This window comes from Pseudochaenichthys georgianus, chromosome 8 (assembly GCF_902827115.2).
Source record: "Pseudochaenichthys georgianus chromosome 8, fPseGeo1.2, whole genome shotgun sequence".
NCBI classification, from domain to species: domain Eukaryota; kingdom Metazoa; phylum Chordata; class Actinopteri; order Perciformes; family Channichthyidae; genus Pseudochaenichthys; species Pseudochaenichthys georgianus.
The window spans coordinates 4,469,418-4,528,334 of record NC_047510.2 but is presented as its reverse complement, the minus strand read 5'-3'; the positions used below and the strand labels follow the sequence as shown (position 1 = coordinate 4,528,334).

The window sequence follows — 58,917 nt, the reverse complement described above, 5'->3', positions numbered from 1 at the left end:
GGTGAGAGGAGCCCCCCCTGGCGGACTCCATTACCAACACCAAATGGCGCCGAGACTGCATTCCCCCATTTGATCCGCATGCTCTGGTTGGCATACCAATAAGCCAGGATCCTAATTATACTGTTAGGCACACCTCTTTGTCTCAATTTTAAAAACAGTTTATGATGGTTAACTCGGTCAAAAGCCTTAGAGGCATCAATGAAACCAATCAGAACAGTGGAATTCTGTCTTCTATATGTTTCTACCATTTCCTTCAAAGCATAGATGCATAGCTCAGTACCATGCTTAGCCTTGAAGCCAAACTGGTTATCTGAGGTACATAAATAAGAACATAGTCTATCCAACAAAATTCTTTCCAGGACTTTGGATAACACACTGGCCAGAGCAATTGGTCTATAGTTATCCAAGCTCCCTACCTTGCCCGCTTTGTCCTTAATGACAGGGACCAAGGTAACCGTCAACATGGAGTCTGGCAACACACCATGAGTCATGAGGCCGGTAAAACAAATGGCAAGAAGAACTGCAACCTTCGGGCTTGCCAGTTTAAGGTGCTCTGCAGTGATTCGGTCAGAGCCGCATGCTTTGTTATCAGCTAGCTGTTCAATTGCTCGATAAACCTCTTTAGCTGTGATTCCCACTGTGTCACTTTTCACAACACTACCAACTTTGTAGGGGTCACTTTTAACACAATTAAGTATAGTAGAGTAATGTTGCCTCCACAACTCGGCTATGTTATCGGCTCCAGATACTCCCTCTATGGTACACGGTAATGACGTACTGGCCCTGTTCAGAGCTCTCACCTCCTTCCAGAAGCCAGTCACATCATTATGAAGGAGCTTTTCAGCCATCGAGTCCGCTCTCAATGTTTCTGTGTGTTTGTTGACATAACGAACTGCATATTTATATCTAGCATGTGTACGCTTTTTGAGATCCAGGACAGGCCCCTCTCTGGGCCTTCCTGCCTGGACCCAGGCCCCAAAAGCATTCTTGGCTTCAGCGTATTGATCAGCCACATGTGTATTCCACCCTGGCTTGACGTTGTGTCTCTTCCTAGAGTAGGTACAGCACGGTATACTGGCCTCCCATACAGCTCCCACAATACAATCATACATGTTACAGAGGTCTTCACCGGTGAGAGCTTTCATTACAACCCACATCAACACACAGAGTTGCCACTTTGGGTAGATATACATCACTCAATAGGACATCAGTTCTCCCATAGTACAATAGCCTATCCTCATTTGTGAGCTTGGACCAGTCCACTTTAGTGGTACAGGCATGTTTAGCCTCCTGAGACATCTCAGGGAGACTATCACAATCTAGTGACATTATAAAAGGAATGTGATCTGACATTGATGCCTCATACACAATCTCAATTGATCTTACAATGTCATGGGCATTAGCAGTGCTTATGCAATGGTCAAGCCATGAAGTTGTATGCCAGGCCTCGCTTATATATGAATAGCTATCTGTAGGCAGAAGTATTTGGCTTGATAATATAAGATTGTTATCATCACAAACTGTAGCATATGCTTAGCAAACAAGGACCTTTTGTCTGATATGTCAGCATTCATATCACCCACTACATAAACACTGGAGGAATGATTATCAACAATAAAAGAATGTATAAAAGCAAGTCTGTTCAGGTATTCATCTTCATTATGCTGTGACTCATATGGTGTATATACATTGAGAATGCTAAACTCCTTGTTATTCATTTTGATCTGTACAGCAATACACCAGTCAACTTCAAGCCTGATGACATTAATGACAGCGTCCAGCTTTTTGTGCCACAGGATAGCCACGCCCCCTGCTATCCTTCCTCTCACTATTCCCAGAGATAGGTCCGTAGTGGACTCACCAGCCCCGTGAAAATTGTCATTAAGAGAGTTCAACTTTCCCAAGTCCTGCTTAGGTAAGAAAGTTTCTTGCAAGCATAAAATGTCACATTTTTGTAGCAAGTTGTCCACCACTACACGTCGGATCCTATCAGCAGCGCTGTTGCCCAGGCGCAGCCCGCGACAGTTAAATGATCCAACCCGCATAACGTTTAGCTAAGCAGCTCAGCCGTAGCCCCATTCAGTACCCTCGCACCAGCAAAAGGTCTAGCTCTGCTAGCCCCTATCACCTCCGCTTTACGTGGTTCATAGTATCGCCTCACAACTGAGCCTTCAGGCCAGAGTTCTGGGTTAAACATCTCCGCAACTTCATTGCACTCAGCACACACTTTAAACGAGCTATATCTGCTGCTCGCAGTGTCAATACGGTGACAGTTAACATCACGGCCGAGTTGTTCAGTTAGATATTCGGACAGTGTCTCAGCGTCAAGGTCTGGCGAGAATTTGGTAGCAAAAACACTCACCAACTTCGTACGGATCACTTTTATATTCCCTTGTGCAGCAGTGCCAACAATAGGCTTAGGCATCCTCCGTTCAGGTTTCCCAACAAGCTGTTTAGATAAGGCAGACTGGCCCTCGGCCCTATTCCTCCGACCTCGGCCCTGTTTCACAACTTGACTCCATACCTGCGAATTTACCGCAGTTCCTCCAGGGCTCACACAGGCACTCACGGTCCCTGACGCAGCGAGCGGGTCAACACAGTTGGGATGTACATCAGTAGAAGAGCCGGGGGGGCTCGCATCCTTCACCGACACCGCACCATCCTGGCCATCACCCTGAGCGCTCCCACAGGTAATTTCAGCGTCACTTGGTACAGCCAGTCCTCCACCATGACTCGGCTCCAACTGGCGTTCTACGGCAGCAACTCTGCTGTCCATGGTCGCAGCCACAGCACGCAGGTTCTGACCGATATCTGCCTGAACTTCCACTACGTGTCTTAATGCGCAAACCTCGCTGTGCAGTCGCTCCATCTTGCTCAGCAGGTTGGACACATCCAGGTTGTTAAACGTAACCGGCGGCAGCTCATCCAGGTAGTGGGAGACAAAACGGGGGATGTTTTCACCGCATTCATTTAGTACTTTTAGACAGCTTTTGATATTGTTTGCATCCTTATGGTTGCCTTTAAAGGTCACACACCGCTGCTTGGTTTCAGGACAGAGTTCAAACAACGTCTTTTTAGAAGTCTCGATCCATTCGGATTCAAAGGTGTTAGAGGCTACAAGGACTATCTCGTCCTGGGTCATAGTTTTAATTTTAACCGCCAGGAAGTTGAGTAACTCATCCTCTACAATAACTAGGCCGTCAACAGTCTTGTATATTGTAGGTTTTAATCGAGGCCGGTGGTTTGAATCAGGAGCCACCGAGCCACGACACACACCATCAGCCATCTTGTATGAAGTTGTTTACCTATGTTCCCTCAAAACGATCTTTACCCCTAGCCCCAAGCCTAACCCTGATGAACCCCATAAGGGACACTGATCTGTGTCTCTTGTTTTAACACATTGGAGGCCAGTCTAAGTGAGTGATTGTAATGTTCGTGTATGAGTTTTAGTCCTACACCATGGGTTCTGAAATCTTCCTTAAAACACTTCCTATTCAGAGCAAACTCTGGTCCTTCTGTATAACTGTATAGCCGATTCTAAAAACGCCTTCTAAATCCTACATACGTTTTCAGAACAAGAGCAAGGAGACACTTGAATCCTACTACTGCTGAATCCCACATCTACTGCTTCATTTATGAGCGTCAATGAGTTCCTATAACAATAATTATAGTGTTATAAGCTGATTATAATACATTATAAGTATGATGCATAGCCAGTATTACCGCTTCATTTATTATGCTCTAATTCTTCCTTTGAATAAGATGAAGGTTTAAGGGGAATTTGTGTTATGCAATTATCTTATGTGTGTTGATGTAACTTCCTTTCCGTATATGCGTTGATGAAAAACACAGCTTTTCTCTCCTCATAAACAATATGTATTTATTAAAGCCATGTGGTGTACGTGTACGGTACAGTATTTTCCCTTATTTATAGGCTCAACTTATCCAAAGCCAAGTTATTCATCTTACCCCTAGACTATTTGGTCTGGAAAGAGGCATACAATTGAAAAAGATCAGTTATCACTGGAGATTATGAGACAGGGTTTAAAATGCTATATATTTTTATCTCACAGAGAAGCACTTCATTATGGTTGGTTGAAGCGTATTATGGATCAATCACCCAACATCAGGGGACTGGAAGCTATTGCCTAAACTATTTCTCAATTGATTCGGAAAAGACCTTGATTTTAACAGGGATTCCTTCTTTCTATCAATGTGTCATTAAAAGATGGGCTAGCTGGCAGAAAGCAGGGGGTGGAACACTAAAGGAGCCGTACAGGAGATGAGGTTGGAAACCAGACCGTTTGGGGATCTAAGTATATAACGGATCTTAGAGGAAATTCATGAATGTATCAACATTGGATTGACTCAGGTATAATTTGCATTAAAGATATGCCATAAGCTTCAGGATAAAAGGAATTGGGTAAGTGAATTATTCATTATTAGAAAGGCAATCCCTAAAAAATGGCTCCTGCTTCTAAATAATTGAAGCAAAACCCAAAGATTACATCGACAATGTACACATGGCTCTGACAGGATGTAATTGTAAAACAATATACAAGCAGACATCATACAGTACATACAGACATACTGGGAAGCTGTGCTTCATAGTCCTGTTCAGTAAAGCAAGCTCACACCCTACATAAGAGAATGGAGACACTTGAGTCCTACTATTGTTGAATCCCACATCAACTAGTTCATTTATGAGCATTAATGAGTTCTTATAACTATAAGTATACAGTGTTATAAGCTGATTATAATACATTATAAGAATGCTCATAATGCATCAGACATTGGGTGCATAGCAAGTATTAGTGTATTGCCGCTTCATTTATTATGCTCTGATTCTTCCTTTGAATAAGATTACATTGACAATGTACACATGGTTCTGACAGGATGTCATTGTAAAACAATATAAGCAGATATCATACATACAGATGTACTGGGAAGCTGTGGTTGACAAACAGCAAGTCAAATAATGTATGGCAGCTACAGACAATTTCTCCAGAGGGTCAATTGCCAGAATTCAATTTTCAAATATTACATGACATTCTTGTAAATATGTAAAACCTGTACAAATGGAAGCTTGTCCCTACTCCTCTATGTGCTGTGTGTTTGGTCACAGAGGAGACAGACATTCTGTGTGTTTCATGTCGATGCTTGGGAAACTCAAGTTGCTGCCCTTATCTTGTCTCTGTTCAAAGTGAAATTTACACAGAAATAGCCAAATATCATTCTGGGTCTTAACACACCCCATAGTGAAATATATAGCCGAGTGTAAACCTTATACTAATAATAGCAAAATTGTCCATCGACAAAACTTGGATGATATTCAAAGATGACCAACAAAAGTTGTAGAAGGCAGACAGTGTGTTTTTCTTTCTGAATATGTCATGTTAAATATCAAAATTGATCTTTTGGTTGATGAAGTCAGAGATAATTAAATCTGGGCACATATTTTGTGGTTGCTGAATTAGAACACCCAATAAAATGTTTATGTTTAATGAAGACTTTCCTCTTTGTATGTACTGTATATTTTCCTTTGTACAATGTATTGGTATGTACTATACATTTCATGTTTAGTATTTTATCCATCCATCCATCCATCCATCCATCTTCTCCCGCTTATCCGTGGTCGGGTCGCGGGGGTAGCAGTTCCAGCAGAGAGCCCCAAACTTTCTTTTCCCTGGCCACATCAACCAGCTCTGACTGGGGGGTCCCAAGGCGCTCCCAGGCCAGCGAAGAGATATAATCCCTGCACCTGGTCCTAGGTCTACCCCTTGGTCTCTTCCCAGCTGGACGTGCCTGGAACACTTCCCTAGGGAGGGGCCCAGGTGGCATCCTAACTAGGTGCCCGAACCACCTCAACTGGCTCCTTTCGACGCGAAGGACGAGCGGCTCAACTCTGAGTCCCTCCCTGATGACCGAACTTCTCACCTTATCCCTAAGGGAGACACCAGCCACCCTGCGGAGAAAACCCATCTCGGCCGCTTGTATCCGCGATCTCGTTCTTTCGGTCATGACAGCGTAGGTGATAATGTGGATGAAGCTACTTTACATTTGTATGCGGATGATACTGTGATGTACTGTGCAGGTCCCATCATTAAAGAGGCTGTTGTTAAATTACAGGCTGTTTTTAACATTATTCAGACTCAGCTCTCTGAATTAAAGCTTCTTTTAAATGTGGATAAAACCAAGGTAATGCTGTTTTCAAAAGCAAAAAAGACACCAGAGCCTGTTTTAGATATTGTAACTACGCAAGGAACAAAACTTGAAGTTGTTGCCTGTTACAAATACCTTGGTATCTGGCTTGATGATTGTCTCTCTTTTAAACTTCATGTCAATAACCTGCTAAAGAAAACTGAGGGTTCGGCTAGGTTTCTTCTACAGGAACAAGTCCTGTTTCTCACTTGAGGCCAGGAAAAGGCTCTGTGACCTTTTTACCTGTGCTGGACTATGGGGATCTGGTCTATATGAATGCACCTGCCCATTGCCTGGTCAAGTTAGATGCTGCGTATCACAGTGCTCTGAGATGTGTGACAAACTGTAAAGCATTAACCCATCACTGTACCCTGTATGCAAGGGCTGGTTTGTTTTCACTAACTGTACGGAGGCTCAGTCACTGGTACATTTTCATATACAAAGCCATGCTAGGGAAACTTCCATCTTATATCTGCTCCCTGATCTCACGGAGAATTCTAAGTGGCTACTGCCTGAGATCGAATGCAGTGGTTTTATTAAATGTGCCAACGGCTAGGACTGTCTTAGGGAAGACAGCTTTTAGATGCGCAGCTCCTCTGTCTTGGAATAGTCTGCAATTGAAATGGAAACTGAACAATCTGGTGCCACTAAATGTTTTTAAAGCTCGGTTGGATGCTACTCAATCGGAAGCTATTGGTACCTGTTTATGTGGATAATTTTGTAAATGATGCTGTATGATGTCCTTTTGTTGTTCTGTTTATGTTTTTATGTTTCATGTGGAACTACTTGAGCAGGTCTCCCTTGGAAAAGAGATCAATGATCTCAATGGGATTTTATCTATATAAATAAAGGTTTGAAATGAAATGAAATGAATGACCCATCCTTCATCACCATAGGTGAGGGTAGGAACGAAAATGGCCCGGTAGACAGAGAGCTTTGCCTTCTGGCTCAGCTCCCTTTTCGTCACAACGGTGCGGTAAAGCGACTGCAGTACCGCTCCCGCTGCTCCGATTCTCCGGCCCATCTCACGCTCCATTGTTCCCTCACTCGAGAACAAGACCCCGAGATACTTGAACTCCTTCACTTGGGGTAAGGACTCATTCCCTACTTGGAGTGGACAGTCCATCGGTTTCCTGCTGAGAACCATGGCCTCAGATTTGGAGGTGCTGATCCTCATCCCAGCCGCTTCACACTCGGTTGCGAACCGATCCAGTGAGTGCTGAAGGTCGCAGACCGATGAAGCCATCAGAACCACATCATCTGCAAAAAGCAGTGGTGCAATCCTTAAGGCCCTGACACACCAACCCGATTTTGGGAGTCAGAGGCCGTCAGAGGCTGTCGGGCATTCGCGGTGCCGTAGTCAGGTTGGTGTGTCCCACACCGTCGACCGTGACACGCCTTATTTGGACTGCCAGACCCGATGCATGGCCGATTCAACATGTTGAATCGGCCATGCATCGGGTCTGGCAGTCGGACCAAATAATCACTCTGATTGGCTGTTCAGCTAGCAAATCAGTGCATGAGAAGCGAAGCGGAAGGGAGGGACGTAAACAAACGATTTAAGAAGGCACACACAGACTGCTATTCATTTTCATCTCATCATGGCGATCTGGAATGATGCAAACGAAGACCTGCTCATCACCTTGATCCAGGAGAGGCCAGCTCTGTATGATATTACGGAGAAAAGATACTCTTCTTCTTCTTCTCTGTCTTCCGGTTGTTGCCTCTTTTGAATGACGAATACACACTACCGCCGCCTGCTGGTAAGGAGAGTTATTGCCACTCACGCACTGAAGTCGGTGCGGTGTGTTCCCGTGCGACACATGGCCAAAACGCAGGAGAACACGGCCAGGCAACAGCCGACTTCAGCGTCGGCTAGTCCTCTGGTGACTGCTTGGTGTGTCAGGGCCTTTAGTCCACCGAACTGCAGACCCCCTCCCCCACGACTACGCCTCGAAATCCCATCCATGTATATTACAAACAGGATTGGTGACAAAGCGCAGCCCTGGCGGAGGCCAACCCTCACCGGAAATGGGTCCGACTTACTGCCGAGGACCCGGACACAGCTCTCGCTTTGGGAGTACAGAGATTGGATGGCCCTGAGTAGAGACCCCCTCACCCCATACTCCCGCAGCACCTCCCACAGTAACTCCCTGGGAACTCGGTCATACGCCTTCTCCAAGTCTACAAAACACATGTAGACCGGATAACACTCCCAGGCCCCCCTCCAGGATCCTTGCAAGAGTAAAAAGCTGATCCGTCGTTCCACGACCAGGACGGAATCCGCATTGTTCCTCCTGAATCTGAGGTTCGACAATCAGCCTGACCCTCCTTTCGAGTACCTTGCAGTAAACTTTCCCGGGGAGGCTGAGTAGTGTGATGCCTCTGTAATTGGCACACACCCTCTGATCCCCCTTTTTAAAAAGGGGAACCACCACCCCGGTCTGCCACTCCTTCGGTACTGTTTCCGACCTCCACGCAATGTTGACGAGACGTGTCAACCATGACAGTCCCTCAACACCCAGAGCCTTCAGCATTTCCGGGCGGATCTCATCCACCCCCGGGGCTTTGCCACTGTGGAGTTGTTTGACGACCTCTGTGACCTCCCCCCGGGAGATTGGTGTTGATTCCCCGTCATACTCCAGCTCTGCCTCTAACATAGAGGGCGGAGTTGTCGGGTTCACGAGTTCCTCAAAGTGTTCCTTCCAACGCCCTAACACTCCATCAGTTGAGGTCAACAACGTCCCATCCTTACTGTACACAGCTTGGATGGTCCCCTGCTTCCCCCTCCTGAGGTGTCGGACAGTTTTCCAGAACAACTTTGGTGCCGCCCGAAAGTCCTTCTCCATGTCTTCTCCGAACTTCTCCCACACCCGCTGCTTTGCCTCGGCCACGGATGAGGATGCTGCCCTTCGGGCCTGTCGGTACCTTGCAACTGCCTCGGGAGTCCCCCGGGATAACAAATCCCTGAAGGCCTCCTTCTTCAGTCAGACGGCTTCCCTGACCACCGGTGTCCACCACGAGGTTCGAGGGTTACCGCGCCTTGAGGCACCTAGGACCTTGAGACCACAGCTCCCCGCCGCGGCTTCGGCAATATCTGCCATCTGTTATGGAAAAAGAAAGTATTCCAAAAGTATTCTAAAAGTAATCTGCCACCGGTACCGGCGGGGATTGTTGTTAGCTTCTGATGCGCAGAAGAAAAATCTGGCCCACCCTATTTTGTACAGGCCCACCCTAAAGTACATTTCTGCCTACGCTACTGGTATACCTTAGGCTGGTGAAAAATCACCCTCCGATTTGGGAAAATGAAAAATATCAAGAGGGAACCAAAAACATGCAACATTAGCATATACAAACATGTACCATCTTAATCAACAATGTGCTACAGATGCAAGTAAAGTGGTGTATAATCATGACAGTCTGTATAAAGCTCATCAGTGGCAGGAAGGATATTATGACATAAATCTAAACTTTAAACAACACATTGAAGTTCTAACTAAGAAATAGAAATTCACTCTTAGCTCAACTTAAACGTTGTTTTTCAACTTCTTCCCGTAAAAGGTTGGTCTCTGGCTTATTCTTATGATTACGGTGATACAATCTATAGATTTTGCCTGTCCCACTGTTTTGGCCAAACTTGTCCCACTCTAACATGCTGCACTGCGTTATATATCAAATGCACCCTATGGTCCTCACTTAGTATGCGTAGGATGCAGCATTGGTTTTTATTAATGTATAAAGCCATTTTAGGTAAGCTTCCACTGTATATTTGTGCCAGATTTGCTCCAGTTTGTGACTCTTACAACCTCAGATCGAGAGCCTGGATACGGTTCCAGGTTCCTGCTGTGCAGACTGAGGCTGGAAAAAAGAGTCTTTTTTACTATGGTCCTTGGTCATGGAATGACCTTCAATCAAGCCTCAAACTGACGGCACTTGTCCCTATAGCATGTTTTAAATTGAAGTTGTCTGAAGTCCTTGCCACCAGCTGCTCTTGCAGTGAGAAGTGTACCTTATACCAGGGGTTCCCATCCTTTATTGTGCCAAGGACCGGCAGATACATTATTTACTCACCAGCAGGTGGCAACAGAAGTGGCAACAGAGGCTAATTGTATTTAACAGCCTGAAGAACTAACAATATGCATCCAAAACATATTAACAAAGTTTAAAACCAGGATACAGTCAAAACAAATTAGGACCACTGTACACATATTGATATAACTGAAATGTCAGTGAGACCCCTGGGCTTGTTTGCCAGCCATAATAACGTCATACCGGGGCGTTCGTTCCGGTGCACTCCGACAGCATTTAGCACTACATCGAGATTAAGATTAAAGTCACTTCTTTTGGGAACACCCACATACCTATGGAGTTGGCCAGATGTGTGTAAATTACTGTTCATGGTAATTTGAAAACAAATGCCGTTGTTGGAACACACACAAACACACCGAACATACATACACACACACACACACACACAGCGGAGCTGAGCAGAGTATACACACACATCATGCGCCTTTGTGACCGGACGTTTCCTTCATACAACGAGTAATAGGGGGAATAATCGGGCCGTTCGATGTGTGTGTGTGTGTGTGTGTGTGTGTGTGTGTGTGTGTGTGTGTGTGTGTGTGTGTGTGTGTGTGTGTGTGTGTGTGTGTGTGTGTGTGTGTGTGTGTGTGTGTGTGTGTGTGTGTGTGTGTGTGTGTGTGTGTGTGTGGTTGAAACGTAGCAGCCTGCAGTGGGGAACACAGTGAAGGCGGTGTGTATGCGCTGGTGCTACACTTCTCAGAGGCTGCCTCCTGATGCTGCAGCCATTTTATGAAGTGAACGAGGTTTTACAAATAAAATTAACTCTACACCCCTGGCCCTGGCCGCAATGTCCTTAAAATGAAGTCTGAGTTCAAAATATATCTCAAATAATATGTATGCACTGCCATTTCCCCACATAAACACAACAGTCTGCGATGAAACAGTCATCTCCTGTGTGCCCGGTACCAGTCCGCGGACCGGGGGTTGGGAACCCCTGCCTTATACTGTCCCAAATGTGTGACTGCTTTTTGTCTTTTTGTTTACTTAGTTGTGTTTTCTGTATTTTATATGTCTGTGTTATGTGTAATAATGTGTAACGTTGATGCCTTCTTGGCCAGGTCAGCATTGTAAATGAGATTTTGTCTCAATGTTTTCACCTGGTTAAATAAACAAATTAAAATGACAATGAAGGCTTCTCAATTCTCTAATTGTCCCTCCTCGACTCCTATCCTCGTGTCTTAGTCCCGCCCTCAGGAGATGCGAGTGGAGGACTGAGGAGGGGAGCCGAGGAGAGAGGAGGGGAAGCAGCAGGCGGTTAGAGAAATGAGAACTCCTCTCCTCTGAGCGGTCATTTTAAAGAGACGTCCATTAATGATGACCGGAGGCACAGCAGCCCTCTGTCTGATGGACAGATGTGTTCATGATGACTTTACTTTGATTCATTCACAGTGCGGTATAATGAGACAATAACAGGCTACAGATGCGGACACACACACACACACACACACACATATATATATAAATATCTCTCTGGTCGCTGAAATGGGGAATTCAAATTTCCCGGCAAAAGTTGTATTTACAAGTATTAAAAGTAAGCAGAGGACACCAAACCAACTGAGACCCGTCTGTCCGCCGCATCTACGGACTGTACCACACACACACACACACACACACACACACACACACACACACACACACACACACACACACACACACACACACACACACACACACACACACACTGTAACTAAGATGTAAAAATGATGCAAGACACAGCTTCAAAGACATGGCAAAAACAAACATGTGGCTTTTAATGGTGAATAATACAACTTCCCATCCATGTATCAAACCAAATCAAATCAAGTTTTATTTATATAGCACATTTATAAACGATTTTTGGTCGAGCCAAAGTGCTGTACATATAATAAAAATAGCCTACAGTAGAGACACTTTACAGCAAATACAACAGCACAGATTGTTCAGAATATCAGTATGAGAAAAACGACACCCTCTACCCTTAGATAACAGTTTGTCAGCTTTACTTTTTTTTAAGAGTTTATTCTGCTTTATAGATCGTTTTTGCCTAGCGTGCACAAAATGGCATTCAGAGGCTCCTGTGTCTCCAAAATATATTCCAGGAATCAACATTTATTTAAAAGAGCTGTTGGTAGAAACCTTTTGCATTATGAATTTTTCTAACTTTAAATCGGAAAAGTCAATGCAGTCTGATATAAACTACCCACTTTTGTGTTTGGTGTGTGTGTTTGTTCTCGGCTTCCTTTTCTTCCGAGGCATTGGGGCACATGACAGAAATCCACAGTGATCAGGCGTTTGTTTTTTGCACTCTTTCACAGCTTTAAAAAAGAGAAGAAACACTTTTAGCTGTAGGGGATGAGTCTTGTGCTCCAAAACACAGCAGGGTCATTGTTCAGACATTTCATGAGTTACAATAAAAAGGAAAATACAATTTTTCTGGATGATCTTAAGAAATGAAAAAGAGCTCCACTCACATATCAGAGGAGGATGCATGACTTGGGGGGCCTGAAGGGGTTATCACTGGAGGGCACCCCGGTGAGGAGGGGGTCTTTCTGGGCATTCTGCAGGCAGAAGGTCTTCAGTTCTGCAGCCGCCTGAGAAACCTGAAGACCCCGTATCACAACATTTACTGTTCAGTCATATGATTAATATGTTTTAAATTAGCACTGTTACTTAATCCAAAAAACAGACTACACCTGGGTATAATCAATATTTTTATATTTAGTTATGATATATCATGAAACTACTTTCTGGTCGGATGAATTCTGAAAATGTTCTTGCAGCAGCTCCATTTGAAACATCAACAAGACCATTTAAAGAGGACATATTGTGCTCATTTTCCAACACACTCTCACTCCCTAAGCGTCCAATAGCGACGTTTGGTCAGTGTCCGTGGCGTCCAATTGTGACGCTCCTAGGCTCCTTCAGCGTCATAAAGAGACACAAATAGCTTTCAACTGATTGCAATGTATTCCCATCTGCGTCGGGATTTGACGCTCATGGAAGCACGGCATTCGTTTATGTCGGCTGCCCTTAAAGGTAATGTGAGCATCCATTCCCAAGAGTAAAGGATGGCAGAAGACACTACACTACCCAGAATCCCCAGCTATCGTTTGGACTACACCATGTGCTCTTGACAAACCCCGTGATAGTCCTCAAGCTCTGTGATTGGAGAGTGTGCTCCGAGGGTTAAGCCGATTCTCGAACAGCATTTGAAATGGGATGGAACCACGGCAGACTGTCCAAAACTGGATTTGAACGGGTCCACCGCGTCCCCCCTCCCCCACCCCGTCCCCAGAACTACACATGCTGGCTATTCTGTTTCGCAACATGTTCTCTATGGCACGTCTCTACTGGGAGTTGTAGTTTTAAAAGACGTTTTCGTATTTCCCATAATAAGAAGTTGCCAGTATTAAACTGTGTACATCCCTGGAGGTTTAGGGGAAAGGAAACACTCACATTTAAAACATATAATTAATAAATGGGTGAAAATTGCTTGTGCCCATTATGGGCAGTATTACTATATATACCCACATGCCAGCTAAGGTCAGAAGAGCTTTATTTAACAGCTGGTCTTATGTGTGTGACCCCTGTGATAACATTACATTACATTAATTGATAAGCTTGAAACATGCACTTGTCAAGGTTCAGAGGCACATTGTGCAAATATGGCAGTAGCCATCGATCAGCTTAAGATAAGATATACTTTATTGATCCCAAGTTGGAACATTTGCGTTACATCAGCATGTGTAACAGTTAAATATGCAGTTGTGTTTATTTGAAAATCATTTAGTATAATCACATAAATTCTGTGTTTTATATTCAACAATTCTGTGTTCTTTATTTATTGATTGTTCAATACCTGACAAGGCCGGAGATGAAATATCTACATACATCTATAAGAGTATAATACATTATGTATAATATCAGTTAAAATAAGTGCTTCAACATAGTTAACATTGCTGGAGGTATGCACAAATATTGATAGATGTCTTGTAATGCACTATTGAGGAACCTGCAACCCAAGTTTTTCATTCAGTGCAGAACTACACCACAGTTGTGTAGTCCTATATGATATGTCAATAAACCTTAGAAAATCTTGAAATCTTGAAAGGGATGTGCAAAATAGTCATTACATACAGTCTTTAATTAACAATTAGTAGAGAATAACGAGTAATGAATATACTTTATAGGGATCGTATTAATATCTAATAATAAAAATATTGAAATTCAATAACATGCTTTAACCACCAGGTGTCCCTTTATATCAACTGTGCACCTTTATGGTGTAAATACAGCCTATCTACCAATTGGATCAAATATAAAAGTGAGCCGAATTAGTGTTGATACTGCAAGGAGACGCATTGTGTGAAAAGAAATGTAAGATGTTGTTTAATTGCTGATATATTTATGATCCACGTCACGTTTTCAGTTCCTCATGTTTGTCTTCTCATCAGGGCTCTATAAATACAGAACTACGGCAGATATGTAATATGTAATGCAGCCGAACCGTGTATTACAATGCCGTTATGTGATGACTTTCAAAGAGAAAAGCAAGCACACTCGGAATAAGGTATTATTATTGTTTCCGGTATTTGTTAATGACGGTGTGCTCTGAGATGTGAGACTGGAATTGCACAGGGGGGAAATAACGTAGGCTATCTTTTGATGCGGATTTTGTTAAACTAATATGTTTAGGCTGTGGACCAACACTATACATTGACGGGGAAGGGGGTAGCAATAAAGATAACACCATTAAACAGTTACACAACATAACAGAAATAATATCGATAGCAGCGTCCCTAGCAACCACCTTGGTAACAATGAAAACGTCGCGATTTCCTGAAGTAATCTTCGTAATAACTAGCAAACTAAAGATCATGTACATCCACTGCACACATAATCTGAAATAACAACTCATATTTCTCGCATCAAATGACATCAAAACGCATTTTAATGGCCAAACTAACTTTAAAATAGGCATTTTACACCTAGAATAAAACGAAGTTCGGCCATGTTTTCTTTTTCTGCAGGGAGACATTTGAAGATCACGTGACATAGACGCCAGCCATCGGAATGAATGGTGAAAAAAACGGGGTTTGTCAAACAGAGCACATGGCCAAACGATAGCTGGGGATTCTGGGTAGTGTAGTGTCTTCTGCCATCCTTTACTCAGAAAACATATTTGTTTCTCCGAATCGAAGGGGAAAAATACAAAAGCATTGTACACAATTTAAACCAATCAATGTTGTGTAATTAACAAGGATAATCTGGTGTTTTTTAGTCGATGAGTAGTGCAGATATCACTGTAAAATCAATCGACAGTAAGAGGAGTACTTACTTCCGGGTGTAAAATTCTCCGTTATCCAATGGGAATGGATGCTCACATTGCCTTTAAGGGCAGCCGGCATAAACGAATGCCGTGCTTCCATGAGCGTCATATCCCGACGCAGATGGGAATACATTGCAATCAGTTGAAAGCTATTTGCGTCCCTTTATGACGCTGAAGGAGCCTAGGAGCGTCACAATTGGACGCCACGGACACTGACCAAACGTCGCTATTGGACGCTTAGGGAGTGAGAGTGTGTTGCATTTTCAGGTTCATATTAGTATTTAGTGTCTCTGTGACATGTCTCCATGATTTAACTTTCAAAAAGCTCTTTATTTTTCTCATACTGCCTCGCAGTGGCGGCGCTAGGGGGTGGCTACATGGGCTCAACCCCGGATGTTTTCTGAAAAGCCCCGGATGTTTCACTTAAAAAAATGTTTTGTTTGATTTTGTTTAAAATGTCTCGGGAGTAATGTGCAGTACCGGAGTCCACCAGAGAGGCAGCCGCTGCGGGACAGTAGCCTGCGTACTGCATAGCCTTCCCTGACCTGAAGAAGAAGTGATCCTTCCTAGTGCCTGACGAGTTTTAAGCTAATAGCCTATAAAGTTATGGATATTAGAAAGTTATTTTCATCGAAGCAGGCGCCACAAGCTGCAGCAGCAGCAGCAGCAGCAGTAGCTGACAACAATGTCATCACCAGCAGTGAAGAAATTGATGATGTTTCAGGTTTGTGAATCTAATGGTGATATCTGCACTCTGGCTGACTGAGTAAGAAGTGAAAAAGAGTGATGTAACGTTATAGCTAGTAAACATGGAGTAACCACACTAAGTATACCCTTATATGTTAGTATGTATACAGAACATGACTAAAAATTATCCTAAAATGTAATTGTAACCCTTCATACCTCCGTTTACTTTTAAGACACTAAAATAACGTATTCCAATTTTTATTTGTTTTCGCACGTGGAATTATACCGGCTCTTGTTTCAGTACCATAGGTTCAGTACACATAACAACGGAACCATAGAAACGAAACTGACAGGCAACAGAACAGAGAACCGCAGTGACGCGTTCTAAAACCCGGAAGTAAGTTAGCATTTTTACCACATCCGGTTCCTTCGATAAAAAGCAATGCAATTTCTCCATAGGATTTTGGAAAATAGCTCCACTTCATTTATCTGACAGCATTATTTAATGATACTATTTTTTATATATATATATATATATATATATATATATATAGTGTATATATGTGAGTGTGTGTATAAATGAATGAATACATCTGTGTGTATAAATGAATAAATACATGTGTGAGTACATATAAGTGTGTGTTTATATGTTTATAAATGAATAAATGTGTGTATATATATATATACAATAGTATCATTAAATAATGCTGTCAGATAAATGAAGTACACAGTAATAGTCAAGGTTATATTCAATATTTCTGCACTTACACTAGCTGATAAGATATTTAAAACGTCTTTTGTTTGTCCTGAAAACGACATTTGAGAATACACACAGGCTATTTATAGATGATAAAACACCAGTAATACAATCTCAGGACTCTTCGATATGGCTTTGATTACAGGATCGTTTACTTTCAGTCAACAAATCCTTTGGAAAGACAAAAAACAACTATTCAATATCCTGCTTTACCGCGACCGCTATAACTGCCGAAGAAGAAGTCTATGACGCTATCGTGTAGAGCTACGTTCTTGCGTAATGCGGAAGTGGGCGTGGTTAAATCTAAACTGGGTTGGAATAACGATAGACGCGGCCCGGAGGCGTCTATCGTTTTTCCAACCCAGTTTAGATTTAACCACGCCCACTTCCGCATTACGCAAGGATCGACGTAGCTCTACGCGATAGCGTCATAGACGCGGCACACCCGCGAAATCTGAATCTGACAAGCGAAATACCGTCCTTTTAAACGCCGCATAATATACAATATACAATATAACAGTGCTTCTTTGTCAATATGACTGACGACCACACTTATGCAGTGCTGAGGTAATGTTAATTCATCATTTAATATTAATTCCTGATGGATATAAGAGGGATACATTAGCAAACATCTGTATATATAGCCTATATATAACGTTTCGTTTTTTTGTTTGTCATGTAACATATTAACGTTTTGACCTTCTGTTTAGGATGTAAAGGTATCTATTTAATATTTTATTTAAAGATAGACATTTATAATATGTTATAAATGTATATTTTGTTATATAATACAACATATAACATTTGACATTAATAACAGGCATGATTATTACCCTTATTCAGAGTGCCTAATAAATGTATTTTTTTTTTACAGTGCAGATTTTGGCTTTTTTGGGACCATCGCACATGTGTGTAAGTAACAAGTATGCTGTATAATCTGCAACAACTGTCAGGTGGTGTTATTGATTATCTTTGCAAAAGAGCCCCCACCAATATTAATTTTAAAAACAAAAGGGTAGAATTGATCATACCCTAAATGAAAACTAAAAACTCACTTCTTCACCCTGGCCTTTTAATCATAGCAGAGCACGACTCATGACACTTCCCTGTGTTTGATTTTTATATTTGCTGTTGTAATTTATTGTCTTCTGTTTACATCGGTAGTAATGTGTTATTTATTATCTGCATGTGCAGCACTTTGGCTCGACTGAAAATCGTTTTTAAATGTGCTATAAAAATAAATTTTGATTTGATTTGATACCATGTTATGTTATTATTGCAACTGTTTTTATTATATTGTGTTGTTTTGTTTATATATGTATGTGTGTGTACAAATGACTTAATATAAAGTGTATATATGTGAGTGTGTGTGTATAAATGAATGAATACATCTGTGTGTATAAATGAATAAATACATGTGTATTTATATATATGTTTATAAATGAATAAATGTGTGTATATATATATATATAAAATAGTATCATTAAATAATACTGTCAGATAAATGAAGTACACAGTAATAGTCAAGGTTATATTCAATATGCTGCACTTACACCAGCTGATAAGATATTTAAAACGTCTTTTGTTTGTCCTGAAAACGACATTTGAGGATACACACAGGCTATTTATAGATGATAAAACACCAGTAATACAATCTCAGGACGACATTTGAGGATACACACAGGCTATTCTGATAAGATATTTAAAACGTATTTTGTTTGTCCTGAAAACGACATTTGAGAATACACACAGGCTATTTATAGATGATAAAACACCAGTAATACAATCTCAGGACTCTTCGATATGGCTTTGATTACAGGATCGTTCACTTTCAGTCAACAAATCCTTTGGAAAGACAAAAAACAACTATTCAATATCCGCTATAACTGCCGAAGATGAAGTCTATGACGCTATCGCGTAGAGCTACGTCGATCCTTGCGTAATGCGGAAGTGGGCGTGGTTGAATCTAAACTGGGTTGGAAAAACCATAGATATATATAAACACTAGATGGCTCATGGGAGATTTTCCAGCGTAGCTGACCGGCCGCCATCTTGCTACAGTCAACAGTTACTCTGATTCGCGTTATGGTAGCTGTTGTCAGGTGAGTGATCTGCACAAAAATACTCTTAACTCACTGAAATCTTGACTGATTTACAAACGGTTTGGTTTATTATAAACATGATTAGCATGGCTATGATACAGGATGCTTGGACATGTTGAAATTGCAGCTTTTCTTTGTGTATGTGGTTGTATTTATTAGCTGGCTAATAACAAGAGGCTGTCAGTGAGACCTAGTATTACAAAGTTGACCCACAACTCCACCAGTGGGAGAGGCAGAACTGCTCTTTCTTTCAACACAACTTAAGTTACACATGATTTCTTCCAAGTGGTTTGGCTTGTTAAAAACATCTTGCATTATGATACAGGAATTTGCTGGCTTTGTGTTTACAGAAGTACCTGACTATGCCGGACTTTTGTGCAGCCTACGGATGCTCTAATCACCGCAGTCTGGAAACAAGAACCCGTGGGATCACCTTTCACGTGTAAGATATGACAATATTATGACTACAATTAGGATAATCGTTAATTACTTAGTGGATGTATGTACATTACAAGTCCTGCTACACAGGATCAGTGGGGCTATGTGAGATAATAGTATTGCAAGATTGTTGTTGACCCAGCCTCTTTAGAATATGTTGTTACCATTTCTTTACACAATTATTTAATGTTTCTATTGGACACCTTTTTTATTACTCTTAGTGTGGTTGTCTTATTCTTAAAGTAGGCTATACATACATGCATACATACCAAAAATATGATAATTTCGGTGTGTATTTTTGTCCTACCCTTAATGTTAAAGGAAAGAAGGGAGGAACATGTTGACAATAATTTATCTGGCTACCTTTCTCATGTTTTTAAGGTTTCCCAAAACCAAAGAGAGGAGGAGGCAGTGGGAACTCGCCCAAAGAAGGGACGGTTTTGTTTCCTGTGACAGGACACTGCTCTGCAGTGAGCACTTCAGGAGTGAGGAGCTGGCAGGAGACGCAGCACTATGTTCCCCACATATGTTTATGTTTGCTCAGTCTAATAAACCCATAACATGGTTGTGAAAGAATACCAAAGCTGAGGCTGGACGGTGATTGATTGTTGGTGTGCCATGTGTTCTTCTTAATAATAATAATACATTTATTTTGGGGGGCCGCCTTTCATAACACCCAAGGACACATAGGATAGTTTATGTTTAAATTGTTCCCTATATTGCATAGGGGCAATATAGGGAACAATTTAAACAGTGGATTTTGTGATATATCAGCCGGGGTGAGACAAGACAAACCACAAATGGACTACAGAAGGACACAAAAGGACACATGGTACAGTTTATATTATTCTTGGTCTTTTTTCAATAACATATTTCAAAGGTTCTGGATTTGTTTACAAATCTAGAAACTAAATACAAAACTAGGATGATATGAAGATCTCATGTCAAAAATAATTGTGATAAATTAGACAGAACTGGCCTGTCTGTGAGCACATTTTATGTTGGTTTGGTTCTTCTGATAAAGGTGTGAATATCTAAATAATATACCAACATATGCTATTGTCATTAGTTGTGTCCCTGTTCTTAAAGCTAAGGCATTGCTAAATTAACAACTCTTGGCTTACAGAGTGGTAACATGAGACCGATTTTTATATATAAAATATAAATGTATTTTAATTTTATAATTTATTTGAAATATTAACAATATAATAAAATAAATGGAAATATATACACCGGCAAATATTTAATATAAATACCTTGTGTGTGTGTGTGTATAGCTATTGCTTTATCTGATTAATGTTATTTTCATATGAAAGTCCATGATTATAAGTATGCAGTATCATAACTACATCTTTGATGTTTATAAAAAACCAAACCGTTTGAAAATTGGTTGAAAATTGAGCAAGCTATGGTTATTTAAATAGTAAACCATAATGTTATGAATGAGAGAACTGCCTGTAGCAAGATGGCGGCCAAGTGGCAACGTCGGTCTCCATTGGCCAGCAGCGCGGGTGAGTCATCTAGTGTTTATATATATATCTATGGGAAAAACGATAGACGCGGCCCGGAGCATAGATCTATATGGCGCTGCTTATGGGTACTGCAATTTCTGGAAGTGCCGGAGTGACGTTCTGGTGCTCTCCGTCAGAACTGCACCCCTGTCAGACGAGACTGTTACCACGTGATGACACGTTAGGCTCGTGTTGTGTTCAAGGACCCTGACCTTGGCTAGGAAAAACAGGCACTCACTTGTTAAAAATGTTTGCGGTCTAGATTTCTCAATTTTTTTTCTTTTTTGCTTGTGTTTATCGTGTTTATAAATTACCTCGAGGGCCGTACCAAATTGTCTCGCGGGCCGTATACGGCCCGGGGGCCGGAGGTCCCCCACCCCTGCTTTAGGGAGAACACTTCTTGTTTGTGATTGGACAGAGCCAGCCAGAGAAGCACTGCTGTGATTGGTTGTTTTTGCTGCCAGTCAAGAAATGATGCTTCGTGATTGGTCAACACCCGACAGCGAAATATGTCCCTCCCAACCATGGTCCCACAAGTATGGTCCCAAAACATTAGCCGTTAGCACACACTCAGATCTCACAGCTCCTCATATCTGTTCAGAAACTGGACAAAAGTTAAACATGTACAAACCACAGACTGTCTATGTCATGGCGAATACAGTCGCTGCTTTATTTATGTCTGTATGATGTTGTTGTGTGGACGGAGCAGCTACAGGTTAGTTTAGCCTGATGAATCCGATTCAGAAAACACGCATTTTAAAAGCTTTTCGCCTGCCGTCTTGTTTGCAGACTTGTCAAAGCGTTAATTCATGGTTTTTACTAACTGCTATCAGTATGTAGTTACTTCGGCATCACTTTGAAACGTGTATTACAATTAAATCACGGTCAAATATGTTCATTTTGTTGTAGGATTTACATGGAGATACGCCCCGTCCCCTCTCCAGCGCCTCTTGTTTGAATGACAGCATTGACAGGAGCAAACACAGCTGACAGCCGCGGTGAAACTCGAGCGATTAGAGCGATGCGAATATTGGGTGGTCTACCATAGTATTTACATGGAGATAAGCCCCTTAAAAACCATGAGTTAATAAAGCATTAATTCTGCGTTTACTCCTGTCATTCAAACAAGACGCTGGAGAGGGGGCGGGCCGTATCTCCATGTAAATCCTATCGGAATCGGATCCATCAGGCTAAACTAACCTGTAGCTGCTCCGTCCACACTCACAACAACATCATACAGACATAAATAAAGCAGCGACTGTATTCACCATGACATAGACAGTCTGTGGTTTGTACATGTTTAACTTTTGTCCAGTTTCTGAACAGATATGAGGAGCTGTGAGCTCTGAGTGTGTGCTAACAGCTAACGGCTGATGTGTTGGGCTAATCACGAAGCGTCATTTCTTGACTGGCAGCAAAAACAACCAATCACAGCAGTGCTTCTCTGGCTGGCTCTGTCCAATCACAAACAAGAAGTGTTCTCCCTAAAGGAATACCCTTTCCGTCCAATGTGAAACGCTGTGGTGTTTTGTGAAATGCTGCGGTGTTTTGTGAAATGCTGTGGTGTTTTGTGAAATGCTGTGGTGTTTTGTGAAATGCTGCAGGGTTTTCTGAAATGCTGTAGTGTTTTCTGAAATGCTGTAGTGCTTTGTGAAATGCTGTGGTGTTTTGTGAAATGCTGTGGTGTTTTGTGAAATGCTGTGGTGTTTTGTGAAATGCTGTAGTGTTTTCTGAAATGCTGTGGTGTTTTCTGAAATGCTGTGGTGTTTTGTGAAATGCTGTGGTGTTTTCTGAAATGCTGTGGTGTTTTCTGAAATGCTGTAGTGCTTTGTGAAATGCTGTGGTGTTTTCTGAAATGCTGTAGTGTTTTGTGAAATGCTGTGGTGTTTTCTGAAATGCTGTGGTGTCTTGCACTTCAGGGCCACCATAGGTTTATGATCGATAGATTTATGATTGATAGATTTATGATTAGCATAAGTTTGTTCATGATGGCTCACTTGGATGACATCGTTGCGAAATTATTAACCGAGTAATTTTCAAGATTGAGTTCCAATGATACACTGGAGTGGCAAAGGATCAGCTGGATGACCCGCAAGTGCTTCATCCAAAAGGACAGGAGGATGGACTTTGTGTTTAAGTGATTTGATCATCAAAGGTAGGCCTAAGTCATTTTCAATGCGGGCCGCTGTGCCGACTTAATTCATTTGTAATTGTTGCTTGGCTGTGGGTGCCCTGTCATGATGGTGTTTATATAAATGGTGTTGTTTTGTGTGGTAGAGGGTCGCTGTCATTGATGCGTTTTGCACCCCAGGCTGTTGTTTTTGCGTTACTGTAACGCCGTTATTTTTGGCAGTAACTAGTACTCTAACGCATTACTTTTTAAATTCAGTAACTCAGTTACTACATGGTGCGTTACTCCGTTACTGCGTTAGTTTTTTTATATAGTCAACAGCCAGGTGAACAGAGATGAGTACTGTACTTGAGTAAATGTACTTAGATACTTCCTGTGTCACATGCGGAGACGCGCTGTGGGCGTGTTTGTGTTGTTTACTAACAAGACTGTCATGGCGGCGGCGGAGCTCAAGTCTAGTTTCTCCACCTGGAGATATTCTCACTATTTCACTTTTGTCGAGCACAAAGAAAAGAACGTTTTAGTTAAATGTAAGTTGTGTCCTGGCGGGTCAAAGAGCCTATCTACTGCCCAAACCAGTCATTCAAATCTCTTAAAACATCTGCAAAAACAACATGCTGGGACGAAGCTAGTAGCTAAGACCACATAGACTCAGCCGACGCCACTCCACCTCCACCTGCACCTAAGCAACAGCGGCTGGATTTTAACCAAGGGACTGCTAGCCAGGGAAAAGTCGATAAAGCCATTGCACGGTATGTTGCAGGCTATTGCTATTTGCTACAGTGGAGTCACCCGCTTTCAGGGAGCTAGTTAGCATGATAGCATGTCCGGGCGGCACACGGCATATGGGACGGAAAACGTTTTCCAACTACCTGGAGAAAGAATATACAAAAATGTAAAGCCAGCTAATATCGATGCTATCCAGATTGCATATAATGCATGTCAAGTTGATCAACAGATTGTATTATTCTCCAATGCAATAACAGTACTGAAATGAAGGCTATAAGGGCATTAATATAATGGGAGCCCTTTTTTAAGTAACTAAAACGTTACTTTTCACAGTAACGCATTACTTTTTGGTGTAAGTAATCAGTAAAGTAACTGAGTTACTTTTGAAATGAAGTAACTAGTAATAGTAACTAGTTACTGGTTTTCAGTAACTAGCACAACACTGTACTTGAGTGACTTCCTGTTAGCTAGAGCGCCACATTATTTGCTAACAGCAAAGTGAAACATTGATCTTTTTTTAGTCCTTAAACGTCTGTGGACACTCAATCAAAACCACCTGAAAGCGAGAGGGAATCTGCACATCATAGCATAGCCTCGTGAATACAAGTAGCTTACTTCTGGGTCTCTGTGTTTCATTCAAGCTCTGCTCTGTGTGTGTGTGTGTCGAGCCATTTTGTGTGCCTGCGCGAGCGAGTGAGAGAGAGAGAGAGAGAGAGCGCACCGGTGGGTATCTACCGGAGATCGTTGTGGTTAGCATCTGGTGCTAGCTAGCCAAGCTAAAGGATATAATGAGCTTTTTCAACAACAAGGTGGAGGGAGAACTCTCTCCTGTCAGAGAGTCTCAGATAACCTCAGCTCAGGTGAAGTAAAGGATTCTCAGTGTTTAGACAGTTAACTTTAGTCTAGTTATCTCAGTGGGTCTCAAACGGTTTGTTTTAAAAGGGGAGTGATTTGTAAAATATCTATAAAGAAATAGAAAATCTGTTTACAGTTCTGTTTCATATGGGTGTTGTTGAGAGATGTATCCATAGATCTCTTAATGTTGCTCTCAAAGTGCACCAGATTGATGCTTTTAACTTCAATATTTAAAAAAAATATTCCCGGGGAAGCATGCCCCCGGACCCCACTAGAGGAGGTGAGGTCCACCACCCACTTGTAAAAATAGCACTTTACCCCTGTTTAGCACCTATATGCCGTGGGCTGATTATCGAGCCTTCATTGTAACAGCCGCGGGTACACTGTGTGCGTGTGGGGAGTGTTGCAGTAGAAAATTCAACTGTAGCGCTGGTGCATTAATGGGAAACCCTTAATGTTTGAGCACCCTCTATGAAACGTCAAGCTACCCCACAGCACCCCCTAGAGAAAATCTCTGGCGCCGCCACTGCGGCAGCACCTCTTTTCACCCTCTGTCTGAAACCAGAGCCCAGTCTGCTCTGATAGAGAGGCTGTAGCGGCCAAAATCATATAGAAATAAAACAGATAATTAACTTAAAATAATACAGCCGCTGAGGCACTAGTTTGCGGATCGTACGCAGGGCAATGATCCAGGTCCAGACAAGATTCTCCATTTGTGCAGTTTATTCCAATAACAAAGTACAACAAACAGGTTTCCTATATCCCTTTTCCTTAAGCCTTTCCTATGGCTTTCCTTTTGCTGGCTTGAAACACCCTGGTAAAAAACCGTTTGCCTACTAGTACTCTGGCTCCCACCACCCACCTGTCTCCAATATATACAATTACACCAGGTGCTCTAATCACCCAGTGCCCAAAACATGCCTTCAAAATAAAAGCATAGAAACTACTTTAACTTATGACGCTAACTAAGAATACATATAAATAAATGATAATAATAAACACTATAAACAGCAAGAAAATAAATGTTAAACTATTAAATAATATAAAGAGAATATATATATATATAGCTCCAACAGAGGCGAAGTCCCTCCCTTTCCGGGGGAGCTCCATGGGACCTTATTTCGGAAAAAGTATGTATTGAAGTCAATGGCGAGAGAAAGATTATCTTTCAATCCCGTTTGAATTGTGCCACGAATCACACATATGATGTTTGTCAATTTAAAAGATAATTTTGCAAGTCAAAAAAATTAAAATGTGTCGTAAAACTGTGAAGTAGCCTACCACATTTTGTTGTGTGAAACGCTCAATGAACAACATTTCCCGTCTTGCACCACACGCCAAGACGGCCGTCACGTTGGCACATTTCACTTCTTTCTTTCAGAATGAGGCGGAAAGTATTAAAAGAGGTGAATATCACTACTGGCATGTTGAGAGCTGTACATACATACACAAAAGGGGAGTTAGTCGGTTCCGTAAGAGTCAGCATGCGGGACCGGGATTCTGGGATTTGTAGTCTTTCTAGTTGCGTATTTTTCATAGTCTTATATTTCAACAGTTTTACGACAAACTATGACTTTTTTGACATGGAAATGATTTTTTAAGATTGACAAACATCATATGTGTAATTCGTGGCACAATTCAAACGGGATCGAAAGATAATCTTTCTCTCCCCATTGACTTCAATACATCATTTTTCCAAAATAAGGTCCCATGGGGCGGAAGTAGATGGGCGGGACTTCACCTCTCTATTGGTTAGCTGGCTGGCTCTGTTGGGATTGATCAACTGCTTAGAGATGTCCCGCCCCTTAGCCTATCACGTACGGTTTGTTGAAGCACTAGCCAATAGAAGCGTGAGTGTTACATAGTGATGTCACTATCAATCAATGTTTATTTATTTTTTATTTATATAGCCCAATATCACAAATGTTACATTTGTCTCAGTGGACTTCACAGTTTGTACAGAATATCAGTATGACAATACGACACCCTCTGTCCTTAGACCCTCACATTGAACAAGGAAAAACTTCCGGAGAAAACCCACAGTTTAAAGGGAAAAATGGGAGAAACCTCAGGGAGAGCAACAGAGGAGGGATCCCTCTCCCAGGACGGACAGACGTGCAATAGATGCCGTGTGTAAATTGAAAAGATAATACATTTGCAACATAGGTAGTCCAAATGTTTGGAAATGCATGTGTGTATAATAGGAAGATGAATCCACGAGGATATCCATCCAGGACCGATGATCCAGGACCACAGCCACGACTCAAGATCCAGGGCTCGCGATTCAGGAAACAGGACCGCAGGATCATCCATGACTCCAGATCCCGGCGTATATAGACACCAAAAAGAAAGACATTTGGGGAAGCTGGGTTAATGGGAACATGAGAGTACACAGGTATAGACAGAGAGAAGGAAGAAGTAAGATGTCCCCCGACAAACTAAGCCTATATCAGCAAAACTAGGGGCTGAATCTAATCAGCCCTAACCAGGGCTGGGACAGCAAATCGGCCCTGGCATTTAGACCCAGACCGGCCCAAATCCATAAAACAAACGAATAGTAGCGGTTCCTGACAAGAAGAATAACTCAGTATAATTTAAAAAAACGCTATTATTATCCTTTTTACGTACCAGGGGCAAACTAAACTAAACTAATACATACAAGTATGTGTAACTATCAATCATTAGAAATTAGACCTTAAAAGCCTCTCACAAAGCGAACAGTGACCGAGCACTAATAGGGGGGTCTGATGGTGGTGGAGGCAGGGAGGGAGCGGATCAACAGCTTGAGCAGCTGTCAACTCAACATTGTAAATAACCAACCAAAAACGATCACCGGTGTTAGGGAAATTATTGTCCTAGACTCCTAGATATGACGTACATGACCAACCCTGACGTCTGTTTATCTCCTTTAAGGACATAGGCTGCTTCAGCCATAATGTTATTGGTCCCATTCTGTGACCGGTCAACACTAGGTCACAGATGGTCTGTTGTTGTGGGTGCACTGGGACACTTCCTTCTTTGTTGTTTGTGGACTCCAAGGTATGACATCTTCGAGGCCATGAGTGACGGACGCAAGTAACTCAGTGTGCCCAACTGTCTAAAGCTATCTTATCAAAATATGTTGATTACTCTCTGTGAAACCAGTTAAATGGGCTAACAAGAGAGAGGCGCTCCAGAATTGAGAGTGGCAACTCTCCCGTGCAGTCTCACCGTGACTGCTGTGATTTGTGATGTGAATGCTCCGGCCGTAACTCCAAATAAACCTCCAGTGTTTGACATCAAAAGCTCCTGCTCCACCGTGTCTCCTTCCTGAGTCGGTGACTCCCACTGCATTGCTACACAGAAGTTTCCTTTACAACCGGTTCATCTTGTTTTTGGCGTGAGAATAGTTTGGGTAGCATGAGAGCGTGAGATTGAGAGTGAAAGCGTGTGTCACACGCTAGATGCGTGAGAGTTGGCAACCCTGGTGTACCTGCTGCAGGTGGGGCCGACTAGTTATACAAGAGGGAGATAATAGCTGTACTTATTTTTTAATGAGCCACATGCCATGATGCACCAACTTCAGACTTCCTTACAGAGCCCGTCCTCCAACACACATGAACGCGCACATGACCAATGAGAGGGCACGAGATAAGTTTGTGCACAGATGGAAGGCAGACAGGCAGGTAGGCCAACCCAAGTTCCCATCAGCAAAAGCACGTGGGTTTGCTATCCTGGCTCCAAAATGGTGGAATGAGCTCCCCATTGAAATCAGGACAGCAGAAAGCCTACACATCTTCCAGACTGAAAACTCATCTCTTTCGATTCCACTTCGAGCGATAGAATTACTAACAAAGCACTTATATACTAATAAAGGACTGGCTTATCTAAAGCCAGTTGAGTATCACTTGAAATGTTTGGCTCTATGAAACCTGATGTACTTATATGATTCTGTTTTCTTCAAGGTTGTGTCTTCCTGGTGGAACGCACTTATTGTAAGTCGTTTTGGATAAAAGCCTCAGCTAAATGCAATGTAATGTCTGGGGGGGTATGCCCCCCCCCCCAGAAGAAAAGTTTTAAAAGATAACCCCTTAAATGATGACTTCTAGTGAATTTAGGGGGGGGGGGCCCTATATTGCCCTGCCGCCCCTTTCTATGACAACACAATAGAGATAGGACCAGATGAGTCTACAGCAGGGATCACCAACTACATTTGTCCAAGGGCCAAAATGTAACCAATAGACACTATCGCGGGCCAGCGATTTGTATATAGCCCAGAATTTTATAAATAGTATTCAGATTACTTTTGGAATACTTTTTATTACATTACATTACGTTACATTGCATAGCTGACGCTTTTATCCAAAGCAACGTAAAATAAGTGCGTTCGACCAACAAAATAAAAACTTGAAGAAAACAGAATCATATAAGTATCAGGTTTCAAAGAGCAAAAACATTTCAAGTGCTACTCAACTGGCTTTAGATAAGCCAGCCCTTTATTAGTATACAAGTGCTTTGTTAATACTTTCTTTTTCCATAACAGATGGGTATGTTTTGGGGAACAGGAGACACATATTTTACTGTTTTCATGGCTTATCAAGAACTCAAACACAACATCTTGGTGTCATTCTGGACAGCTCTCTCATCTGCACCCCACATAAAAAACATCACCCGGACTGCATTCTTTGTACTGTCTTAAAACCTTTCCTTGGAATATGTTATGAATTGTAAGGTGTCCTTGGGTGCTTTGAAAGGCGCCCCTAAATAGAATGAATTATCATTATTATTTATTATCTGAAACGATGTAATAACTTTTAAAACTTTTTCCAGTCACTTGCCCATCCATTCAGCAGCAGCAGGCCATTCACTTTGATTTGATCCCGTTATGAAATGTCATCATTTCGACAATAAAGAAATGCTACATAAACGTTATCTTGCACATTTTATCTAACCATCTCCATTTCTGACTTTCAATATATTTTAAAAGAGATCTCTCTCTCTCATCTGCGTGCGGGGGCGGGGCCTCACAGACACGCTGCATCTCTCTCTCTCGCTCACAGACATGCTGTGCAGTGTGCACACAGTTCTGCCGGTAATGAATATTACATTTTGTGAGGAAACTTTTCCACCAATAATTCCAATAAGTATTCCAAAATGTATTCACTTCAGGTTTACGAAAGTAACTGTAATCAGATTACTCGTTTTTCAAATGTAATGCCAGCTGAATACAGTTAGCCTAGCCTACTTGATTTTTGTATTCTGATTACGTAACGCCGTTATGTATTCCGTTACAACCCAACCCTGCTTCTAGGCTACTGTCCCGCAGCTCCTGCCTCTCTGTTGGACTCTGTCGCAGCGGGGCTACTGCTGTGGTGCGGAGCGCATTAACCAGACTCTTCACAACGAAGGATCACTTCTTCTTCAGGGGAGGGAAGGTTTCGCAGTACGCAGTCTACTGTCCCGCAGCTGCTGCCTCTCTGTTGGACTCCGGTACTGCACCTTACTCACGAGACGTTGTAAACAAAGAAATGGGTGGGGGGCGAACGCAGTAACCACTCCGCCAACGCCACAGTCACTCCCGTCGTGCGGGCCGGATGAGAATGTCTGGCGGGCCGGATGTGGCCCGCGGGCCGCCAGTTGGTGGTCACTGGTCTACAGGATGAGTCGACAAGTCGACTTTTCTTGGGCTTGTTTCTCCCACAGATTGACCCTCTGATATGACTCCCTGATAAACACTGCTATGTCATTGATTAGGTTGAAAAGTGTTCCACATTCGATGACAGTTTGGGTAGTTTCAGCCAGGACAAGATTAAGAACATGAGCATAGCACCACACATGGACATGAGTGGGTGACTGGGAGGTCATCAGTGCAGAAAATCCTTTGTACCGGCCTTGCATATTGGATGCTCCATCTGTTGCATTACCTATACACATGCCCTTGTCCAGTTTCAGATGCTCTAAGACCTCTGAGAGCAAGTTCACAAAGTATTGTCCGGTGGATGCATGGCACTTCACTAAAGCCACAAGCCTCTCTTGCACAGTCTCATTGACATATTTTAAGATTACTGAACACTGATCCTGAGAAGTTATGTCTTGTGTTGTGTCCAGCTGAACAGAAAACATTCCGGCCTTCTGGACATCACTGGAGATACTTTCTTTGATTAGACTACGAACAGTTTCTATGATGGAGTTAACAGTAGTTTTGGAGAGTAGGGTGATGAGAGACCCTCTACCTTTTGTTCCACTGGATTGGTGCAATTTCTTGCTCTTCTCTACGCAATCATCCAGATGCTCTTTTATTTTTTTTAACAACTTTATTTTTCAGTTTATCACAAATACAGTATGTCCAACATTTATGACAACAAGTTGAAAACGCCCCAGATCCCACCCCCCTCCCCCTCCAGGTGGTATTCCCCAGTGAATAGACAAACGACAAAAAAAACGAATGGTCATAGAAATAAAATATAAAATTTAAAAAATATATAAATACAAGTAAAATAAATGAAAAATAAAAATAAGGAATAGACCAAATTAAACACATACAACAAAAATGACGATAATAGACAGTATACGAGTAGATAATCAGATATAAGACATCACACACATAACCCAAAAAAGCCTTTCAGTTTATGCTATTCTTATTGCCAGCCTTCTAAACCCTTAGTCTGACAAGGTACGTAACAACTTCCATCCCAAAGTTAGTGACCCCAGAGTGCCCAGGTCAATAGTCAAAGACAGATGCAAAGTGAATCAGGTGAGGGATAGGCCTCTAACATGGGTAATAAATAGCGACCAAGTTTTGTCGTATTTGTTGACTAAACCGCGCACCGCATATCTCAATTTCTCCAAGTCTAGCCCAAGCATCACTTCCCTGATCCAGTGAATATAGGAAGGGGGATTTTTTCCTTTCCAATTCAGCAGTATGAGACGGCGGGCATGCAACGACGCATAGGCAACCGCATTTTTGTGGAGGGAGGAGAACCCTAGTCCAGTATTAACAGTTCCAAAAATAGCTGTTTGAGGATTAGGCGATAGTATCCTGCCAGATATTGCAGAGAGTGACCGAAACACAGAAGCCCAGAAACTGTTTAATGACGGACATGACCAGAACATATGGCCCAGGGAAACTGGAGAATAATGACACCTGGGACAGGTTGGAGCGACACTGGGATAGATCTTAGCTAATCTGTCGTTGGAGTAATGTAGCCGGTGTACCACCTTAAATTGGATTAATCCATGTCTAATACAGAAAGAAGAGGTGTGTATACGTGAGACAATGTTTTCCCAGGCTTCCTCTGAAATAGAATCACCAATATCTCCTTCCCATGCTTTTTTAGTTTTGTCCCATGTGGGAGGGCAGTTATTCAGAATCAATGTATATATTTTGGACACAGCCCCTTTATTAAATGGATTCACATTAAGAACCGAGTAAGCTAGATCTTTAGAGGGTGGACATGGATATCCTGGAAAATGTTTAGACGCAAAAGACCGAGCCTGGAGGTATCTAAAGAAGTGAGATTTTGGTATGTTGTGTTCCCTACACAAGTGTGTAAAGGATGCAAAACTGCCATCACTAAAAAGATCTTGAAAATAGACCAAGCCACTTCTATGCCAAAGAGCAAATGCCATGTCCAAACGGGATGGTATAAAAAGGTGATTAGACATTATTGGCGAGAAACTGCATATGCTTTTCAGATTCATATGTTTCCTAAATTGACCCCAGATCTTTATTGAGTTTTGGACCACTAAGTTTGAGTTAAACTCACTTACTTTAACATTCAATGGAAGGGGGGCAGTTAAAAATGAGATTGGGGAGACTGGGAGTGTGGACTCCAACTCCATTGTAGCCCATATTGGGCCCTCCTTGTCTGCAAATGTGGTAATCCAGTATGTGAGTTTAGCAATGTTAGCTGCCCAGTAATAAAATAGGAAATTAGGTAGACCCAAACCACCTTCAGATTTAACCCTCTCCAGATTTGCCTTCTTTGTGCGTGCAGGCTTCTTATTCCATATAAATGCAGAGATAAGGCTGTCTAGTTGGGCAAAAAAGGATTTTGGGATGAAAATCGGAATCATTGAAACAGGTACAAATATCTGGGCAATATTGTCATTTTCACAGCATTTATCCGCCCTGCTAGTGTGACAGGCAGCTTCGACCACCTATCTAGATCATTCTTGGTGCGTTCCAAGATAGATTTATAATTGTACTTAAAAATGTCCTTAACCGAGCCTGCTATCTCAATACCCAAGTAAGTACATTTTTCATTTTCAATCCTAAAGGGCAGATGACCATAATCCTCCAACCTTGCCAAGTCATTGAGAGGAAACAGTAAAGATTTTGACAAGTTAATTTTGTAACCTGATATGTTCCCAAATGTCTTCAGCAAGGAAAGAACACATGGCATGCTTTCTATTGGGTCTGATATTTGCAAGAGCAGGTCGTCCGCATATAGAGATGTTTTATGCACTGTGTTGCCCCTGGAAACACCCTTAATCCTATTGTCCGTTCTGATAGCAATTGCTAAGGGTTCAATTGCAATGTCGAATAAATAGGGTGACAGGCAGCATCCCTGCCTTGTTCCTCTGTAGAGCATAAATATTCGGAAATAAGACTGTTTGTTCTAACAGCGGCTGTAGGAGCTGAGTATATTGTCTTAATCCATTTACAAAAAACAGGTCCCAGTCCAAATGTTTCCAAGGCAGCAAAAAGATAGTTCCACTCAATCCTATCAAATGCCTTTTCAGCATCAAGGCTCAGGATAATTTCAGGCCGTACTGTGGATTTAGGGGACAATAATAAATTAAATAACCGCCGCACATTAAAAAATGAATGTCGCCCAGAGATGAAACCTGTTTGGTCTTTATCAATAATGGTAGGAATAAAGGCTTCTAATCGCTGCGCAAGGACTTTAGTTAATATTTTATAATCACAGCAAAGAAGGCTGATTGGTCTATAGGAACTACACTGTGAGGGATCCTTGTCTTTTTTCAATATCACTGAAATTGTCGCTTGAGAGAGTGTTGGTGGCAATTTACCATTAACCAGTGATTCTTCATAAACCGATTTTAAAACCGGCACAAGTTTTGAGGAATATTCCTTATAAAACTCGATGGGAAACCCATCCGGACCTGGTGCCTTCCCTGTACTAGACAGTCTGATTGCGTTTTCTATTTCTCCAACCGTTAATGGCTGCTCTAAGGAGCACTGGGAGTCTGGTGAGAGTTTTGGGATATGTAAGGAATCCAGAAACGACTGAGTTTCAGACGAGTTAACATCTACCTCTGATTGATATAATGTAGAATAGTATTGCTTAAACTGGTCATTCATTATTTGGGGATTATGCGAAGTCGAATCGGCACCTCTATTGATCCTTGGGATCGTTTGTCCAGCCGCCTGCTGTTTGAGCTGAAGTGCGAGGAGTCTCCCTGCTCTGTCCCCATGTTCATGTCCTCATGTTTTTTCAGCTCTCCACGTCGAAAGTGTGTTAAATTCAGATTGAAGCAGTACTTTTTCTTTAAAAAGATCTGCCGTGGGCAAGAGAGCATACCGTCTATCAACATCTGCAATGCTGTGTGTCAGTTCTTTAAGTTTCTTAGATCGCTCTTTATTTTTATGTGCAGTGTATGAAATAGCCTGTCCCCTGATGTAAGCTTTTAGGGATTCCCATAGAACACTCCTCGAAATATCCCTAGTGTCATTAATTTCTAGAAAAAAGTCAATCTGGCCACTGAGGTAAGTTTTAAAGTGTTCATATGAAAGCAAATGGGGGTCTAGACGCCAGGTGCGTTGGGGTGCTATATTACCAGGAAACATCATATCCATTTGTACTGGACCATGGTCTGATAACACAATGCTGTGGTACTGGCTCCTGGGGATTAAGGGAAGTAATTGGTCATCTACAATGAAATAATCAATCCTGGAATAGCTATGGTGGACAGGGGAGAAAAACGAAAATTGGGATGTTTTGCCCGCCACGGGTCGGATAGGCCACAGGAGCGCAGGAAGGAGTTTATAGCTATCGCAGATGTTGACAGGGTACTACCAGGTCTAGGGTTGGATCTGTCAAGGCGGGCATGGAGAACGCAGTTAAAATCACCACCCAATACCAATTTATAGGTATTGAGGTCAGGGAGGGCTGAGAAGAAGTTTATGAAAAACTTTGAGTCATCCCAATTCGGTCCATAGATGTTAGCCAATATTAAAGGAGTATTAAACAACCTGCCAACTGCAACAATATATCTACCATCAGGGTTGGGAGGGTTACTTTGTAAATGTAATCAGTTACTGATTACTGATTACATGGCTCTGAGAGTAATCCGAATACAGTTACAGTTACGTGTCTTAAAAAAGTAACGTAATCAGATTACTTTTAGATTACTTTTGGATTACTTTCCAAACTGGGTATGTTTTGGTGTACAGGAGACACAAAAAGCAAAAGGAAACTGAACGTGTTTTTACTGTTGTAATGGTGTATCAAGAGCACAACTGAAACATCACATCTGAAACGATGCAACAACATAATACACGTTTTGGGGATGCAGCTTGGGATGTGAGGAGTGAGGGACACGGCTTAGAAAGGGCGTGTCGCCTTCTGTCCTGCCAGTGTTGGCAGGACATGAATTAAAATGTCGAACTCGGACTTCATTTTAAGGACATTTTGGCCAGGGGTGTAAAGCTATATTTGTTTAAGCACCGGATCGGCAAAACAGGAGAGTGTGTGCACCAGTCTGCCTTGATCTATGAATTAATGTCCGTGACACTCACAGTATCTGCTGCCCGCAGCTGTTTTATAGAAGGAACACCTCCTTCACTTCATGACATCTCTGCAGCGCCAGGAGGCAGCGGGAGGGTTAACTCAGCCTCTGAGAAGACGAGCGCGCCGCGCAGTGCCTTTCACGCACCGCCTTTCACGCACCGCCTTTCACGCACCGCCTTTCACGCACCGCCTTCACTGTATACCTTCAGAAATAATCATTAGTAAGGCTAAAGAGCGACTGCAGGCTGATGTGTTTTAACCACACACACCTATATATATATATACACACACACGCGATTTAAACGCAGACTTCCTCCATGTTTCGTTGTTATTGTTCCACTGAGCGGACCCGCGATTTTTTTTCAAATGCTTTTTTGGCCCATCTGCGGCGGTAATAGGTTTTGTGCGCTGTGATGATTCGGCTGTACCTTTAGCAATGAATATTAAATGTTGAGAGGAAATCTTTCCACCAATAATTCCAATAAGTAATCCAAAATGTATTCACTTCAGGTTTACGAAAGTAACTGTAATCAGATTACTCGTTTTTAAAATGTAACGCGAGCTGAATACAGTTACTTGATTTTTGTATTCTGATTACGTAACGCCGTTACATGTATTCCGTTACAACCCAACCCTGTCTACCATTGGGATCAGATATTATTTCAGAGAGTTCAAAAGGTATCCCTTTTCTAATTAAAATTGCTGTGCCCCTGGTTTTGTAATCGAAACGCGAGTGATACACTTGTCCAATCCAACTGCATCTTAGTCTCTTTTGGGAGTTAATATTCAGATGTGTTTCCTGCAGAAACATCACATCAGGCTTCAATGATTTTAAATGGGCAAGTATTTTACTCTGTTTAACCATATTATTTAGGCCTTTGACATTCCAGCTGATGAAAGAGAGTGCACCTTGTTGTTTATCTACAGCATCAGGAGCCATAACTCTGCCACTGGATACATGGTCTGGACTTGAAAGTTGACAAAATCTGAACACACATGTGCAATCTTGGGTTAAGACATGGAACAATAGAAAAACAAAAAAGTACCATAAAACAGACAAGAGTTAAGAAAGTAACAAAAAATAAACTCTTACCATCCTGGATCCCCGGGCTGGTCTTCTTAATGCCTGAGACTGCCCTACAAACACTCGTCCTACTCTTAGGCATATAACACGTCAAGACTAACCTAAACACTCGACTGAACTGTGCAAGGTCAGAACAATATGAATTTAAATGAAACATGGCCTTTCACATAGCACCGACATTGCTGCACTTATGTGGTCGTAACTTAAAACAGCCTTAAACACCTACAGTTGGGAGATATAAACAGCTATAACTTAAGAAAATCTGCATTGTTGTAATTTCCCTGACTCATTGTCCATAGTCCATACATAAAGCGCAACCAACTGTAGTGTAATTAACAGTAACAAATGTAGTCATTGTGACGCAGGCTGTGACATTATCCTGCAGCTCCAACAGTACCTGTCATGGCCCCAATATTGATTATCACTCTCCCTCCGGGTCCCGCGGGTGCAAATCCGTCTCAATGTAGTGCTTTGCCTTGGTTGGGTCTTCAAATGACTTTTGCTCTCCAGCTGAGGTTGTGATTTTAAGTGTGGCTGGATACACAAGTCCATACTTCACACCAGGGCATCTGCGCAGCAGCCCCCGGACCTCAGTAAATGCTGCCCTCCATTTCCTCACCGAGAGCGTGTAGTCCAGGTATATGTAGAAACGCTTGCCGTTGTGGAAGATGGGACCCGCTCCCATGGCTTTCCGTATAATATCTGCTTTCTCCTGAAAGTAGTGGAATTTAATGATGATCGGCCTCGGGGCATCCCCATCAGCTGGTTTCGGCTGCAAGCCCCTATGTGCACGGTCAAGCGTCGGTGTGTAGTCCAGGCTCAGAGCATCCTGCAGTAGTTGAGCTATGGCTTTCTCTGGCCGAATATTCCCAGTCCCTTCCGCCACACCGACTAGTCGACAATTATCTCTCCGTTGTCGAGACTCTAGATCTTCGGTTTTGTCCACCAACTTGTTTACTTGTGAGGACAGCGTAGTAACTTTAGCCTCGAGTTCCACTACCCGGTTAGCATAGCAATTAGCCCCCTCCTCAAGGCCTTCAATGCGCGTTACGAAAGTTGCGTTCTCCTTCCTAACATCTTCAACAACCTTAGTAAACTCTGTGCGCACATTGAAGATTTCTGATCTTAAGTCCCTCGACAGATTGTCTATTTTGGTGTGCAATTCACCTGCAGCCGCCGTCACTGTTGAGTCAATCTTAGTTAGCACACACTGCTCAGTCCGCTTTAGGGCGGCCATGATTGCCTGTGTATCCGACAGCGGCTCCGCCGACCCGGCCTCGTCTTCCTCAGGCGAGTCCGCAGCGTTTGGGCCTGGTTTCGATCTTTGGGTCCTCAGCATTTTTTGAGAGTGTTATGTACAACCAAATCAAAACACGGTCACTTTTAGATAGCTGAACACTTTAGAGACACATTTGCCCCACGAGAGCGAAAAAAGAGGCGAAAATAACTTTTGAAATGTTCCTTCCAAGCAGAGCTCAGAAAACTGCGTCCTCACATGTCGCTGCTCCTACGTCCCTTCCCCAGATGCTCTTTTAAGCAGACATCATACTTTCCGAATAAAAGGATGAGCTCCAAAAAGTTACCGTGGTCCACTGTGTTGTCAGCTAGCATATATGCTCCCTCATTCTCCACCTGCCTGCACTTTCACCACATCCACCACACACTCCAAAACCTGACGTCTCTTTCGGACTTGTTCCCTATGAGCAGACATCTGACTGCCAGCAAACATGCTTTCGATGTCTGCTTTAGAGCACCGTAAGAAAAAAGCTTCAGCACAGGTTGAATGTGTAATGCTCTTTTTGTGCTCCTCTGTACGCTGGTGTGCGTGCCTCCAATCTGACATTCCAGTTATAAATGTGCCAGTGTCAGTCCTCTTCCCAAATGCCAGACATACAAAACAAAACAACATATGACGTCCCTTGCAATAGAGAACCGCAGTGACGCGTCCTAAAACCCGGAAGTAAACTTCTTCCGGTTCCTTCGTCAAAAACGCAATGCAATTTCTCCATAGGATTTTGGAAAATAGCTCGAAATAAGGTCTGTGGTTGACACACATTTAAGAGAGGGATCACGTTTTGTTCAGCCGGATAATCTCCACATGTCAACACTACTTTTATAATTTTGAATCATAAATCTAGTCACCAGAAGCAAAATGCTAACGTTATGCTATAAACGAACTACAAGCTAGTACAGCAGTAGGGTCGCACGACTTCAACGTCACGCCAACTTAAGATCGTTTATAAAAGCACGTTAAGAAGCCCCTTTTCTCTAATTCCACAACGTTGGAGGAAATAACATGAGGAGAACGGATTAATAGGCTGTTCGTGGTTAACGTGTGTTGCTAACTTTATCCGGCATTCTAGCCTAATCTGTTATCTGTAAACGTTAAATATACTGATTGAAGGGATAATCCACTAACATCCTTTAATACACATGTGTAGTTAATTTGATTCAGATGTTCTGATAATATCCGCAATATAAATCTTTAAACGTCTTCTTACCTTTAAAAGTCCATCACGAACGGTCTATGCTACAACTCTACTGCGCTGCCAGCCGCAGATCCACGATCCGCCCTTGCTGTAAAAAACTGGTCCATTGGAGTGAACGGAGATGTCGTAACTCTTCTCTGGGCGGGGTCTGACATCCAACCCCGCCTTTTATCCGACCCCGCCCCATTCCGCGTTCCGCAGCGAGGACCTTCTCGTCTTTTCAGCAGTGCCATCTCTAAAACGGCGAAACAGTCACTCCCCATCATTTAAATTTCACCGTGACATGGACAAAAATGTAACGTCAGCTTACCTCATGGCACGAATCCGGACTCTCCTTTGGAAAACATTGGCCGGGAAACGATAGAACGAGCACGTTTCATGCGAAGACCTGTGGCTGCAACCCGGAGCAAAGCAACAAACCATTGCGTAGCTAACTAGTAGCGCTAGCTTTAGCTAACGTTAGCCAACGAAACTAACTGCCGAGTAAAATTGGAAAACACTGGTAATTATTGTTCTATAATTTCTAAAACTACGGTGTTAAAAATGACAATTTCAAAAATACAGATTCCAATAGTCAGATATAGATATACAGATATTAAAGATACTACAGATACTAAAGATAGGCAGGTACTTGCTTTCAAGCAGAACACAGGGGAAATCAAACTTAGCGGGAGTGTTTACGTGTTCGGCGTAATGACGTAGAACGGTCTCGACAATTTCTGTAGTCCTATTCAGCCACTCGGTAACAACCATCGTTTTTCAGACACGTAAACTCTTCAAAAATCACCAGTGGGGTCACTGCTGATGTATTTAATGTCGTAGAACAAAACGTGATTTATCTCTTAAATTTGTGTCAACCACAGACCTTATTTCGAGCTATTTTCCAAAACCCTATGGAGAAAATGCATTGCTTTTTGACGAAGGAACCGGAAGTGCTAAAAATGCTAACTTACTTCCGGGTTTTAGGACGCGTCACTGCGGTTCTCTATATGTAAGCCACTTTCTGCTGGTGCCATCTTTACAGGTGAATACCTTCTGCACAACTGTATTTCTGGTATGTTGTTGTGGGTGCTGTTCTAAAAACATCTGTAACATAGATGGCTCGGGCGGGCAAAGTAATCTATGTCCTCCTGCTCTTTGCTCTCCTCACTCTCGCTGACACTCTCCTCCTCTGGGGATGCTACCTGGCTCAACACAATGATACAGAATGAATGGATTCCCTGATAGAGGTCCATACAAATAGGCATTGACGTAACAATACCACACAGTTAATGGTCAAAACTACATGTGTGCCTCCATTTTTTATCTATTTCTATATTATTCATTCTATATATTGCCACAAAAAGTTGACTATAAAAAATTGTTTCAGGTTCCAAAAGACCACTGTTGCCCTTATAACCAAATAAGTAAATAAACTAAACAAAAGTAATTGTTCATGAATGTTGGTTAACTTTCAATGAGACAACGTATCAGAGTCCCATTAAGCTATATTTTAACTTGCCAGGGAAAACCTAAAAAAGCCAGCTTACTAGCTTGTAGGCTAACGAATGTTTCTCTTATAATATTTGTCTTATTTAGTTTTATGAGTCAGGAAAGAATGCATAAGAAAGGGGGTGGAGTTGCTATTCTGTTCAATGATTCCCTTCAATGCAGGAAGACATCGTATGGAAACTTTGATTCTTTTGAATATGTGGCCCTTCAGCTGAAATGCTCCTCTCGAGCTCTGTTCCTAAATATCTATAGACCATCCAAATACTGTGCAAGCTTTTTGATGACTTTACTGAACTGCTGTCTATAGTGTGTATTGACTTTGACCGTCTAGTCATTGTTGGTGATTTTAACATCCATGTTGACAACCCCCAGGACAGAGGGGCTAAAGAACTGTTTTGTGTTCTTGATAGCTATGGACTGACTCAGCATGTGACGGAGCCCACGCACAATAAGGGGCACACTCTGGACTTAATTATCTCAAAGGGTCTGAATATCTCTAAGGTTGTGGTGACTGATGTTGCACTCTCTGATCATTCCTGTGTTTTCTTTGAGAGCTCTATTTCTGTTCACAAAAATGTTCAAAAAGAGGTAACCACAAAGCGATATTTAACTGAAAATACTAGGGAAATGTTTACTCAGAATTTTTCTTCCACACTTGCCCCTGCTAACATCTCAGTAAATGAGCTAGTAGATCATTTTAATTCAAAAATTAAAAATGTTATAGATGCCATTGCTCCAACTAAGGTAAAGGAAGTGTCTGGCAAGAAAATATCTCCATGGAGAAAGGCCATGACCGTGAAAACAGAAAAAAGAGAATGTCGAAAAGCTGAACGCAGGTGGCGAAAAACAAATCTCCAGGTTCACTTTGAAATCTATAAAGAGAGACTTGGCCTTTATAATTTGGAATTGAAAAACGCACGACAATCGTTCTTCTCTGACATCATTACCAAAAACAAAAACAACGCACGTGCCTTGTTTGCTACCGTCGACAGACTAACTAACCCCCCAGTGTCAGTAGCCTCTGAATTTCTATCCACCAGGGCGTCGGGAACAGCAAATGTGTTGTCCCTATGTCCACCTAATAACAATTCAAGCACCATGACACAATTCCATCAGATTAATGATAAAAACCTAGAGGACATTATACAACTTCTGAAATCCTCCTCCTGCTGCCTTGATATTATTCCAACAGGATTTTTCAAAGATGTTTTGCCCTGCATGGCCTCAGATCTACTTCATATAGTAAACAAATCTCTTCACTCAGGTATTTTTCCACAGGCCCTGAAAACTGCAGTCATTAAACCGCTCTTAAAAAGAATAATCTAGATGCTTCAGTAATGAACAATTACAGGCCCATATCAAACCTCCCATTTCTAGGTAAGATCATTGAAAAAGTTGTTTTTCAACAGTTGAGTAATTTCTTGCATTTAAATAACTGTTTCGATGTGTTCCAGTCAGGCTTTCGTCCAAACCACAGCACTAAGACTGCTCTTGTAAAGGTCTTTAATGACATCCACTTAAACACAGACAGTGGCAGAACTTCAGTGTTAGTATTATTAGATCTCAGTGCTGCGTTTGACACTGTTGACCACAGCATATTACTCGACCGACTAGAAAACTGGGTGGGACTTTCGGAAACAGTTCTAAATTGGTTTGAATCCTACCTAAAGGACAGAAACAACTTTGTTTCTATAGGTAAATACACATCTGAGTTGACAAATATGACATGTGGGGTACCTCAAGGCTCCATCTTGGGGCCTCTTCTCTTTAACGTCTACATGCTACCACTGGCTCAGATAATGAAAAACAACAAAATAAGTTACCATAGCTATGCAGATGACACACAAATCTACGTAACAATTTCACCAGGAGACTATGCTCCAATTCAAACACTGAGTAAGTGCATTGAACAAATTAATGACTGGATGTGTCAGAACTTTCTCCAATTAAACAAAGATAAAACTGAGGTAATGGTTTTTGGAGCCAAGGCAGAACGTATAAAAGTTAGCGCTGAGCTTCAGTCTGCAATGTTCAAACCAACAGATAAAGCCATAAATCTAGGTGTAGTCATGGACTCTGACCTGAGTTTCAACAGTCACATTAAAACAGTTACTAAATCAGCCTACTATCACCTAAAGAATATATCTAGGATTAAAAGACTAATGTCACAGCAGGATTTGGAAAAACTTGTCCATGCTTTTATCTTCAGTAGACTCGACTACTGCAATGGTGTCTTCACAGGTCTCACTAAAAAATCTATTAGAAAGCTGCAGCTGATTCAGAACGCCGCTGCTCGAGTCCTCACTAACACTAAGAAAGTGGATCACATCACTCCTGTTCTGAAGTCTTTACACTGGCTTCCTGTGTGTCAAAGAATAGATTTAAAAATACTGCTGCTGGTTTATAAAGCATTGAATGGTTTAGGCCCAAATTACATTTCTGACCTCCTGCTAAATTATGAACCATCCAGATCTCTCAGATCTTCTGGGACTGGTCAGCTTTCTGTCCCCAGAGCTGCTTTTAATTTAACTATTCATATCTTAGACTGCACTGTAACTTTTATCCATGTATTTTTTCTTTTAATGTTTTAAATTTAAACGTAATTAATTTCTCCATGACATTTATGAGAGGGACTGCTCGAAAGTAGGATATTTGGGATATCCATCGTAGCCAGGGTTTACGATCAGTTTTTAGGTGAGTTGTACTCTGTGGCGTTTTTATATGTACAAAAGTGGTGGGGCACAAACAACTTAGATGTCTATAAGCTTCTGCAGTGAGGTTCATGGCTGGTGAGGCACTGACTCTTCAGGTTTACAAATATTATATTATATATTTATATAAATCAAAATATAATATTATTTTCAAAAGCTTTTTTTGTCTGATGCTTCAATTAATTTTAAACAGACAGTTCAACAAAAGGATACCCACAAAATGTAATTTTATCATTTAAATATTGAATTGTTCTCTCTTAGTAAGATCCCATTTTCAATAAAATTGCAGTCTTACCTTGACTTGAATATTAAGTCCTTTTGCCTATCCTTCTGGACAAAAATCTCTTTTTTGTAAAAGTCCTCCTTATGTTCTTGTAGTTTCAAAAGTCTATCATAAATCTAATCTAATCAATAGATTTATGATTCGAAAATTATAAAAGTAGGGTAGACATGTGGATATTATCCGGCTGAACAAAACGTGCATTTAACAGGTTTGTTTCCCACAGATCTTATTTGGAGCTATTTTCTAAAATCCTATGGAGAAATCTCATTGTTTTTTTGTCGAGGGAAGCCATGCGCAGCGTACTTCCGGGTCTTAGGACGCGTCACTGCAGCTCTCTCGTCTCCTCTTCACACACCACACTTTTCGTGGCACACGTACTTACAGCCAATCAGCTCTGAATTATGTGAGATGACGTATGGTGGGGATGGCAGCTCTATGCCCCAATCAGAGCCCCTATGGTCATTATTTTTTTGCCACACACATCAAATAGGAAAATATTCTGAGCATGCGCAGTGTAGTTTTTGCAGTCACCGTTCACTTAGACAGTAAGAGGGAGGGGCAGGATCGGGTTTTGTCCCACATGGCTCTAAACAGCTCAATAGGCACACACTGTAGACACTAATTAGAAGAACACAGACTAAAACAGCAATTTACAGACGAATCAGATGATTAAACATCATCTTAAAATATATTTAATATATATATATTTTAAATTTGCATTTTTTTGTAATCATTATTTGTAATACTTTCTGCTGACACTAGGTGGGGCTGTGCCCCTAATGACCAGTCGCCACTGGTTGTACTGAGGAACAAGTATCACAGCACCGACGGGTGAAAAATAGTGTTTTGGTAATACGGGATGTTCAGGTAACACTTAAAGACTTTGTTATGGAACGCAAAGCAGAGTAGGGGGCTAGTACACCCTCCTGAGGGTCCGATTGTGGATGTCATGCGAGCAAAACATGTTGAAAACCGTCTGAAACGCCATGACATTTATGAGAGGGACTGCTCGAAAGTAGGATATTTGGGATATCCATCGTAGCCAGGGTTTACGATCAGTTTTTGGGTGATTTGTACTGAGGAACAAGAATCACATCACCGACGGGTGAAGAATAGTGTGTTGGTAACACGGGGTGTTCAGGTAACACTTAAAGACTTTGTTATGGAACGCAAAGCAGAGTAGGGGGCTAGTGTTCGGATTTCCAAAGGGAGGTTCTGAGAATAAATTAAAAATCAAGAACCGAAATAATTGAACTATTCATATCTTAGACTGCACTGTAACTTTTATCTTTTAATGTTTATTTTATTAGCTATTTCTTTTTTTTTTTACTGTTTTTAAATACCTTTGTCTGAATGTCTTTCATTTTTGTAAAGCACCTTGAATTGCCTAGTGCTGAAAGGGGCTATTGAAATAAACTTGCCTTGCCTTATAGCACGGTAAAAACATATGCTGCTGCCATTTCATCTTGCCACGTAAGTTTGGGGTCAGCACGGTGTTTAGTCACCATCTGACAAAACGTTTTCTACGGGGAGCACAGAGACTCAGACATGTGTCACGCGCTTTGGCGCCTCAATGGGTTTAGTGTTACGCGCACTGAGTAAAGCTCCATTTGAAACTTTAGATCAGGTTCCCCTGAAGTTCTTGTCAGCCAAAGTAGCTCTGCTCCTGGCTCTGACGTCAGCTAAAAGGGTGAGTGATGTGTCTGCTCTCTCTGTGGCGCCGTCATGTCTCCAGATCCAAGGAGATGGCAGTTCAGCTGTTTTGCGCCCGAACCCGGCTTTTATGCCAAAGGTGATCACAAGCTCTTTTAGATCGAGAGGGATAACCTTGGAGGGTTTCTTTCCTCCTCCTCACACATCAGAGGAGGAAGCCACATCTCATCTCCTCTGTCCCGTGCGCGCGCTGTCATGCTATGTTGCACGCACGGCTGCTTTACGCAGCTCGTCTGTTTGTGCATTACAGAGAGCGCTCAGTAGGGCAGCCTCTGTCGGCACAGCGCCTGTCACACGGGCTGGGTGAGGCTGTGTCACAGGCGTATCTCTCCTCTGGGGTGGATCCCCCGGAGAACATCAAAGCACACAGCACCAGGGGAATTTCCTCCTCCACGGCGTTGCACGGAGGAATGACAGTGGAAGACATTTGCACTGCTGCATCTTGGTCTTCCCCCTGTTCTTTTATTCGTTTTTATTTTGAGGGATGTTTCCCATTCCTCTCTGACACACTCAGTACTGAGTGTCCTGTCAGAGTGAGTAATGTCGGGGACTCAACTGCGTGCCCTCTCTCCTGCCTGTCGGCACTTAGAGAGCTGCCCTTTACCCCCTCTTTGATCGTTTTAACAAGTGGGACTTTGGTCTCTACTTTTTATAAACGACAGGTAGCCTATTTAGCCTACCTTCATTCCCTGATGGAGAATGTTCATTTTTTAAATGCTATATTCCCTGGGAATGTGATGCTCCATTTACGCATGGCGAAATGGACATGGGTTATTAATTGAGTATGTGTTTCTGTGCTTCTGGTAACGGACGGACCAGTGGGGCGTAGACTACATCCTGCTTCACCCTTAACCCAATAGCGATAGCCTTAGAGGGCGAAGCCTTATACGAAATAGAACTGGGGTTACGTATTGTAACCCAGCTTCTATAAGTATAGGCGCAGCCCTCTAAGGTTCGGGCCCCACTGACTCCGCGAATAGCTGAAGAAAAGCTGTTTGTATGGGAGCAGATTGTAGGGACTACTTCCTATTTATACGGAAGTGAGTCCGTAGGTGGGGCACATAGGTGGGGCCCATAGGTGGGCGTGGATTAAGTCTGTCAGTGCTGCACACGTGCAGAGGGATTACCCAATAGCGATAGCCTTAGAGGGCTGCGCCTATACTCATAGAAGCTGGGTTACAGTACGTAACCCCAGGTCTCAATGCTGTGTGTGTCCGTCAGGAAACACGCTGTTTACAAGCCTAGTTCCAGGTTTCCAGCAAACATCTACTGATAAATTGCGATGTTAACAACCTCATGACAACCTCATATGTTTTTAACTTAGGATCGTACCTGTGTTTAGTCTAGAAAAAGGTAAATGTGTGCATTTTATTATAAAGTTGTGTATATTTACAGACTGTTGCAAAAACTAAGAAGCTTATAAAGATCAGGTTTAAAACTAAAAGAGCTTTACAAAACAGTAACACAATTAAAGATGTTTGGAGTTCTATTTGAGTTATTAATTTAAACTTTTTGTCTAAGAGATGCTGATTTGAAACCGTTGTTATATACAGTTACTGCATTTCCTGTTTCTGCCGGAGAGAGGGGAGGCCGTCCCAAAGCTTGCTGCTGTGTTTACTCCCTCCATCTGACAGGGGGGAGCCTCGTGTGTCACTCCACGGAGTTCACTCCGTCACGGAGGGGGAGTGTGTAGGGCGTGGTTTGGGATTGGGCCATACACACGCACTTTTTTGGCCCCCCCACTTCTAAAATGAATCTGGCGCACCTGCCCCCGCCCCATACAGAGTCCTGCACGGGTCTGATTTTCAAGACCCGCACCCGCGACGTGCAATACCGAACCCGCATAGCCTATATGAGCAGTGCAAACGTGCAATTATTAACACACGCAGTTGCATATTTGTCTCAAAAAGCGTGGGATGTTGGTTATTTTCTCCATCTAGGAACCAAAAGTGTTATTGAAAATGCTGTATTCTCCGCTAGAGATCTTCACCTCAGCCATTTCGAATGTGGCGCGCACAGCAGCAGATTGATGCGCTGCAGAGGTTATGATTATGCACGGTCCCGCGGGGGAAAGGTCTGAGGATTTAAACATTAAACAAAATTATTATTATTTTAATATATTTATTATGCAATACCCGCGACCCGACCCGCATCATCTTTGTTTTACCCAGAACCGAACCCGGAAAAAAGCGTTTGAAAAAAATCACCCGCGAATCACCTTTTTTGCGGGTCACCCGTCGGGGACTCTGCTCCATATCCTCATATCCTAGGATACTAAATACATTTGCACACTTTTTATACACTTTATGCACACTCTGTCCATATGTTTCTGTGTTGGTGGTCATGCCACAACCGTGCATGCAGCACAAGTCATACATGTGCGCTATGAAATAGCACTACACCCCTGCAATGTGTGTGAAAGACAATAGACTTTACAGCATGTTTTTTTTAATTGAAGTTGCGTTGGTGTTTGTGTGTTGGTTGTTGACGGCAGTGTGTGCCCCCCCCGTGGTAAATGATTGCCCCCCCATTCGATTTGTTCTAGAGCCGACCCTGAGCACATACAAACTGCCGGATGCTAACTTGCATATGTTGGACAATTTGCACAAATAGCACAAGTTGCATTAATTAGCATATGCAAACAATATTTTTTGAATGGCTTGGACGATTTGTAACATGTTTGAGCGGTTTGGGGGGTTATTGAGGATGTTAAATTCATTAATTTAGAGCCGGGACTCGATTAAAAAAATTAATCTAATTAATTAGAGGCTTTGTAATTAATTAATCGAAATTAATCGCATTTTTAATCAAATATACATATTTGACCTGAGAACAGTGAGAAGCAATTTTCACATGGATTTGACTCCAAGTGGTCGACAGTCGAGTGCAATGCAGTGAGCCAGGGAGCTGGTTATTCTCTCAGACGTGGACTTACTTATCCTGGCCCTGAAACCAGTCATCTGGTTGAGTGTGGGTTGGGTCAGGGTGTGGTTCCTTGCACTCGGAGTCGGGCTAACGTCCACGCTAGCTGCTACATGCTTTGCATTTAGGTGATACTTTAGGCTTGATGAGCTGCGGTGATATGCAAATTCTTTTTTGCATAATTTGCACACAACGTGCTCTTATCGACGCTTCCACCCGTCCGTTTTTTAAAACATAATGTCCCATCCACGGGGCCGACCAAAGCGGTCTCATCAGCTTGTTCGTTCATGTTTGACTATTGGTCACCGTGGTTTGTTGTTGTTTGAAGTCCCATGCTGAAGTCATGAACGTTAGTTGGTGCTCCAGTATAATCGGTACGCCTGAAACTCATCCGGTGAGAAACGTTCCGCTGTGCAAAAATAAGTGCGATTAAAGTGCGATTAAAATGCGTTAATTTTTTTAACGCGTTAATTTTTTTAACGCGTTAATTTTTGTGTAATTAATTAATCTTAATTAACGCGTTAAAGTCCCGGCCCTAAATGTATTACATTTTCAGGGTAATTGCAGTTTTAACCAGAAAACTGCCATATTTGTACTCCCGGAGGACTAGTTTTGATGAATTTTGGGTCCATTTTTAGGTTTTAGGTGACTCAAAACTGCCATTTCTGAATGTCAGAGATGGATTCAGAATCAGAATCAGAATACCTTTTTTCGTCCCACAGAGGGGAAATGTACATTTGTTACAGCAAGTATAGAGCCAAAGATAGTTTACTATTTATTAAGAAGCATGTATAAACATATTAAAGATACAAGTAGGGCTGGCCTTCTTTACCAGTCTGTTCAGTCTCTTCCTGTCAGCAGCCGAGATGCTGCTGCCCCAGCAGGCCACACCATACAAGATGGCTGATGCCACAACAGAGTCATAGAAGGTCTGCAGGAGGGCCCCCTGCACCCCAACAGACCTCAGTCTCCTCAGCAGATGGATTCTGCTCTGTTCCTTCTTGTACAGAGTAGCAGAGTGATCCGACTAGTCCAGTATATGTTCAGACGAACACCCAGGTATTTGTAGGATCTTTAACATCCTCAATCACCTCCAAATGTACATTTTTCCAATTCAGTTTTTAATTTATCCTGGGTATTTCCCTGGCCGCCTGCTGTAACACAGTCACACTCGGAGAGTAGTCTGACTTATGGTGCTAAAATAAGAAGCCCCCCCCCAACAATCACAGCAGTCACACAGCAGCACAATGAACAAAGCTGTCACTGTGCTGCACCCTCACTGCACTATGACACATATAATGGACCTACAAGTAAAGTGTGAGGATGAGGGTCATGAGTTTCATTAAAAACTATATGTAGGCTACAAAAAACATGACTTTTTGAGACGTTTTCTTTCCAGCTGTTTGACCTCGTCATCACATATACTATACCACCACCTAAGTTACAGGAAAAGTCTGATTTCAATTTATGGAAGTGTTGAGTTGTGTGTACAAACCTTTATCCGACGCATGCTGGCCTCCAGACGAAGCTGCTTCACGGCCTTCTGGACGAGGACCAGGCTGCTGTTAGGGGCGCTTATGTTCGACATGACTGAGGACTAAGAACAAGGCTGAGCACTGAAGAACAACTCAGAGAAACTTCAAAATAAAAGACCTATTCAGAGAGGGTAACACGCCCCAACCACACACACACACACACACACACACACACACACACACACACACACACACACACACACACACACACACACACACACACACACACACACACACACACACACACACACACACACACACACACACACACACACACACACACACACACACAAACACACATAGTATATGTCACATTCTTTAAGTAGTAAGGGTGAATTCAGCTTTGAATTGAAAATATCAATAGGAGCCATAAACTATTCTTAATGCAGATAAATAATACATACATGTATTATTAGTGCGAATGCTGTTTACAGCATATTGTATATATTTCTCATAACTTCAGTGAAAATGCTCGAAATGGCCCAAAACTTCACAGGTTTGGTAACGATGCAGCCATCAACACATCTAAGCGTATTATGGGATGTCATCAAATGCTGTTGCCATGGCGACAGATAATTCACCATCAAGTTAGTTCAAAGGTTTACAGTTAAAATATTCTGCTGCTTTCCCAAGCCTTTTTACTTTCTTTTCTCATCTTAATACAAATTCATTCACTACTACTTACATCTGATATTTAACTCCTTCAGCCTATTTTCAGCTGCAGAAACCATTCAACAATTACATTATTTGAAAAAAAGGTTGATGATATTCGCTCTTCTTTTTCTGACTCACCTTTACTCACCACTGGGTCACCAGACCCTCTTTCCACCCACACACTGACCTCCTTTTCCCCTCTCTCTCCAAGTGAGGTTCTTACCCTCATTACCTCTGCCCGCCCTACCACCTGTCCTCTGGACTCTATCCCTTCAAACCTCCTTCAGACTATCGCTCCTGATATTCTACCGTTTCTCACCCATTTCATCAACACTTCTCTAACTTCTGGTCACTTTCCAAACAGTCTCAAGGAGGCGAGAGTAAACCCTCTCTTAAAGAAACCCACTCTCAACCCGTCAGATGTTATAAACTACAGGCCTGTCTCTCTCCTCCCGTTCCTGTTGAAGGATAAAAATAAGGCAAATGTGGCAGTGAATATAAGAAATAGTGGGCCTGGAAAAGACATTGAGCTGTCTGAGTGGAAAAGTACAGTACTGTGTTAAAGTCCAACTGCTGAGCAGCCTCAGTGGAAATATACGGTGTCAATACTGTGTGGTACAAAACGCGGGGTCAACCAGATTAAGAACAGAGGCATCCTGTTATGTCCAAACTGATAAGCCAAAAGGTTGCAGAACTCATCACTAAATCACCCACCAAGCAGGCGCAACAGTTCACAAGGGCAGTCTTGTGAGTGAAAGCAAATAAGGAAGTAAACAAAAGCGCGCCGAAGGCTAACCTAAGAGTTGCTAGGGTCAGCAAAGGCAGATTAAACCACAAGAGAGCAGCAAAGGTGGGGGCTCCGCTAGGAACAGTATATAAGCAGGATGTATTCAGTACTCTGGACTCACTTCAACTGGGATCTCACACTGACGAGCTTGTCACGGTGGGAACTCAAGAAGGAGTCCAAGGCGCTGGCGTTTTGTGGTATAGTATGGATTGATATATCTTTGTTGAACTGTGTAATAAAGTGCTTATTTGAAGAAACAATCCATTGGAGTGCAAAGTCTAGTTTTGTACAGCTAACAGAGAATAGTGTCTAGGACACAATTCCTTTTCCCTCAGAACTAAGAAAGGTCATCGGCGGATCCGGACGGCGACCCCGCTCTGGCCATATCCAAACGATCTGCGCGGAGGACGGACCGGGTCCGGTAGACTCCAACAGCTTGGTGACCCCTACGTGATGGTCTAGAGCAGGTAGTCCGGACACCGATGACCTTCTGAGAGGACACCAAAACACATTGAGTTTACGGCTTTTACAAGAAACCATCTCACACAATCAAAAACCCGGGTAACTCAGAATCAAGGTAAGCATCTGCCTGTTCCAACAAATAGATGTGTTTGAAATACCACTACATTTTAGGATTGTGTGAAAATGGCAGAAATAATTGTCTCAGCTAAAAAGTAAAGATAAAACGTAAATAAAATTGTGTGCACTAAATAGATCAACAAGGGTATAAACAAATCTGTGATGAGAAGCGGGTGAAACCCGTAATTTATGAGGATCCGCCGCGGTCCAAAGGGAAGGTGTCAAACTAGTAAAACTAGTAGCCATAGTACAGTGTAAAACTAGGGGAGACTCTAGTATCTAAAGGGAAGGTGTCAAACTAGTAAAACTAGTAGCCATAGTACAGTGTAAAACTAGGGGAGACTCTAGTATCTAAAGGGAAGGTGTCAAACTAGTAAAACTAGTAGCCATAGTACAGTGTAAAACTAGGGGAGACTCTAGTATCTAAAGGGAAGGTGTCAAACTAGTAAAACTAGTAGCCATAGTACAGTGTAAAACTAGGGGAGACTCTAGTATCTAAAGGGAAGGTGTCAAACTAGTAAAACTAGTAGCCATAGTACAGTGTAAAACTAGGGGAGACTCTAGTATCTAAAGGGAAGGTGTCAAACTAGTAAAACTAGTAGCCATAGTACAGTGTAAAACTAGGGGAGACTCTAGTATCTAAAGGGAAGGTGTCAAACTAGTAAAACTAGTAGCCATAGTACAGTGTAAAACTAGGGGAGACTCTAGTATCTAAGGAAAGGTGTAAAACTGGTCGCCGTATCAGTAGCTAATATATCTGTGTACAATGTTTGATTGTTTGATAGTTTGTGGGAAACCTTCCCTGGGAACTTAAAGGAGTTGTATTGATCTATTTGTTGATTGTTCTGTCTGTTGGTTGTCATTGTTGATTCGTAAAGACCTTGTTTTATGTTGGTAAATGTTTTGGTATACCAATAGTTTGTTGTTAGTTGTTGAAAGAAGCCCCCCTTCTCTTGAAAAGGCTGAGAGCTCCAGCCGGAGCCGGGGTGTCAGTATTTGTCTGTGAAAGAATCTCCCCCCACTTTCGGATTCTGTAGAAGAGTACTCTTTGTTTCAATCAGAAAAAGAGCAAGCTATTCATCACAATTGTATTTTTAGGTTATGAATAAAACAAAAAGTAGTAGCCTAAGTGATAAGCAGAGGGTTTTTGAACGCTTGTCAGTCAGAAGGAATATATTAATGTTTATATAACAGGGGAAGCTCATTTGTGGTCAGCTGCCCTCTGTTCTTCAATATTCTGTGTTGCTCCACGGACATTCAAATAAATAAGAATAAGGACATTAAGAGTAACGACAAGATTTGTCCAGTGTATTAATAAATACAAGTGAACACATATTAACCTAGTCAGATAAATAGATACGAAGTCATTCTTGTTTCAAGGAAGCCCCCCTCCTCCTGGAATGCCTGTTCCAGCCGGGGTGTCTGTGAGAGTACCCACACCCCCCTCCTTCTTTTTCTCTCTCTTTCTCTCTTCTTAAATGCATGAAGAAAGAGCATTGAATTTAAAACAACTAGTGAATAACATTGACAATTAATAGATCAATGTGGGAGCTGAAGTAGTAGATATTGAAATAAATAAGAAACTATAATTTGCTGTTTTTAGCATAGTTTTTGTAGGATACAGTTACGTCACTTTGTGGTTTTATGAGGGGTTTTGAGAACTGATTGGTACCATTGCATTACATTGTGAATGTCATGGTATTTGTCATTAACTAAGGATTGTACTTAATTATATTTCAAGGAAAACAATTATATTACAGACAGTAACGTTAAGGGAAAGTAAAAAGTGGTTCACGTTAAAACAGAGCATTGGTGGCATTTTCAGTTCATTGCTTGCTTCCACACGCCTTTCCCCTCCTTGTCTCTTTCATGACTTTATTTAATGCATTAGAACGATTGTTATCGTAACTTTCCGTGTTTATAGAAGTCAAACTCACTGTTCATATTACGGAGTATATTTCCGGAACGGCCTTTCAAAATAAAAGCCACAGGCCGCTGTTCACCAGAGATGCCTTCACAATAAAACAGTAATTAGCTTAACAATATATTTAACTTATATTACGTCCTTAAACATTGATTTAAATTCATTACAGTTTTCAAATACGGCGCGGATTGAATACAGTTATTTGTGTATTCTGTTACAACATCACCATGCTTGTAACACAACTTAGATAAACAATTTGAAAATTAATAGAATTAACCAAGTAGATAAAGATTAGTATAGTGGTTAAGGAGGGTGTCTTTGTGTTGCCTATTAACTTAGAACTGAAGTAATAAAGAATAGGCAGACTACTATCATTAGTTTGTTTTAACATTCACATATTTCAGCATTCCTGACCTCAGCCGTTTTATTTTGTAACCCGTTGGGGGAGAGTTTCCTTGGAGCCCACTGACCAGGGCCGGTCCTAGCTTTTGGGGACCCTGCCACTGACTACAGCTGCATCACTGACTGTGCTCATTATGACAAATCTTGAGACATGCTTGTCTCAGATGGTTCTGGAGGAATGATGCAATGATTTTACAGCATAATTGTGCAATAGTTTCCCAGGGGGTGGTGTAGAAACCTTAATGCTTAGTGTTTAGATAAGAGGCTGCTTGTTTAAATGATGGTCTGGAATGCTGAAAAGATTAAAGTTTAATATTCTTGGTTAGCAAACAGGACATGTCAACGGTCTGCGCCCTGTCATCAGCAGACTATCAACAACCCTTCTTCTTGGATGTTTCTGAAAAAGAAAACACCGTAAACGGCGTACTTTTCCAGAAAAAGGGGGATCAGAGTCCAGGCAGAAAATGTTGCTGTATGCTAGCGTAGCACTAGATGCAGCAGAGGCAAAAGAACCCCCATGCATCAGACATGCAGCTGGAGTGGCTAGAGTACTAAGGAAAATCCAACACATAGTGATGAGACACCCACTCACAGTGCTCACAAGCCATAGCATTGTAGCCCTAGTCAACTCAGCGGCCTTCACCATGACATCAGCAAGACAGACCAGGTTAGAAAAGTCTCTGACACAGCCACACATAACCTACACAGGGTGGCCAGAAGCCATCCCCTGTGCAAAAGAAGACAGCCAGTCTGTAATCAACTTCCTGGTACAAACCTACATTCCAAGACACGGGTTCCCCAAAAAGATTCGCAGTGACAATGGAAGCCACTTAAAAAATCACGATTTAGCGGTGGTGGAAGCCTCTCTTGGGCTAACCCACAGATTTGGAGCAGTGTATCATCCACAATCACAGGGAAAGGTTGAGAGAATGAACTTAAATCTAAAACAGAAACTAGCAAAGGCGATGGAAGAAACAGGAATGACATGGTTGGAGGCACTACCTCTCGCCCTATTGGCTATCAGGAGTTCCATTTGCAGGACCACTGGGTTCACTCCATATGAAATGACTCATGGGCACCAGTTTCCAGGCCCAGGGGCGGGAGCCACGGTTTCAAAGGAACTGTATGACAAAGTGGGGCACCAGGCCTACTATAAACAACTAAAATGCCTCGTTGCAGAGTTCGCAGACGAATCCACAGCAGCCAGAGCCAAAGGACACACAGAGGAAGCTGAGGGCAGCAGGGACGCTGAATACGTCCGCCTGAAGACGTCCGCCTGAAGACGATCAAACCCAAGTGGTGTGCTCCAAGGTTCTCTGAACCACTCAAGGTAACCCAGCGAACAGATCATGCAGTCAGAGTAGACGGAAAAGGAGACACGTGGTACCACTGGAGCAGGTGTGTGGAAGCACCAGCACCTACCAGTACCCTCGCTGACACCATCCAGGACCTAGGCCAACTGAACATCAGGCAAACAACCGAAGCCCCCCAACCCCCAAGTGTGGACATCGACTCCACTTCCGAGGAGGAGGAGACAACAGGAGAACCAACGGCAGCCCAGGAGATAACAGCCGGCGAGGAGGCACAACAAGGGACCGCTCCCCCAAAGTAGGCGGTACACCACACGCATCACATACACACACCACACAAGAGACACTCACCTACACTGATACACCAAAGAACTTTTACAAGAAAAACGAAGATGAAGAAGAACTCAGGACCTAACCAACACCTCTATTGCTTGGCCTTAACACTTTGTTTTTTCATCATTGCTGGAATAATCATTATCATAGTGGGTGAAAGGGGGAGGCAAATCATTGACCAAAGTAATAATCCAAATTCCCCACAAAATGAAACTACGCAAGATACCTTTTTTCCTCCAAAAAACAGCCTAACTAGACACGTCCGCAATGTGGCCGGCACAGTAGATATGGCAAATTTCACCCAATGTAACCAGAAAGATGCATTAAGACACATCTCGCTGACACTTTGCCTACCCTCGGACTCAAGCACCACTACCCTCATCCCGTACACCAGTTTGTCAAACGAACGCAACCAAAAAGGAGGGTCGTGGGGAAACAAATACCAATGGTACATGACGCTAGACTTTTGGTTCGGAAAAGGCGATCCCAATGAAAGATATAGCTATGGTCGAGCGTGGACCGACTTGGTGGGAGAGACAGGGGCGGATTGGAGTTCATCGTCAACAGGAACAGCGAAAAAAGTAAGGCAAAGAGTACATCTAGCAAAATCCTCATCTGGCCTCATAGTACAGTTAGACTTAACGGGGGTACCCCAACCCAAGAAAGATGAAACCCCTTGCGCATCCTTTTATCTATGGCCCAAGGCATCGCCAAGCCCCCAATTCTCTATATACGTATGCATGTCCAGTCGCATTAAAAGACCACAATCTGACATATTATCCGTCCAAAAGGGGGTGGTGATCCACTCCACTAAGGAGTGGACAACTGATCAAGAGTTCCAAGTAGCAACTGGAATCTCGGGACGCTCAGCAAACAGCAACAACTGGTTACTGATGGCACAACAAGCCGCGCTAGACACAGGCGATGACTGCCTCGTTTGTATGGGAGCCAGACCCCTGCTCCACATAATTCCTGCCCCGGTAGAACCAATGTGTGCCAATGAATTAAAAGTAGGGGACATAACAAACCTGGCAGAACAATACCCCTATCATACTACGAACAGAGTCAAACGCGAAGCCATGATTGACCCAGATCCAACGTACATAGACGCAATAGGGGTACCACGGGGCGTACCAAGTGACTACAAAATAGCCGATCAAGTAGCGGACGGCTTCACATCCGTCATCTGCCCCTGGTGTGTCATCAATAAAAACGCAGACCGCATCAATTACGTTCATTATAATGTCCAACGCCTAGGAAACCTCACACATGCCGGACTCAAGGCAGTTAGTGAGCAATTGAAAGCCACATCACTCATGGCCTATCAAAACAGAATGGCCCTAGACATGCTCCTAGCAGAAAGAGGCGGAGTATGTGCAATGTTCGGAGAGCAATGCTGCACCTTCATTCCCAACAACACCGCTGCAGATGGCACTCTACAAATAGCACTGGACGGTCTGAAAACTCTCAACTCCCGCATGAAAGATCAATCTGGTATCAACGGTAAATGGGACGAATGGATGTCAGTGTTCGGTAAATACAAAACCCTGGTCACCTCAGTATTGGTATCAATGGCCGTGTTTGCAGCAATTTTGACCTTGTGCGGGTGCTGCTGCATCCCATGTATCCGCTCAATGGTGGACAAAATAATTAGTACCGCCATAGCACCTTCTACTCCCCTGGGCCAACAACTCGCCTTGCTATCCTTAGAAAACAACCCAGACATTGAAGAAGGCGAAGAAGAAGCGGCAGCAATGGACACTTTCCCGACCACCAGTACCACCGTATGGCAGAATGTGGGAAAGAGAGACAGAAGCCTAAAACAGCTGACATAAATGTACATAAACAATAGCGTTGGTTTGTTGCCCCAATCATTAGAATGGGGCAAAAGGGGGATTGAAGGATAAAAATAAGGCAAATGTGGCAGTGAATATAAGAAATAGTGGGCCTGGAAAAGACATTGAGCTGTCTGAGTGGAAAAGTACAGTACTGTGTTAAAGTCCAACTGCTGAGCAGCCTCAGTGGAAATATACGGTGTCAATACTGTGTGGTACAAAACGCGGGGTCAACCAGATTAAGAACAGAGGCATCCTGTTATGTCCAAACTGATAAGCCAAAAGGTTGCAGAACTCATCACTAAATCACCCACCAAGCAGGCGCAACAGTTCACAAGGGCAGTCTTGTGAGTGAAAGCAAATAAGGAAGTAAACAAAAGCGCGCCGAAGGCTAACCTAAGAGTTGCTAGGGTCAGCAAAGGCAGATTAAACCACAAGAGAGCAGCAAAGGTGGGGGCTCCGCTAGGAACAGTATATAAGCAGGATGTGGGAACTCAAGAAGGAGTCCAAGGCGCTGGCGTTTTGTGGTATAGTATGGATTGATATATCTTTGTTGAACTGTGTAATAAAGTGCTTATTTGAAGAAACAATCCATTGGAGTGCAAAGTCTAGTTTTGTACAGCTAACAGAGAATAGTGTCTAGGACACAATTCCTTTTCCCTCAGAACTAAGAAAGGTCATCGGCGGATCCGGACGGCGACCCCGCTCTGGCCATATCCAAACGATCTGCGCGGAGGACGGACCGGGTCCGGTAGACTCCAACACTGTCTAAAACACTTGAACGCGCTGTCTTTAAACAACTCTCCTGTTATCTCCATCAGAACAACCTTCTGGATCTGCACCAGTCTGGTTTCAAGGCAGGTCACTCCACAGAAACTGCCCTCATTGCTGTCACTGAGGAACTGCACACTGCCAAAGCAGCATCCCTCTCCTCTGTCATCATCTTTTTGGACCTGTCTCCTGCATTCGACACGGTGAACCATCAGATCCTCCTTCGCACTCTCCAAGAACTTGGAGTTTCAGGCTCTGCAATTTCCCTCCTCACCTCATACCTCAAAGACCACACCTACAGGGTTACTTGGAGATGGTCGGAGTCCGACCCTTGTCAATTAACTACAGGGGTCTCTCAGGGCTCTGTTCTCGGTCCCCTCCTCTTCTCCTTGTACACAAACTCGCTCGGATCAGTCATTAGCCCGCATGGTTTTCATACCACTGCTACGCTGACGACACCCAATTAATTCTGTCCTTTCCCCGCTCAGAGACCCAGGTCGTCGCACGCATCTCTGCTCGTCTAGCTGACATCTCTCAGTGGATGTCCGCTCAT

The 58,917-nt window shown here is 42.6% G+C and overlaps 1 protein-coding gene and 1 long non-coding RNA gene across 2 annotated transcripts; one reads left to right on the top strand and one right to left on the bottom strand.

The window, feature by feature from the left end:
- Positions 1–12,113: 12,113 nt before the first annotated feature.
- On the bottom strand, positions 12,114–49,822 carry LOC117451479 (guanine nucleotide-binding protein G(I)/G(S)/G(O) subunit gamma-5). The gene is made up of 3 exons (XM_034089803.2): positions 49,730–49,822; positions 12,738–12,866; positions 12,114–12,581 (listed from the first exon to the last, which is right to left on the bottom strand). Exons 1-2 carry the CDS (start codon positions 49,820–49,822, stop codon positions 12,741–12,743), a joined length of 219 nt encoding a protein of 72 aa, XP_033945694.1. The 3' UTR covers positions 12,114–12,581; positions 12,738–12,740.
- Positions 19,003–20,180, top strand: LOC139434289 (uncharacterized). The gene is made up of 3 exons (XR_011643647.1): positions 19,003–19,141; positions 19,492–19,583; positions 19,961–20,180. It is a non-coding gene; the product is annotated as an uncharacterized lncRNA (long non-coding RNA).
- Positions 49,823–58,917: the final 9,095 nt, after the last annotated feature.

What these genes read in the sequence shown, in the direction of transcription:
- LOC117451479 (XM_034089803.2), bottom strand. Translation starts at nt 49,822, where the DNA reads ATGTCGAACATAAGCGCCCCTAACAGCAGCCTGGTCCTCGTCCAGAAG. An exon ending in CCAGCATGCGTCGGATAAAG is followed by an intron (nt 12,867 to 49,729) that starts GTTTGTACACAC and finishes CGGGGTCTTCAG; the next exon opens with GTTTCTCAGGCGGCTGCAGA.